General features: G+C 40.1%; 1 protein-coding gene and 1 long non-coding RNA gene across 2 annotated transcripts; one reads left to right on the top strand and one right to left on the bottom strand.

The window, feature by feature from the left end:
- Window positions 1-22,833: 22,833 nt before the first annotated feature.
- LITAF (lipopolysaccharide induced TNF factor) lies at window positions 22,834-50,104 on the bottom strand. Its single transcript, XM_075179801.1, has 4 exons — window positions 49,947-50,104; window positions 28,292-28,481; window positions 26,595-26,751; window positions 22,834-25,232 (listed from the first exon to the last, which is right to left on the bottom strand). Exons 1-4 carry the CDS (start codon window positions 50,079-50,081, stop codon window positions 25,124-25,126), a joined length of 591 nt encoding a protein of 196 aa, XP_075035902.1. The 5' UTR covers window positions 50,082-50,104; the 3' UTR covers window positions 22,834-25,123.
- On the top strand, window positions 50,103-56,439 carry LOC142097722 (uncharacterized). The gene is made up of 2 exons (XR_012678230.1): window positions 50,103-50,230; window positions 55,444-56,439. It is a non-coding gene; the product is annotated as an uncharacterized LOC142097722 (long non-coding RNA).
- The last annotated feature ends 15,650 nt before the right edge of the window (window positions 56,440-72,089 follow it).

Raw genomic sequence — 72,089 nt, 5'->3', positions numbered from 1 at the left:
CTATAGAAGAAATAAATAAAAACTTTTATCTATTAACAAATGGCAGAAAGGCACTATTATTATTATTATTATTATTATTATTTTTATTTTTTTATCTTTTATTTATGAGGCGCCACAAAGGATTCGCATCACCATACATAGAGCATGAGACAATATTACAGGGTAACAGCACAGGGTAACAGAACAAGGTAGTACAAAAACAAAGTGCAATAGGTACAAAAAGTACAAATAAAGTGCAATAAATACAAAATCTCAGCAGAAAGCAGCTGCACAGGCAAAGTGGTAAAAGTGACTACCAGTGCACAGGTAGAATGGTAAGGGAGGGGGAATTGAACAAAGGAGGTGAGCCTGTGGGCACTGCTAACAGGATAAGGGCAAAGAGGAGAGACGGAGGCAGGAGTCAAGTCACGAAGAGGAGAAAAGAGGGAGGGGAGCCGAAGGCAGAAGGTAAACGGGAGGAAGAGGATATGAGGATAGAGGGCTCTGCTCAAGGGAGCTTTCAATCTAAAGGTGAGAGGGAGACTGACAGGAGACACAGAGGGAAGATAGGGTGAGGGGATGAGAACTCAAGTGGAGAGATGAACGAGAGCAAGTAGTAGCGGAGCAAGAATGAGGGTGAGGTATAGAATGGTTAGTGTAGAGAGATAGTGAAGAGGGTTAGAGGAGGGCAGGGTTAGATGGAGGAAGGGTAGGTTAACTTGAGCAGATGGGTTTTGAGAGAATGTGTGAAGTCAGGCAGGCTGGGGGAAAGCCTGATGGTAAGGCAGAGATATGGAGATTCAGAGAAGCGGGGCAGCACAGGAGAATTCTTTAATGTGGGAGTGAGAGGTGGTGACCAGATGGGAGGTGAGGCGGCGGTCTTTGGAAGACCATAGATGGTGAGAAGGAGTAGGAGTGGAGATGAGGCTGGAGGGATAGAGAGCAGTGGAGTTAGAGAGGGATTTATGAGTGAGGGTGAGGAGTTTGAAGAGGATTCTGAAGCTGAGGGGAAGTCAGTGTATAGACTTTGAGAGAGAGGTGAGGCAGATGATGACCAGCGGGAGTGGAAGATAAGTTGGGCTGTATTGTTTAGTATGGACTGTAAAGGAACGAGACAAGTGCGGGGGAGGCCAGTGGGGAGGAGCTTGCATAATCCAGGTGGGAGATCATCAGAGAGTGGATGAGAGCTTTGGTGGCATCAGTGGAGAGGAAGAGTCTGATCTGGGCTATATTCCAGAGATGGAAGCGGTAGGATTGGGCAAGAGACTGTATGTGAGGGGTGGAGGAGAGGGAGGAGTCAATGGTGACTCCCAGGCATTGAAATTGGGGTGAAGAGACGATAATGGTAGAGCCAATGGAGAGGGCGGGAGGGGAGGAGTCTCCCAGGACAGTCACCATCTGTCCTAAAACAATATAGTGTAATTGGCTTTGTTTCACAAACCACTAAAATTATTACTATCACAACAACCAACATCCAAAAAATTGTGAATTTTCATCCGGTCACCAAGGAATAAAATACTCATCATTACCAATGGTTAAAGGGAATAGAACCTTATGCTACCCCATTATAGAGTAGTCATATGATGGCATCCTCATCATCATCATCATTTATTATAGAGCGCCACTAATTCCGCAGCGCTGTACAGAGAACTCATTCACATCAGTCCCTGCCCCATTGGAGCTTACAGTCTAAATTCCCTACTATAGACGGGATATATGCTGGCACAGGTCTGTATATCATAGGTATGACACTGTTATGTTGGCCATGTGACTGTGCATAGCGTCCATGAGGATGTACTGGGTGTGCTGGGTCGTTTATTTGGGGCAGCTGAGATGGTGTGCACAGTATTTACTTTTTCTATGCCCAAGCTATTATATATGTATCCACAGTACACTAAATCTATCCTTTTTCCTGTAGGAAACATTATAATTATTCACTTTTATGGCAAAATGAGTACTTTTCTACATACCTTATATGGCAAGAGTATATTTTTGATTGTGCGCTAAGTACATGCTATTGTGCTGCACCTTCCTTGATGTGATGTACTACGTGTGTACTAAGAATTACAATGTGCAAAAATATTTCCAGGTCTGAGTAATCTTGTAAGCATTGATGCTGCTTTAAGCATAATTATTGGTTCCACTAGTCTGGTTCTCTGCTGGGGAAGTGAGAGTAAGAATAGAGCAGTCAGTTTGCAGATCTGCATTTTTCTTTTTATGTATTGTTGTTATTTTGTTGTGTGTGGGAGGAATGTATCTGTCTTCCATATAGCAGAGCTGTAAGGCGGTTATGAGAAAAGTGTTGTAATGTTACAGGGATTTGGTGCGCTATGCAAGAGGGGTATTGCAGAGTATGTGGGAGATTGCAAACTACACATTCTATAGCTTAATAAATGTTTGTGTTTGTGTTTCTCTATCCAGAGTTCAGAAGAGCTGCAATGAGATAATTAGATAATTCTGTGAGTCTCGTTTACTAATGTATCTTAAATTGTAGAGAGAGCATATGCACTGTGGATTTTCTAAAGTTTAGATGTATTGCACAAGTATTCCAGATTTGATGAAAATACAGGTCAAAATGGTAGCATCTGTAAGGTGAAAAATTTTGCGCCTAACAATGGGAAGTGTTGGGCACTAATGTGGGTGTATTGCTAAGAAGGGAGCAAGATTAAACATACAAAAGGGATATATGTAATTAATACAACCACAATGTACACCCACTCTTGTGATTAACTAGAGACATAAATCAGTCTAAACAAAACTGTATTATAGGGGAAAAAACAGAAAAGGAATTGATGATGGATGTGGTCCTAAAGTTGAGGTAGGTTGGACTTGAGACATTTTTACTGTTTCCACCATGTACATTTTCCTGAGCATCTGCAAACCAGCAAATGAGTGTACCTTTCCTTACTACGAGGGTGTATTCAACAACCAGAGAGTGGATGTTCACCATGAAATGTTTCAACAATATTGCAATATCGCGATGTGTTTTTTTCTACTATGTAAATGAATGTTTATGTTGTGTTACAGTTTATGTAGTAGGACTTTACCTGCAACAAATCTGGCTTTTTCAAAGGCAAGTTGGAGACAGCAGCTATAAAAAGTATTTGCCCCTTTTTGACTTTTTTCCCATTTAATTTACTTGCATCATGGAATCAAAATTACTTTATTTGTGAATTCTTACCTCTGATCAACACAAGGTTCTGTGTAATTAGAAATTAAATTTATCAAGTTTCTTAATTAATTAATTACATGTAATGCCTCTGAGGTGTGAGTCAGGCCCCTTGACGCACATAAGAACTGTGCCACCTTTAGGGACACGAGAATGAGGAAGAAATTTGGGAGGTGGAGAGAGTCCCATGACGAGGTCTGGTTGGAGAGATGCCATTTTGAGTATAGACTTGTTCATAAGCTTTTAGCACTTTCAGAATTTTCCTATTGGAATGACTGCCATATATATCTGAGTCCGGTCTATCATTATTGTTGATCAGCTAAATGCTGTTGTCCAAGAAGGAGGCTCTGGAACGCAGAGGCCGTGGATGTTTTAGAGAGCAGAAAATGTTAAAAGTGAGTATATGCTGCTAACCTGTCTTGCACGTAAATCATCTGGTTGCACATTTATTTAATTGTTGACTATACACAGCAAAATCTGCTGCATCCTCTTTACTGTTACTAACCCTGCACGTGCTGGATTACTTATTTGTGAATGATTGACCCACAAGAGCCTGATGAGAGAGATGGAGCAACAGCCAGGTGGTTGACACTAGAGTGTTGCAATGTTGGAGTTAGATAACACACAACCAGTACTTCCTAGACAAACAGGGTTTACATATTAATACAACACAGATTGGACCATTTATTGTGGCATACAGGTTTTCTATTTAACAGGCTATATAAATGCTGGTCCTGTGGAGCTTTCAGGGGAATCCACTGGATCACAAGATCGCTGCTCCACATGTAAGTGGAACTTTGTATTTTATTATAACTTAGCGAACTACTAAAATTAACATTTTCAGTACAGGACCAATATGTGCTTGTCATTTATGCCCATAGTATGATCAGGATTACATTTTATATTGCATTTCTGTAGCTATAACAGAAGCTCAGTAATTCATCTCCACGCATGGGTTGGCACTATGTGGTTTATGCAGAGTTAATCAGTCTAGACCAGTAAGTAACTTCTATCTACCCTGCTCCCATAATCTTTATACCAATGTAGAGGAACATAAGCAGTATCAACAACTATTGGGGTTTAGTTAGTGTGCCACCAGCCCAACAATGAATCTACCCTGCAAACATGAAATATAGAATTCCATTTCTACCTCTAGGTTATTCTTGAGAAGAAACCAGGGTACATTACCTCACATAGACAATGAGACTCCACTTGTTTCACTTTAGGCAGTAATATGTATGTACAGGACACAGTTGCAGTATATAAACATATTATTATATGCCCTTTGATGATTGCTTACCCATAGCCTCCAACAATCCAAATTACATTAGAGGAACTCTGACAATTTGTCTCATACACATATGCGCAGAAGATTGCAAAAGAAGTAATTAGAATGTTGCAGTTTTGGGTATTAGAATAGATTTGATTGAGTGGCTTTGACACTAGTGATTTATATGTATGTGACCACTTGAAGGGTAGTGTAGGTGTATTTCCCAACGCCTACCTATAGATCATTGTCTCTGACTAGCTCAGTGCTCATCTCTAGCTTTAGTAGAATTAAAGTGAACACTTGCCCATGCAAATGCAGGTTTAGTATCAAGTTACTTGGTGAACATGCAGACACAGATGTAGCAGCATAATATAGAGTTGTTAAAAGTAATGTGTGCCAAACCAGCTCTTGTGATGAAATAAATGCACAGCTGTCTTATATCTCTCCTGCACAGTTCTTAGCTGGGTTGCGGACTATTATAGTGGCTCACACAGGTGGTCACAGAAGATGACACCGATGTCTCTCTCTTGCCGCAAGTGCAATAGAAATTATCAACAATTCAGAACTCCTACACACTGACTAACATGTTACAATGAACTCCTGCAAAAGGTGCACTGTAGCAAGGAAGTTGTCTTATGAACCACAAGACAGTACTGTGAAGTTGTTATACATGCCCATCATTCAGTGCTATTGGCAGCAGTATCTCAGCACTAATTTCTGTTTAAACCAAACAAGTGTGTACTAATAAAAGAGACAAACACATTAATTGTATATGTGAAGATTATATAAATGCACTTTTAGGTAATTGAAGCAGGCAAAATGCAAATCAGGTGCAACCAGAGCTGACCATTTAGATTTCCTAATGCCACCAAACTCCCTATAAACCTACTAAGTTAAAAATTATATATTTGTATTTGTTTCCCCTGACAAAAATGACATACCCTCTTCTTTTTGCAAGAATCCACAGAGAAGCTTACCTGGATATAGTTAAAGTAGCTCCCATATGTAGAACTATCATAGTTGCAGGGGTAACAACAGCTTAGGACTGGTGGCTTTTCCCCTTTCAAATTCCCTTGCGTTGCATACAGCTGTTGCACCCTTTTCAACTATAAACAGTGCCATAAGATGTATGCGTGGGTGGCTGACTGCTCCGAGCCCCAGATATGTGATTCCTGTCCAGAAGGCCCCTGCTCTGTCCATTTGAGACGGGATGGTGCAGTAAACATGCGCGTGGCTTCTGAGCATGCCCTGGGTCAAAGGCGATAAGTGTTAAAGTCCTATAGCAGCCTCAAAGTTGCTGCAACTTTTATTTTATTTTTAATATTTTTATATTTTATACAGAGCGAGGGGTTGTTTTTTTCTCTGGTTTTGTTTCAAAATATTGCCTTATTGTCATAGCAGCTGCCCATCAAGCCTTTTTAAAGCGCATTTGGGTGTAGCTCACAAACCAGCCCTTGCTAGATGTAAACCCCTATACCTGGGGGTGAGTGCATTTGATTTTAACTGCATTTCAATGGTGTTTAAAGCATATAGGTCTGTGTAGGACCTGTATATAATGAAGTGCCCTTGACGCTGAGATGCAGGCTTAAATGTTTTGATAAAATATGAACGAATACCTCATGTTTTCATTTTGCTATATACACACAGATATGCAGTGTTAAGGAGAAGGGCTGACAAATATCTTTTTATTTTGTATACATAAATGGGCATTCATATTGCCACGCAGCTAATACCATATTATAATATGGGATATACCGAGCACAGGCTTATTTTTTCTCTGGTTTTATTTTACCACTGATGGAATACATAAAGTGTCCTGCCATGAGGGGACCTGTTCCCCTACCCCCATCCCCCTTTGATTTACTCACAAGCAGAGGGGTAGGCATGTCATGCTGCTGCACCTCCTTGCACAACTGAACATATAGACTCTTTGTTTGCAAATGGATACAGTGTTTTTTCTGCAGGGCTTCTCAATGAAGCCCTGCAAAAAAAAAGGGTACAGGATTAGCGGCATCTTGTGTGACAGAGTTTTTTAAATAAAGGTTAACAATGTATAAAGTTTAGTGGTTCTTTAGGCCAATTGTTTTTACTGGCAAAACATCTATCTAATGGTACTCACAACTCACACTCCATAGTACCTCTATTGTCATTAACACCGAGAAGTATGGCTGCACTCTTCCTCAAATGATAGACTGCAGGGAGGGGGGGTGGGTTTGTTTCACAGCATAACAGTACATAACTGGCACTGAGCTACCAATCACCAGCATTAAAGAAGGGGATCTAAAAAGCCCTTAATTTAATTTTAATGCAGGGCTTAGATGCAGCGTAGATATATAACATCACAAACATCCTTGTGCAGAGTGTGGCTTAGCAACTCCTGGAGTGAAACGCACTGCAACGGTGTCCCTGCTAATCACTATATATTCTGCTACTAAAGTGAGGAATTAAGACGTTCAATTTCCCTTTCTATTTGGGATATTTCAGTGTTATTTCATTCCACTCATAATTTACTGATGTTGATTGTCATTATATTATATTTACTGGTTCACAAGTATGGTCCAGACTCTAACCAATGGATGTTTCATAATCATGTACCTGAATGAGTTATAAAGAGACTCCTTTCATTGTGGCTAGTAAATTCAATATGCTTTTGAACCTTCTATTTGACAGATCAAATAACGCCCCTGCAACTCTGACCAATAGAGAATTAGCTGATGCCAAAGTTTTCAAACACTTCTGTGGCAACTAGGGGATGGGAGATGCATGGACAATTCCTGGCCTGCTGCATATTTTTCAAACTGCTCTTCAAACAAATCATTCTGGACTGCTTTTCTCTCTTTGCGGACCTGAATAACTGACTGCCAGCAGAACCAACCTACTGTGTTTTAGGCATTACCTCCCCTGATTGCTCAATATACATAATATGTTGGCCACACAGATCCTGCTTGCAGCCAAATGCCTGATAGCTTTAGAGCTCCTCCTTCTCTTTCAGAAGTAACTAAATGTATTTGGGATTGCATGAAAATGAAGAAGCTTACTGTCACGAAAACCAGATAATGGGAATGGTCCTGACCTTTGCTCGAGTGACAGTTTACCCACAGAGAGGTGCAGAGTCTAACAGAGGAGAGGTATTCACCAGGGATTCCTGCAAGGGAATATGGTCTTAGCTGCTCTCAACTGCAAGCGCAGTCCTCTAGGGGGCGCAGAGCAGATAATGTGCGGAACCACCGAGCCACTGTAAGGCAGAGGGGAGGTAGTAGCGAGGAGATGAACTTCAGAGAACTGGAGCATAATTGGTGTATAATTCTGGAACTGGATCAATGCTCTGCAGTGAAGCCACAGGTCATGACTGTGAGGTAAGATGAACCGATAAGGCGGTTAAGCGAGAGCAATAGCACTGAGATACACACAGGTGTATAACTCTGGAACTGGACCGAAGATAAGCGATGCTCTGCAGTGATGATGCCGAGAAGCAATGAGCTGTACAGGTAATGCTGAGAAGCAGAGTGCTGCACCAGTGTAGGCTGTGATCCGGAGAGCTGCACAGGTATAGCTGGAAGCGATGAGCTGCACAGGTAACGCTGAGAAGCGGAGAGCTGCACCGCTGTAGGTTGAGATGCGGTGAGCTGCACCGGTACAGCCGAAAGCAATGAGCTGCACAGGTACAGCCGAAAGCAATGAGCTGCACAGGTAATGCTGAGAGGTGGTAAGCAGCTGAACGAGAGTCAGAAGAGATGCTTCCAATCAGGTAGGGAGACCTGATGATCTGACACCCATTAAACAGAGGGGGGCCCTTATAAAGGGAACTGGCTGCAGATCATCATCATCACCATTTATTTATATAGCGCCACTAATTCCGCAGCGCTGTACAGAGAACTCACTCATACCAGTCCCTGCCTCATTGAGGCTTACAGGCTAAATTCCCTAACACACACACACACAGAGGCCGACAGACACATAGAGACAAACAGACACAGTCTAGAGTCAATTTGTTAGCAGCCAATTAACCTACCAGTATGTTTTTGGAGTGTGCTAGGAAACCGGAACACCCCGAGAAAACCCATGCAAACACGGGGAGAATATACAAACTCCTCACATATAAGGCCATGGTCAGGAATTGAACTCATGACCTCAGTGCTGTAAGGCAGAAGTGCTAACCACTACGCCACCGTGCTGCCCTGCAGATGATCCAATCACCGCTGAGCAGAGGTTTGAAGGTTCCTGGGGTAGCGCCTGCACAGACACTAGGCAAGATGGGGCCCAATGAGAGAGGAACGCAAAGCTGAACAGCAGATAGCGGTAACCAAGGGAAACCAAAGAACACAATGAACCACATAGAATAAAACTAGTGCTATGCGTGATAACTGCCTAACTAAATGATGTCTCCTCCCTTCACCATTTTCTGATTGCTCAAGATTACCCTTCGCCCACCTTTTCCTTTCCTTACCAATGTTAATTTTTCCATCCAGTACTTGTACTTTTGTTGAACCGTTGTCTACCCTAAACATGTAAGACCTTTGTAACATCCCATGATACTATACATTATCACTGTTTGTGCTCTTTTATATATTACTTTTAAATGTGATTGCAGAGGAATCATTTTGTATCTTGTTGGTAATTCAGGAGTCCCTCAAAGGACCCTAAATAGGTTTGGAAGTCATTTACGGGATCCATGGTCAGCTATAAAACAATAATGTAGTTGTACTGTTATCTACAACTAAAGAGAATATCATATTTTTTTACTTATTACATTATGCACAAGTACAAAATATTAAATATGATCAATAATGACTATATTAGTTGGTAGTACCAAATAGTTTTTCTGGAAAGGCAGCATAGGCCCTGGCCTAGGTTGACAGAAATACAGGGGCCACACTCTGCTTGCTATGCACATCTTCATTTTTATTATTCTGTGTATATTATACACATTTAATCATGGGTTCAACATGAGGTCACCTCCCAATGTAAGTTGTATTAGAATAATTTCACAGATCTGTAGTCTTCAATCATGATGTTCAACGGATAAAATCAAAGATGTTTCTGACCACATTATATTGCTATAGCATATTTAAAGAGTTTCTAGCATTATGCATTTCTATACAAAATGGCAAAATCAGTCAACTAATTTCATGTTGCAGATGATAAAAGTTTGCAGTATAAAAGAGATATGCTTTTCACCTTTTCCCTAATAAACCATGCATACTCCATTCCTTTCTACCACTGAAATAACATACAGTGTAGACATATACCTGTCAAAGTATTTTACTCAGATCTATCTTCAATTACACAAATAAATACCTATAAAATCTTACACAAACAATTTGCACATATATGACATGAATAATTCCAGAGTTGCTGCTGACTGTGGCTAAGCTGCAAAAAATGTAAAGTGCTCTGAGTTCTATTACTATTCAATATGAATAATGCAATGCAATAATACAGGAATGAACTTCTCATTCACAACAGTTCCTTTTCTTCTATGTTTGTTTTACTTATTACTTTATTTACAACACTTTATCTCTTATCTATGTACCTATCTTAGACATACAGTAGATGTAAAAAGTCTACACGCCCTTATTGAAATTGCAGTATAAAGCCCAGGGGCGGATCTAGAAAGTAATTGTAGGGGGCCGGCGATTTGTTTGCAATGTCACATTAAAGGTGGAAAATGTCTGACATGATTTATCTTGATTTCAGGCTTTATCAGTGACGAATCCTAGTGGGGAATTCTGGCAACAAGCCCCTAGCAGAGGCTTGCTGCCGGCGGCTGCACACTATGTGCAGGTCCGTTCGGCAGAGACAGGCAGGGACAGTGTGCTGCTCGGCTGCTCTGATTGTGTTCACCTGCACATAGTGTGCTGCCGGAATTCTCCACTAGGATTCGCCACTGATAAAGCCTGAAATCAAGATAAATCATGTCAGACATTTTCCACCTTTAATGTGACATTGCAAACAACAAAGTTCAAGTGAAAAACAAGTAGACATTTTTTAGGAAGAAGTGAAAATAAGTGTGCACACCTCTAAACTAATACTTTGTAGAAGAACCTTTTGCTTTTATTACAGCATTGAGTCTTTTTGAATAAGTTGCTATCAACATCACACACAGGGCCGGCAGAACGCTGTAAGAGGGGTAAGCAAGGCGGGGGACGCCAAGACTGAGGGGCGCTCCCCCCGCCTGCCATACCCGCTTGACCGCCGGCACTAAATAAAAAAAAAACAGTGGTGCCGGTGCCCCCCCTCCTCATCCGTTTCCTTATCACTGACAGTGTTGGGCATGACGTCATCACGTCCCGACACTGTCAGTGAGGAGCGCACAGAGAGGAGCAGCACAGCAGCCAAGAACAGAAGAAGAGAAGAATACAGAAGAAGGTTATAGAAAGGTAAGTAAATAAGGGAGGGGACAGCAGGGTTGAAAGGAGGGGGGAGAGATCAGCGAGGTTGAAAAACGAAAGGGGGGGGGGACCAGCAAGGTTGAAAAAGGAGAAGAGTGGGGGGGTCACCAGCAAGGTTGAAAAAGGAGACAGGGGGGAGCAGCAAGGTTGAAAAAGGTGATGGGGCGGGGATCAGCAAGGTTGAAAAAGGAGAGGGAGGGGGACAGCACAGTTGAAAAAGGAGAGGGGGTACAGCAAGGTTAAAAAAGGAGAGGAGGGTCTCGCAATTCTAGCAGAAGTGGATTCACTTTCGCCAACCTGGATTAGCGCTAGTAGTAACAGAGGCGGTTTTCACCCCCGCAAGGAGGTTTAGCTTTAGTAACTTTGCAGGTCGTGGCCCTCTGCGCTGCCTCCAGGCAATAGGAGCTAGTATCAAGTGCAAGAGACAGTCAGCGTAGTCGGGACTGGTACACTATGGACTGCAGAATTGTCAGAACAAGTCAGGGCAGCACAGTGGCCTACTTCTGCCTCACAGCACTGGGGTCACGAGTTTGATTCCCGACCATGGCCTTATCTGTGTTTACGTGGGTTTCCTCCGTGTGCTCCGGTTTCCTCCCACACTCCAAAAACATACTGGTAGGTAAATTGGCTGCTATCAAAATTGATCTTAGTCTCTGTGTGTGTGTGTGTGTGTGTTAGGGAATTTAGAGTGTAAACTCCAATGGGGCAGGAACTGATGTGAATGAGTTCTCTGTACAGCACTGCGGAATTAGTGGCGCTATATAAATAACTGGTGATGATGAACAAGCCGGGTCAGCAACAATCGGGAATGCACAGTACCAAACGACAGGCAGAAGAACAAACATGAACAGTCCACATCAGGATACACAGGATTCAGCCACAACTTGCACAGGAACACTGTAGTAAAGGTACAGAACCTAATACTATGACACAGGCCTGTGTACTGAGCAGGTTTAAATAACTGAGCTGAAGAGCAGGGTGGTTCACAGCACAGAACACATGATCACAGGTTCAGAGCTCTTAAAGGACCACGCGCCTTCTGTTGTGCAAAGTATTATTATTATGGCACAAGGTTCTGCGACTTGAGTGGAGGGACGAATAGAGTGAGTATGCCGGACAACGAGTTTGAAAAGCAACTGCCGGACTTCTATGTGTGACAGGGGGACAGCAAGGTTGAAAAAAGGAGAGGAGGGGGACAGCAAGGTTGTAAAAGGAGAGGAGGGGGACAGCAAGGTTGTAAAAGGAGAGAGGGGGGGGCATGTGGTGGAGGAGAGGGGGGACAGCATGTGATGGAGGAGGTGGGGCAGCGTGTGATGGAGGAGGGGGGACTGCGTGTGGTGGAGGAGAGGGGAAAGCGTGTGGTGGAGAGGGTGGGGCAACGCATGGTGGAGGAGAGGGGGGGCAGCGTGTGATGAAGGGGGCGCAACCAAATTAATTTGCCGAAAATTTTAAATCTTATTACAAAGAATACATATTTTTCATTTATATTATTCATAAAGCAATTCATGTTTGCTGTTTAATGTATTTATTTGTATTACTCTCTTTATTAAAATGTTATATGATTTGTATTAAAAGAAAAAGCATTATTGAATGAACAAATAATTTATAAAAGAAGAGGGCGCAAATTGGAGTTCAGTTTCAAATAACAGTTTTGATATATGAGCTGTATGTGGGGTCTTACAGTTTCTATAACAAAGACAAGATGTCTACAGCAGTCTTTTAATGATGTCATGTGTTTGGGGAGGGGAGAGGTGTACTTTGAACATCTTTCTTAAATCTACTTAAATCTTTCGGCTACACCACTGTTTCTTAACGTTAGTCCTCATGCACCCCCAACAACTCATGTTTTGAAGATTTCTGGCTGTGGAAACAAGTAGGATAGTTAGCCAAGTAGACTAAGTAACCTGTATATGATGAAAAATATCCTGAAAACATAAGCATTGAGTTACCATATATAATCTTATGGTCACTCTACCAGTTATACTGTCACCTACATTCCTAACCAATATTTGAATTTTGTGCATTTAAAGTACATACAAAAAATATAATTCCTGTCACAATATTAAGCATGGTTAATATTTTTACCCATATTTCATCATTAAGCATCAATTAATTCCATGTATTTACTTTATATAAATGTAATTTAATTGGTTTGGAACCACAGAGAATTGCAGAATAGAGAATTGCAGTGGCATTCTAAGAATCGCTAGTTATACCACTAGAACCCAACCTCAGATTTCTACATCAAACATAACATAGTAACATAGTTGATGAGGTTGAAAAAAAAGACACAAGTCCATCAAGTTCAACTTATTTGGGATCTCCTGCGATCCCTCACTTATATTTGAAATTGATCCAAATTAAGCTAACACCAACCTGTTTCAATCCCTCCAGACCCAATATTGCAGTCCTATTTTTTCCCTATATCCACTACTATCCTTCATTTTAATTAACGGTCGTATCCCTGGCTACACTTTTCCGCTAAAAATTTGTCTAACTCTTTCTTAAACATATCTATTGAATCTGCCATCACAACCTTCCCTGGCAGTGAATTCCATATCTTGACTGCCCTTACTATAAAGAACCCCTTCCTTTGCTGGTTGTGAAACTTCATCTCCTCTAACCTAGTGTAAAAAGTTCTCATGAAAGTTCTCTGTATTGACCCGTAATGTATATGTACATAGTAATCATATCTCCTCTAAAGCTGGGTACATACTACAGAAATTTCGACCAACTTTTTATGCCGAGCGATTTTACATGTGATCGATGTTCCGATCGCTCGGTCCATGGACTGCATACACACTAGCCTTGCTTAGGACGATAAAGGGAAGAGCGGATGTCCCTTTAGCGACTTTTTACAGCCGTGTTATCGTGAGCAATGACTGTAATTTCGTACTCACTGCTGTGGATCGGTCAGAAGTTTATACACACAACACAGCGGAAACGAGATTGGAACAAAAATATTAAATGGTACGACCAACCAAATGAGACGATAATCATCCATTTGGGCAGACTTTCGACCATCGTGTCACTGCACACACTGACCCGACTTTTGAACGATCGGTCGTATGTCGGCTGTTTGAGCCGATTATTGGACGAAAACAGTGTAGTGTGTACCCAGCTTTAGACGCCTCTTTTCTAAAGTAAACATGCCTAAACTGGCTAACTTTCCTCAGGACTTAATGACTCCATAACTATCAATTTTGTCAGGCTTACAGGTCTATAATTCTCTGGTTGTGCTTGTCCCCTTTCTAAACAACTGCACCACATCTGCTATTCGCCAATCCCTTGGTGCTGAGCCTGATGAGATTGAATCTATGAAAATTAAGAACAGCGGTCTCGCTATTTCTGAGTTTAGCTCCATAAGAACCCTTGAGTGTTTGCCATCTGGACCTGGAGCTTTATTTATCTTAATATTCTTCAGTCGCCTTCGACTTCTTTCTTTGTCAGCCAAGTATTAATTAATTGTATGGTTTAATTTCCATTTTTATGTATTATTCCTATTATTTGTTCCTCTCTAGTAAATACTGAAGAAAAGAAAGTGTTTAATACCTCTGCTTTTTCCTTAGTATCATTTATCAATTCACCCATCTCACTTCTTAGGGGTCCTATATTATCTTTTTTAATCCTTTTGCCATTTATTTACTTAAAAGACTTTTTGGGGTTTGTCTTACTTTCTTTTGCATCTTGTTTTCCATTTTCTAATTTATCCAAACTAATTTCCTTTTTGCATGTTTTATTACATTCCTTGTACCTACGGAAGGACTCCTCAGACCCTTCAGACTTAAACAATTTAAATGCACGCTTCTTCCTTTGCATTTCTTCCCTTACCTTTTTATTTAGCCACATTGGTTTAGACTTAATTCTTTTACATTTATTTCCCATAGGAATGAACTTATACGTGTATGTTTCCAACAACCTTTTAAAGACAGCCCAATTTTCTTCCGTATTTCTTCCTTCAAAAACTTTATCCCAGTCTATGCACTTTATAGGCTCCTTTAGCATATTAAAATTTGCTTTTCTAAAGTTTAAAGTCCTAGTTGATCCCTTATACCGTTGTTTCTGGAAACTAATTTCAAATGAGACCATATTATGATCACTGTTTCCTAAGTGTTTCCTTACTTGAACATTAGATATTATGTCTACATTATTTGTTATTACTAGTACCAGTATAGTTCCTAGTTGGTTCCTCTACTAATTGGGACATGTAATTGTCTTTTAGCGTGCTCAGAAACCTATTTCCCCTAGCTGTACCGCAGGTTTCAGTACTCCAATCAATGTCCAGATAATTAAAAATCCCCATAATTTAAAACTTGACCTAGTTGTGTAGCCTTTTCAATTTGCTGTAGAAGTTGGGTTTCCTCAATCATACTAATATCTGCTGGTTTATAGCATATCCCTATCAGCAACTTCTCTGAACTTTTTCCTCCACTGGATATTTCCACCTACAATGCCTCTATATTATCACCAATATTCTCGTAAATAACTTCCTGAATACTTGGATTAACATTTATAGTGATTAAATATCGCTGGATTAAGCAACACTAAAATAGCCTCTTTTTATATTGATAAATATATATTGTACTGAAAACCACCCTTTAAGGATGGGCCGCTACTTATGGCCAGCCAGCCCCTGTACACCACACTTCTTTACACATCTTTGTACCCAGGGGTAAAATATTGTTGCGTTCTTTCCGTAAACCTGATGCGGTTGGAAGTTGGAATTTGGTAGGTAGCAGTTCCAGCTTCTGGCAGAACTTTTCATAATTTTCAAATGACTCAATTCTACAGAGAAACACGAGGAAGGGCCATTGGATGCAAGATGATCCAGGTTAGATAAAATGGATAGGTCCCTTAAATTGAAACATTGATAATAAATTGACAAGGAGCTTCTCTATCACATTCTTAACCTCAATTTATGCTGTGTTGCGAGCACATATTTTATTCTTTCTGTAATAGCATCCAGTTGCAAACAGTCGAGACCAGAAACCTGCAAGATTCTTTCCTGGAGAGTCTTTCATTTTTCCTAGTAAAAGATATACCGTTCAGTTCACCGAGCAGCACAGAGGAATTTTTTAGAGATGCTCGGGCTCGGTTTTCTGAAAACCTCGCCCACAAAACTTAGAGGATACGAGTAGGCTCACGAGTCGGCTCGATACTTTTGCGCGTCCTCGGATCTGAATGGAGGCAAAACGTCATTGTTGCGTTGTCGGATCTCACGGGTTTTGGATTAAATAAGTACCTCCCTGCCCAGGAAATCCAGCGCCATTGCTCACACAGAAACAGGGGTAGCAGTGTTCTTGTCACTTTCCAGTCTCCAGTGCCATTGCTCATATAGAAACAAGATTGACTGGAAACGATTGGAAATTAATGTTGAGGTTAATAATAATGTAGGGATAAAAAAAAAAAAAAGAGTCAAATTATATGATTTTAGCGCAAAAAAATAGGGATTTTAGAAAAAAGGAAAAAAAAACAAAAAAAAACCGGTATCCAAAAACAAAACATGAGAGGGCGGTTTTATCAAAAAACAAAACACGGGGGTCAGTGAACAGCTCTAGAATTTATAACTTTGGTTTGAGATACTCTGCTGGCTCTGCTGATTATTTCAAGAACATCCCTAAGATAAACATTAATTACAATGAAACCATATTCTGAGCAGCATTTAAACAATACAGTTGCTCATTCTGTCACATAGCATTTTTTTGGTAGCCACAAAATCTGGGAGTACCAAAATAAACACATCATAACTTTCATGACAAGCTTCTACATCACTTCCTAGTGAAAGCCCTCACACTGGATAAATCTTGCATTTTTTTTTATAAATTATTATGCCTTATTGCAAAGCCTTTAAAATATAGTCAGCATGATTCAGATTATGCACGGGTCCCATGTTATGAGGAATAGTTTTGGATGCAGCATGGTGGCGAAGTGGTTAGCACTTCTGCCTCACAGCGCTGGGGTCATGAGTTCAATTCCCGACCATGGCCTTATCTGTGTGGAGTTTGTATGTTCTCCCTGTGTTTGAGTGGGTTTCCTCCCACACTCCAAAAACATACTAGTAGGTTAATTGGCTGCTATCAAAATTGATCCTAGTCTCTGTATCCGTGTGTGTGTGTGTGTGTGTGTGTGTGTGTGTATATTATGGAATTTATACTGTAAGCTCCAATGGGGCAGGGACTGATGTGAGCGAGTTCTCTGCGCTATATAAATAAATGATGATGATGATGCCTGTGATATAGCTAGTGCCAAACAATGAACAAAGCAACGAAAATGCACCAATACTGTATATATTGTTCATAATTTTTTCCTACACCATTGACCTTGCCTATCATCACAGCTCTATCATCAATAGTAAGGTCTATGATTTTAGTGACAGAAATGCTTCTTTTCTCCAAAACCTAGGTCAAAACACCAACAACTTCAGCTGAACACTCGCCAGGTATTTCTTAATTGGCCCAGAAATGTGCTTGTGGCAAGCTTCCATTAAATATTGTTCTGACTTTAATAATTGATCATTTTCTGAGGCACTGCAGTATCTGTTGATTCATCAATTAATAAAGAAATTCATGGGCTTGTCTTTACTTCATTATCAATGGCAAGTGTTTCAGATATCACTAAATCAGTGTCTCAGAAAGAGTATTATGAAGGCTAATGTGCTTTTCCTTAATCACATACTTTCCCAATGATTTCATTAATATCATTTTAGGCTTCATTATTTTTTTTTTAAAAGTTTATTTATGAAAGGTAAAATTTTACAAGCATAATAACGCTAGTATAAAGTAAGAAAAACAAGTGACCGGATTAAGAGGTAATACAACTCATTAGGATAATTAACAAAATTCGCATGAAGTTACCATTTTTTAATTATAAATAATGGGTAGTTAGGAGAAAGAGGAGGAAAGGAAACCGAGTGACTAGTTCATCAAATAAAGAGGAAGGGTCCCCATATCTTGTTGAAAGATTTGATAGAAATATTGATAATACTGGTCATAAATTCCACTCAATGAGTATCCCAGATCCTACTTATGATAGTTTGGATGGTGGGAGGGGTAGGTTGTAATCAGTTTGCAGCTAGTTGGCAGGTCTCTGGTGAGATTATAGGTCAAAAAAGTTTTTTGATGATATGGGACTCATAAGCTATAACAGGAAAAAATTAGGTTCCAGAAGGATGAACTGCGAAGATTAGATTCTTAATATCTAACTGAAAATGTGTACATTTTTGGGAACACCCCCATATGTGTAGAAATGTGTCTTCTAGAGAACATCCGCACCAACATCTGACCGATGAGTCCGGGTGCTTTTTTTTAGCCTTGTCGGGACTTCCATACAATCTATATAAAATTTGCACACGTTTTCTTTTCTTTTCACACAAATTGAGCTAGAATAGGTATCCTCCCAGATCTTCACCCAATCCTCATTGTCCAAGGTCTCTCCTATATGCCGATCCCAAGCCAGTTCTTGTTGATCATGCGTTGCTGAATTAGAGAGTGAGCTGAATATAAAAGTGGAACAAAGTCCAACGGTGAGCCTCTCTCGCAAACTAAGCGTTTCAACAGTAAATAAGGGTCAAAGAGAAAGACGGTTTCAAACTTTGCCAAGGACGTTTCTGACTTGTAAATATTGGTAAAAGTTTGTAGAGGGGACATTAAATTTAGCTTAAATGAGAAAAGAGGAAAGAATTATCAAGGCACAAGTCATTAACTTATGTAATGCCACTCGTCTGCCAGAGGCTAAACAAATATGGTAAAAGGTCAGGGGAGGAATTATGGGTTGTTGTAAAGCGGAATCACTGGGGAGAGTTGAGGAGCTAGACCATATTTTCGATTAGCATAGTCCCAAACCGTAGGCTTAAATTCTGATTGAGGGATTTCATCTTTTGCCATTGTATACAATGATTTAAATACTGCAGTCACTCCTGCACAGTCTTGGTTAGATGCTATTTTATATTTTTTGGACACAATATCTTGTTGTTTTACAGAGAATAATGATGATTTGTTCTCCAATGTCTCTTCATGTTGCACAAATGTGGATTGCTGTAGATTAATAGCACGACTTGTTACCATGATAATACATTAATTTTGCTTGACTACAATCACAACAGAAACCCTGTCCACTTTTTTTTAAATTATATTTTAACCACGCAAATTCACACAGCCACTTGCTTAAAAATTTTTGGTGGCTTAATTTTTGTGGGTGAAAGAGTAGCTACATGCTCACTAACAATCCATTGTCAGAGCTGCACTACAGTCACACTCACTATTACTGCTGCTATAGGCATTCTGTTCCCATTAGAGATGCTCACTGACCCCCGTGAACTGGTTTTGGATCTGGATTAGCTTCGTGTTTTTGTTTTGGCAAAACCGCCCTCGTGTGTTTTGGTTTTTGATTTTTTTTTTTAGGGAAAAACCTAAAAATATGCTAAAATCACATATTTTTGCTCTTTTTTTTGTTCCTACATTATTAACCTCAATAACACTAATTTCAAGTCATTTGCAGTCAATATTGACCACCTCCCAGATCACTATATTTTCATACACTTTCAATCAAATACTGCAGTGACCTAGCTGGATGGTAAGCGACAGAGCAATGACACAAACACATAGTAGTTCCTAGCCACATCTAGGACACATAGGCACACAGCAGTGGCAGAAAAGAAAAATGGTGCAAGATGGGATTGTCCTTGGGCCCGCTCTCCCACCCACAGTTATTTTGGATCTTAAAAAGGAATCCAAAAATCGCGATATCCGACTACGTAACTGACATTTTGCCTCGTTTTCGATACCGAGGGCACGCGAAAGTACCAAGCCGGCTCGGTACTTGGATCCCCTAAGTTCGGGTGTGTTTGGTTCTAGAGGAACCGAGCACGAGCATCTCTAGTTCACGTGTCAAAGTGATTCTTTAAGTTCTGACTCGAGTTCTACACTATCTTGTAATGTAATACCAGTGTCATGCTGTTCTGTCTCTTTGCTATTTCCACTTGAGTGGGCCATGTTACTTTTATTAAAATATTTTAACCAGCTAACCTGTTTATTTTTAACAGACTTCACTTTCAATCTAAAAACCTAGACAAATAAAAAAATATGTATGAACGTAATCTACGAGATAGATTTGGGTGCTAACAAGTGTCAGACGAAGAGCCCTTTACCTGCTGTGTTTTAGGCACCATGTGCGGTACAGCCCAGGATATAATATTGACAGATTGCAACAAGAGCAGAGCAGTGTTGTGTTTAGAGCTGAACTGTGAGAAACAGAGCTTTGCTGTATATTGATACAAACCACCGAGAAGCTTCAGGACACTAGTCCCATGAATGAAGAGGAAAGGCTCTGGTAAGTATGGTATATAGGAACTAGGATAGGCTCCAGAGAGGGCTTCGATGTTACGCCTTTGCCTGGAGAAGGGAGTCCCATTATACTTACTGGCTTTAGGGTGCTATAGACAGTCCTTGTGACTAGTCAACTCTCACCTGTCCCCCTGTAGAAACTAGTAAGATGGAGAAAGATAGTGCTGAGCCTCACTGCCAGTGATCCTCAGGTGCTGGTGTTTGGAGAGCGACCACATCCAGTGAGGTAAGTGGTCTACCTAGAGCTCCTCTCTGCTTCGTGTGGCAGGACTCTAGTCTGACAAATACAGGAGCTGTGTTGATAGGTCGGGAAGTCGGGCCTCGGTGTCCAGGTCCAGCCTCAGCAGACCAAAGCCATCCCCGCAGTGAGGGAACTACAGGACCACTGAATCACCCAATTTAAGCTCCCAGGCCTAGAAATTGAAGGAAGGTCCCAGGATTCTGGAAGGTGGCCAATTCCATATAAAGTTAAGGTCTTTTAACTCAAAGTGATCTTTAAAGTACTGTAGTAGCAGGCAAGGCATAACTCACCAGGTGGGAAATCACTAAAACACTATACAATTTAGTGCTTGCAAAGGAGCTCACTCCATTCATTGGACACGCCCCCTGACTCAGATGGGACTGCTAGAGAAGCATTTTAATTTATTTATTTATTTTACCCTCCTATATGATTGCTTAAGACAAGCCACCAAGCTCAGGTGGGAGAGCTAGCACAGCACATTTGCTAATGGTTCTATTTTTCTGAAAATTTGCCTAATGCGTTGAAATACGTACGAGACTAATTTTAAAGGGCGTCTGATTTGTAAAGAGTCATAGATGCTTGTTTAGGATGCATGCTTTTAAACAGTGATGGGGTGCGTTTTACAGAAATTGGCCTACACAAATCTGAGTATTACATAGGAAAAACATGGCATTACTGTAATAGCCATTGCTGTAGACCAATATTTTCACAGATATATTTTGTTGCACCTCTTTTAGATAATGTATAAGACAGTTATAAACCTAAATAATGGGATCAGCATGCTTTAAAGGTTAAATTTCATGTAAAAATAGTGTATGTATTATATCCTAGTGTGCCCTTGTGCACTCTGCTTTGTATGGAGATCAATGAGCAATAGACCAAAACCAATTCTGTCTGTATTCATTGGATAATGAAGACTTCAATGGCTGGATTTATAAAACATTCTAAAAAGGAGAAAAGTGTTGTTGCTCATAGCAACCAATCAGATTCTAGCTATCATTTTCTACAACGTACTATAATAATTCTACCTAGAATCTGTTTGGTATGGGAAACATGTTCCATTTTCCTTTAGAAACTTTGATAAATCAACCACCAAATACCAGCTTTGTGCTGAAACATGTGTGTTCTGAACCAGTAACCTGCTTATTTGTAAAGATAGAACGCTAGGAGATGAAGACAGTTCTTTAATGCACAGAGTTTGTTAACATGATATTTGGCTTTGATCCTTAGCTAGGTGTTGTCTAACATTGTCTGCTTCTTGGAGTGAGAATGACTAGCAAATTCTTAATAAATACAGACCTTGAATTAAAACAGATTTACTTTATAGCAAATATGATCACCACACCAAAGGATCATGGACAGAGGAGGTGAATTGTACAATTTCAATTTAAAATGTGACAACCGATACATATGTTGTATTGTATGTTACAAAGAACACCAGACTCCAGCAAAAAATGCATATATCAAAAGAATTGCATTTATTGGTAGGCAATACAAAAAAACATTTTCTGTAGAAGTTTATAAGAAATTATAATTTTGTGCACTATTTAAAAAAAACTTTGTAAACATGTTTAATATACTTTCCATAAAACAACTTTTGGTCCAGATGTTCTTTCCTAACAAAATCCGCTTTCAAACTTACACATTCACTCAAACATATATATGAAAAACATAGTCGAGTTTCCATAGAAGAGGCCAAAAAAACACAATTCAATAATGATTATCAAGCATTATAAGTTTGCCTAACTGAAAATAAAACAGTAGATAAGGAAAGACAACAAAGTTTAATTATAATGGGAAATTAAATGTATGAAACGAAGAATTTGAAAACCAATCTGTTGAAATGATTTCCAGTGTAAAGAAACCAATTTAAACTGGTTATAAATGTTGTCAATAGAAAAACTTGTGCAAAAGGTGGAATGCCTTGTCAGGGAGCTAAAAATAGTGATCGCTTCCGCTCTTTACAGTTGCATGCTACACGTACCCTTATAGAGTACACACTACTCTAAATGTTCACTAAGTTCATGTAGGTGTGGGGATGAGATATTACTCTATATGGTGGTAAATGTAGATAAGTTACAAGGATTTTTAATTCTGTTAGAAATATTCCAGAGTCCATGACTTTCAGTTAAATCATAGTTTTGGCAACTGTCTTACTGGCACAGCGGTCATTACTGTTACTTTCTATTTTAGGACAGGCCATCTCAGATGGGACATAAATTCACAAAACAGTAAGGAAGTGGAAGGAGACTGTTTGTCAAGGGGCATCTCAAATGGAGAAAAATGCACCCATCTCATAATTACAAAAAGCTTATTTTGTGCAATGTCTTGCAAAACAGAGACAGTCTGAAATTTTTTTTTATATATATATATATATATATATATATATATATATATATATATATATATATATATATATATATATATATATATATATTTCAAGCTATGACCTAAAAGAAACAAAACCACAACACAAAGTACTGCACCCATCTTCTCGAAAGTCTAGCCGCACATTTTTTTTTCTTTCATTGCTTCACTAACAAATAAATGCAAATGATTGATCTCATATCCATGAATTTATATATTGTGATCATTACAAATTTCACTTCATTAAAAAGGTACAATGCAGGAATTGAAAAAGCATCTCAAACTATCTACAATATCTACATACGTTTTACACTTGTACAAAAATGCCGTGGTGGTGTGTAATTTACCTAGGAACTATGGTCCATGGGAAACATGTAGGCCGCCAACAATGCAATCTGTAAAGCCAACTTCAGGATTAAAGCTCCTCTTAGATTTCAATCTGAAAACCTTCCAGCAACTGCTGTGAACAAAACACTGTTCTGTTTGATATTTATTTAGTATCTTATTTAAAAGGTACACTGTCATTTTATACCACCTAATATCTTACAAAGCACAATACAATAATGATGAAACCAAACCAGACAGTTCCATCCAGCCATACCTACATACTCATGGGACCACTCTCCTGTAGTGGGTACAAAAGTCATGAGAACCCCACCAAAATAGAGACTGATGGAAAGATCACCCCCTAATAAGAGGGCAATAATCCTGTAAAACAGGCTGGATAATGTCAGGACAGATTGAGAGAGCTGGAGAAGACACCTGTGTTTCATAAAACCTCTATCCATCACACATTATAGAACTGTTAGAATAAACACATCTGCACTATTCCTGTAAATACATTTTGAAAACAGATATTGGGCACAAAACCCCAAATACAGACACTAAAGCAGGCTACTCTTAAATAACCAATCAGAAATTATGGGAAATGTTTTAAACCATTTCCCATGTATCCGATTGGTCAATTTAGGAGACCCTGTTTTAATTCATAGTGCATTGGTACAATTGCATATTCAATTACCTTGTGAATTTCAGTCTCTATATATTGGATGCAAATATCAGGATCTGTTCCTCTTCCCCACGTGTAGAGAAACAAACAGCTATAACAGAATTGATGATAGTGCCCCTTTAATTCTGACAATAAAATATCTGTGTAAATCATCACCTGACTACAACAGAACAATGTTTAAACAGTAGATTAAATGTCCAGGCTATGATCAAGCTGAAATGTAGATTGATGTTCAATAACACTTCGTATACAGTTCACTTCACTCCCATCTGTGTCTATCTACATAGTTTTTTATATTTTCTTTTATCTTAACATTTTCCTGGAAACTTATTAAAGTATGTTTAAAAAAGATGGTTAAAGGGAAGGCAAAAACAAATACCTGTTAATACTACTACAGCCGTGGATTAATTACTACGAATTAGTAGCATCACTGAAGCTTTAGACACTAAAGTGCTTGATTGATCAAGACATACATACTGAGCACAATGGGCGTTTGTTTCAGGACGCACATTATTGGACTCTGCGCTTGCCCGATTTCAAGCAGCACCTAGACTAATCCTGTAGCTGAAGATTTGGCTGAAAAATAAGTACTTTTGAGATGCCCAGAACTTGGATCGGACACTGCTACATGCACTCACAATTGGTAAGCCATTATTGTACATTGACTACAGCCAAAGGCCCCTTAACCCCGGTTCTGGGCATGCACAAAGTGATTTTGCGGCTGAGATGCACAAAATCGCCGTTTGATGAATTAAAACGTTTTGTGTCTTCGTGATTTCATTAGTTCCTAGTCTGAATATTAGTCCAGTCCATAACATGCGACGGGTACACTTTAGTATAATTGGCAGGCTATTTTACCTGCATAAGTCTTTGCAAAGTGATATAATTAGATGGTTAGTTTACAAAATTAATTTATGTACAGAATTATTTTGTAGGCATTGCGCACAATGGCTGCACAACACCAATCTTCAAGGGATTGGGGACACCAAATTTAAGGAATTCAAAACTGCAGGAGAGTAAAAAAAAGACATATTGAAAATGAGGTCAGTTGGGGCTCATTGCAGTATTTTCAAAGGCATACTTAGGGATATACCTCCCTATATGGAACAAAGAGTCTTTACATTTTGACATTTTATTAGAGGCTTCCCCAAGGACCAAAGAAAATCTGCTCATGGTTAAATTTGATCTCCAGATGTTTGTTGCCCATAGATACCAGTACATAAGACTCCACACCCTGCATACAATTCAACTCAACGTGGCGTTATGTCACAGTGTGCTCTGATGTACGCACAACAACATGTTGCATAGCTTGGATCTAAATAAAAACAAACAAATAGTTTCTGAAGGAGTCTCTGTTAAATACGTTTGTATGAGCCGACAAGCTTCTGGCAGTTTGAGCAGTAATGATCCACGTCTCTTAAAGAATCGATACAGAAAGGAATGAGACAGCAACCAAATCCGCATCTGAGGAAAAATGGAAAATGTCAATATACATTACAAGTGACTCTCAATCAATGATAAATCAGCTCAAATTTCCAATACCAACATTTACACAGTACAGTATACTATGAAAAAGTAAAGGAACCAACAAACAAATCAACTAGAAGTTAATGTTAAAGCTCAACTGTCAAATTATAGACAGGGCAGTCAAGTAAACAATTGGATGAACATACGATTTTAGCGAATAATTCATTTAACCTTTAATCTTTTACCTTCGTCTCTTCAGAGTCACATGTAGATTTGCTATATTGTTTGTGCATAATTGCAAAATTACTGGGCTCATTTAAAAATAAATTAGAAAAAAAAAATTAAAACTAATTTTTTTTCCTCCCATATCCACAATATGAATAGTTAAATTTACAAAAGGCATTCTAGGACAAAGTGCACTCTAATATTATGCAGATAGATATCTCTCTATCTATACTCTGCACTCAAACATATAATTAATGCTGTACTAACTACTTTTCTATATTAAAAATAGGGAATGTTCGTTCCACATATTGCAATATATGTTAAGCTGACCAACTCACGCCAAAGTCTTCCCTTTCTGTAAATTTAGACATGCTCTGCAGTATGTAAATTGGAAGACTACAGTATTTATTACTACAAAATAACTGAATTGATATTTTCCTACTCTTTGAGCATCTCGTGTAACTTCTACTGAACTTCATTAAAATATTGTTTTTAATCTTCAGTAAATAAAAATTAATCAATGTTTATTTGGAATACTACATAATGAGCTATAAGGATCTCCATAAATGTTAAAGATTTTACATTAATGGGGTTTGCACTTAAAAAATTACGCAAACAAAATCAGTCAGCACCAATAAGCCACCGCCTTTACCAAATGCAAGTACTCATGTGATAGCTTTATCTATTATCTATATACAAACGCTAGTAGAATGTATATAGTAGCACTTATCTGTACTAAAAGTTTCTGCCATTGTCAGAGTCCATCCGTAGGGACTCCTAAGAACCAGTGTCTCATAAATAATAGACCTTCTGTAGAAACAGGTGAGATTATTACTCTCCCAGTCAAATAGACTAATTCATATGTACAGGAATTGCCCAGAATGTGTGCTGGTAGGGGTAGCTGAAAACTGAAATATATTCGATCATTCATGACTGAAGTGTCAGTCATGACTGCTCTTTATCTTCTCTCCTTGTCTGTAATACATCAATACAATCAATACATCAATTCTCTAAATTAGATCTTACACAATGCAGCTTGTAAAATATTGCCTAAAAGGTTATCAAGAGCTATAAGGATACATTCTGCTATGGGGAAAAAATATATTACTTCAAAAGAAATGTTGTCAAACTCACCCCAGTAGGCACAATCCACCACAAGATAGCCAGGCCAAAGCTCCTGAAGTGTATTGCAGATGGGTATTTGTGAGTCTGCTACAATATGGGCAGCACATCTGAATGGGACGATCATGAAACGTAATTGGCTGCTGAACATACACGGTCTGAACTGTAACTGGAATGGATGGAAAAATTACTTCCCGAAATAGAACATAGGATTTAGATATTCCATTTAGACAAACGTCATACACAAGTGTTGTTTTGTCTCAATATTTAGCCTGGTCATCATTTTTCAAAATAATGTCTGCAATTTTGGGAAAGGCAACTAATGGATCACATATAATCAGAGAATAAAGTGTGATGTCAAAGACAGAAGTTAGAGTGGGTGTACTCCATCTTGGAAATTATATATTGACACCCCCATTTAGGGCTCTCGTTCACACCTATGTGCAGTTAACAAGCCTTTCATCCACTAACCTGAACACTGCATTAAAGACAGGACTAATTCTTATGGACTCATTCACAAGTTTTAGCACAGTGTCAGACTTTTAAAGCGTGGTAGGATCATTTCTCACTGTGCTACTGCACAATAAATTCAGAATGGCACAGCTAACATAACATAAAACCGCATTAACAGAGTACCTGTAAAAATAAGACACTTTGCATGCCATTTTTTTTTTTTTATCACTTTAGGTCAGAGAATGGGTTGTATTTCCTACATGTCACAGGAAACACTCCATTATGTAGAATGGTCAGACATGGCAGGGGAGGGAGAGTGCTCCACAGGCAAATCGGATTAACACAGAAGATTTAGTTGATTTAGTTAGAAAACAATGAAAGCTGCATCTAATATGTACAGAAAGGTTGGCTATCCCTCTAGGATCTTGTGCATGGTCAAATAAAACATACAAAGAATCATAACAGATCCAAAGTGTACAGTTTCCTATACGTGTACTTATAAATATAAAAGTGTATCAGCCACTAATGGAGGACTTGGCTTGTAAAATATAGTCAAAGCTGTATAACCAGGCATATGCAGCCTATATAAATGACAAAAAGAGGAAGGCCCTGTGTTGGTATATATGCATGGAGCGAGACGTTCAAATTTCCTTCAGATGTCTATAATTTAAGATTATATAGACTATATGCAGCTGCACTTTACTAACTATATTTCCCTCTCTCATATTTATTTATATATACACACACACACATATATATATATACAAACACACTACATAGTTCAAACAAATCTATTAAAAGCAAATTTAAGTTTCTCATTCATCTTCGTACTTTATCTAGCTTGTTTATTCATGTTCTTCCAACTACCTTTTTATTCTTATCTTATTCCATAGTTTCCTAGCGTGTCTTATCTGTTTATGTAGTAAACACGAATCAATCTATTACAATTTAATTTCTGATACTGACATTTAAATTCTCAGTAGTCATAAAATAGGTGGCCATTTGATTCATGGACATATATGTTTGGGGGGGGACGTTAGCAGGTAGCTTGGTGATGTCACAGGATGTTTGCTCATGAGCTCAGTGAGCATACCCCTACCAGTACAGTACCAGATACCCTCATTAATACTCAGAAATATACATAGCTACGAACACCTATCTCTATTTCTTTATTATGTTCTTTTTGATTAGCAAAACGAGAATGCTTCAATGTCTGAGATACCCAATGTAAAGGAACCACATATTATGCCAAATACCTGGAGCATGCACTGGCATTGGCTGGGCCATATAAGGAGGGGCAGTGTTCATAGGCTTTGCTTCCATCCCGAATGGAGGCGGGGGATATGGCTGGTGGTAAAACGTGGCTTCTTCATAGGACGGTGGTGCAGAAGGAACCACATTTCCACCTGGAATTCCTTGATAATTTCCTGCTGATTGCATTGTGACCTGGAACAGACAGAATGAACAGTTATTTCTGTTTTCTACCACCGAAGCACAACATTCATATTACACCCAACCTTTGAAATTATTTTTCTTGTAAAAAATGAACTTTTTATGGAATTTTTATGGATAAAAGCAAAATAAGAAACATACATAATAATAGGCAAAGTAAGGGGAGGAAAGACATTAGAAGGGTGGGTTGAGTCACATTAAAACAAGTACTTCAGACAATAGGAAAAATTATACATCAAAAGCTAGAAGTACTGCGTTGCTTTTACAAAGAGGAAGATACCTGTGGCGGGGCTAGATGCTCGGAATATGTACTCCAATCGTGCCATTTAATCAAAGGGAACGAAGTTGATGAGGAATATGGGAGGCCCAGTGTCTCCATAACGTAGTTCCTCTGTATTTTGGCCGTAAAAGGGCAGAGGGAGGGGAAACTTTCAAGATTGTGTAATAGCTGCTCTAGTAGCAACAAGGATGTGGCCAGTTACATCTCTCTTATGATTTTGGAGAAAAGGAGGGTGTAAGTGCAGCAGAGCGACTTCTGGAAATGGGGCTAATGCTACGGAACGCACTGCATTTAATCAGGTTGAAAACGGCTGTCCAAAAGCCTTCTGCTTCGGCCATGATCAGATGGTGTGTATCATGCTCCCTACTTCACCACAGTTCCTCCAGCAAAACTTTGACACATTGGACATAAATCTATGAAGTCTCTCAAGAGTCAAGTAAATTCTGTGTAAAATCTTAAGACGTATTTCCGAGTGATTAATGCATTTTGACATCTTATACCCGTTTAAAAATATACTTTCCCTGTCCTCATCAGTAAGAGACATTTGAAGTTCCATTTCCCATAGAGACTGAACCGGCAATTTTCTAACTTGGAGGTGGAGTAGGTACCAGGAAGAGATTCGACCAGTTTGGTTGGACAAGGATAATCTCATAGTTATGTAGGTGGGTAGGGGAGCAGGAGCAGCATGGCGTCTTACTTGGGACCAAAACCAGTGTCTGACCTGTAGATACTTATAGGAATCCCTTGAGGGAATCTTAAAGTGGTCTTGCAAGTATGCGAAGGAAAAGAGGGCGGTGTCCTCCATGATGAGGCATAGGTTAAAAATACCCAACTCAAGTTGGGGATTCATTTAGATAGGTCCGTTAACAGGTTAGAGGAAGGAAGAACAAAATTAGGAGTGATTCACATATACTTGTCAGAGTAGAGGCCTCTAAAGGCCTTGTTTTAGCATCCAACCACAATAGGTCTGTCAGAGGTAACAGGCGGGAAGAGTGTTTCTCATTGGAGACCCAAGGCTTGGGTGGTTTGGGGGCCAACCAATCTCTGAGCTGGTCTAAGAAGCATGTCCTTTGATAGAACTCCAGGTTGGGAGAGGCCAAAACTCCTTTTAGTTTAACTCATCAATTTAATAATTCAATACTTGAGGGTGTTTACTTCTCCAAATAAACTCCAAGGATACTTTGTAAAATTTGACCAGTAGATGATGGGGGTAAAGAAAAGGTATAGGATAGACCTAAAGAGGTATAGGATTTTTGAAAGAAGCATCATTTTTACAGCTGCTACTCTGCCCAACCATGAGACCTCATAATTAGCCCACATTTTCAATTAATTTACTTCAGCGAAATAAAGTGGGTCAAAAGGAAAGAATAACTAGTTGTTAGGGATTCAGAAGGAAGTGGACACATTTGTATACCCAAGTACGTCAGTGAAGAACCTTTGAAGTTTTTATTTTCGACAGCCAGAATGACAAGGCTCCAGACATAAAAATTTGGGTGACGCATTAAAAAATAACTTAAATCCTCAAAAGATTCTATAGTAGACTTTTGAAAGTGAGCTGTATAACATTTGCAGTTCTTGTTATTCAAAGACAGTTGTATCTTTAAGCTGCTTTCAATAATAACTTCCAAGCAGCATGCTGTAGTAGTGTAGAAAATGTTTTCATTAGACAGTGTACACAATCTTCAAGGGCTAGACATAAACAAAAGGAGCCGCCTTCAAACATAGAAATCTAAGATGATGATATATGCGAGACGAAAACTGGGAAAATATAGCATCTGAAGAGTGCCTAGTTGTAAGTGGAAGTCTGTGTGCAATATGGAAAAAAAATGAAGGCTGCTGTTCATTTATATCATCTAACTGCAGTTAAAAAACCTGGTTAGATGGAATTCAGCAGCTTCGGAACAAGTCTTTTCTGATACTATCATTCCATAGGGGTGGAGTTATGGCATGATGGCGAGTTGCACGTAAGCATGACCCACCCACAGAAAATATTATTTTTCTTCTTGCTCTTAAATCTTGTTAAGATCTTTTATTTGTATTGGATAATATAGATCCGTTTTGTATTGTGGAGACTTAACTAACCTTTGATGGGGAGAGGAGCTGAACCTTAGAGCTTGCAGTGCGTACAAAAAACCTTGAGCAGATAATCGGCGCCAGTTATGCTAAGAAAATTATATATATATTTTCAATAACAATGTCCTCGGATAATACAAAATAAACAAGACAATTCTGCCTATTCATGCAGAGAATATAAAGATGCTAAAAATAACTAAGAAAATACAGACGGCGTATTGCAATAAAAATAAACAGTGCCCGGCAAAACTACTGAGGTGTACTCTGTAGCTGCAGAGAGGAGAAGCTTCCTCCATGTGCCGAAAATACATAAACATCACACCAACTCCCAGGTAATCCAATCATATGGAAAACTCAAGCGCTCACCTTCGGTTTGTTTAAAGTCTGCAATCACTGGTCACAAAACAATCCAGCTACTTACAAAAGATCAGAGTCTACTAAATCAATTACAATGGGATTACTTATTAGTAATATGAGATGTTAAATTGTTATATATGTGCATTGACAGCTACCAATCAGAATATACTAATTTCCATAGCTTTCTTCAAACAGACTCCCATTTCAAACACAGATTAACTTTCTAATAGGGAGCATCAAATTAATACTCTCTCATAACCAGTTCTCATTTTAGGAGATTTTAAATAATAAAATACAAAAGGAAAGTCCTGTGTATTGAGCTTGCCTCATGTATGCAAATGTATTTATTATCAAATCAGTAAATGACAAATCTGGTATAACAAATAACATGGTGTGATGAAAGTACCTTAGTGACTACATTGATGACATATTAAACATCTGTAAAGGTACAGTAAATATTCTGAAAGACTACATACACTACATTAACACAATTTAAATTTAGAGTTTTCTGCCGTCATAAACAAAGAAGTAGCAATATTCTTAGATCTTGAAATTAAAACAAAAAAAACTCTTCCCATGCCAAAAAGAGCTCATTATAAACCTATGAATTGCAATAACTATAATGAAAGAAATAGTAATTACCACCAAAATTGGCAGACCAACATTCAGTAATGCGCTGTATAGTAGCACATCTGGCATTGCTGCTTCAGTGTTGAGGCTATAGTAGCTGTATGTTACAGTGAGTGACAGTGTGGAGTAGATCATTTAGAATGTGAGCTCCAATGGGACAGAGACTATTGTGAATGTACAGATAAGGTGGATGTTGGTGAGCGCTCCCTGGTATATGTAGAGTGTAATGGGTATTGCTGCACAGGGGGAATGGGATCGGTAAGGGTAGTTCCAGCCCTTACAAAGATATATACAATAATAACGGTGTCCCCTTGGCGCATATGTAAAAATCGTGCAGAAGGATTTATTCCAAATGTTACAATGACATCATCATCATCATCATTTATTTATATATACATATATATAAAATAGTCTTGTAACCAAACACAAAGTCTTTAGACCTGTAGTGTGGATAACCATATGCAGCAACACTGTACATCAAACGTGAATACCGGAATTTATCCACACTACAGGTCTAAAGACTTTGTGCTTGGTTACCAGACTATTTTTATGTATTCTGAACTTTATCTTTCACCCATGTTGCCTCTGAGGTTTATACAATATTCCTGAAGACGAGACACTCTCTGATCTATTGCTCATCAGAGCCTGGCGTTCCAAATACCACCTGGATCATTGAACACCTATTGGACTCCATTTACCTCTTTGGGACTTCCGTGTCCAATCTAGTGAGAACTTTGCTATTTATATATGTGTTTGAGGTTTTGAGTCAAGGTGATTGTATTGTTTATGCTCGCAATACGTACATGCAGTTCAACCTCTGTATTCACAAGTTGTAACTCTATATCACATTTTGTACTTTTGTTATTGTTCACAAGTTGCAACCTTGTGTCATTTCGTGTGATGTCATTGTAACATTTGGAATAAATCCTTCTGCACAATTTTTACATATGCGCCAAGGGGACACCGTTATTATTGTATTGTGAATGTAAACTACGAGAGAGAGCGAGAGCGAGAGAATAAATAAACTTCCAAGACAAAAAATAAATAAATCACCCACAACTACATACAATCATAAATAGTGAGGGGTACTGAAGAGATCAGTAGAGATGAACGGTTAAGGGACCCAGAAAATTAGACAGTACCCTATTAACAGTTACAATTCATCAGTGTTTTGTTATTTTATCAATACTAAAGGAACTATTATTGTGCAAACTACTAATGTAGTTTGCACATAAGCACCAAACCAAAAAAACAAATAAATAATAAGCTACACTACATGGGCAAAAATTATGTGGACCCCCCTTCTAAATAGTGCTTGACCATTTCATCAGCACCCATTGCTAACAGATGTATAAAATCAAGCATACAGCCATGCAGTCTCCATAAACAAGCATTAGCAGTAGAATGAGTCATACTGAAGAGCTCAGCGACTCAACGTGGCACTGGTATAGGATGCCACATTTCCAACAAGTAATTTAGTCAAATTGCTGACCTACTAGTGTTGCCCCAGTCAACTGTAAGTGCTGTTATTGTTAAGAGGAAACATCTAGGAGCAACAGCTCAGTGGTAGTTCACACAAGCTCACAGAACGGGACCCGTGCTAAGTGTATAGCAGCGAGCATTCCAATTCATCCCAAAGGTGGTCAGATGCATAAATAGATCTATGTGGCATTGCTGCTTTAATGGTGCAATTAAATTTTGCAGTTCTTTATCATGCTAGATAAACATGTATACATGCCACCTTACCTGCGACTTATCTGCACTACCACACTTAATGCTTGGGGTTTAGACTGACCATTGCACATTTTAAGATTATAGTAGTATTGCTCAGGTGAGAATCTCAGTAGGTTATGACTGAGAACAAAGTATATTTGGCCCTTGGCTATATAGGTTTAAATTATGTGCGGATATCTCAAGTTTTGTCACAGCTGAAATGAATGTTACACATGGCACTTTAATATTGAATCAGCTTTTATTTTAGATTGATGGGGCCTTTAATTTCAAAATATTTTGTTAAAAAAACAAAAACAAAAAAACAACACACAGTAAAGAAAAGGTGGTCCAATATCTGGGCAGAATTTATTTTTCTAACCATTATATATTTATAGCACCATGTCAATTTCCTAATATATCCTAAATAAGCAAACACCGGTCTGTCACAGTAAGGGCATTCACTTCTTCAAAAGTGTAATTCTCCAAGAACCTGTTCGTCTGTAGTGGGGAAATGGGAGGTATGACTGCATGGGCACATTCAATCTGTAGGATGGGTGATGCACTGCAACCTTCTAAAAATGCATTTGTCTACCAAGACCACTGAATAATTCTGCAGTCCAATGGGCGTGGATAATTAAAGCTTTAGGATGAAGGCATGCTGGCAGTTGTCCAAGGGTGAGACATAAGATAACTAACCTGTCTACACTATTAGTGTCCCAATGAGGATGCAATCTCCAGAACAGAGTGCAATACCCCTGGATTGTCAAATTTATACACCGATTAGCCATGTCTTCTACAGGTGAACGACACACACGCACCCGGCTTTCCACGTGATGTAAAAGAAAACATCATGCATTAGACCAGGTCACCTTCTTCCATTGCTCCATGGTCTAGTTCTGGCACTCACATGCCCATTGTATGCGCTTTTGGTGGACAGGTGCCAGCATAGGCACTCTGGCCGGTCTGTGGCTACGCAGAAAGCTACGATGCACTGTGTGTTCTGAAGCCTTTCTATCATAGCCAGCATTAACTATTTTAGCAATTTGTGTTACAGTAGCTCTTCTGTGGTATTAGACCAGACAGGCTAGCCTTTGCTCCCCACATACATCAATGTGCCTTGGGCACCTATGACTGTCGCCGGTTCACTGGTTGTCCTTTTTTGGACCACTTTTGGTAGGTGGAAACGCCCTGCAAACCGGAAACACCCCACAAGACCTGCCGTTTTGGAGATGCTCTGACCCAGTGGTCTAAACATCACAATTGGGCCCTTGTCAAAGTTGCTCAGATCCTTACGCTTGCCTATTTTACCTGCTTCCAACACATCAACTTCGAGAACCATTTGTTCACTTGCTGCCTAATATATCCTACCCCTTGACAGGTGTCATTGTAACAAGATAATGTTATTCACTTGTCAGTGGTTTAAATGTTGTGGCTGATCGATGTATATACACATTGGAACCACTTAATATGAAATCTAATTACTTTCCATATACAACCCCAAAGCTTTACATTGCGTTTTTGTTGTCTGGCTGTATAACATGTATAATTTCTACTGTTCTTTTATAAAGCACCTCTCCTCCCACATTCTGACAGAATTAGAGCAATTTGGCAGTATTGGACATACATATAACAAATCAGTTCTATTACAGAGATAAATAACAAAAACAGATTTTGACTTTAATCCTGCATGTCTAAGGCCAGGTTTGACCTTTGAGCTTTTTGGCCCATCTGTTTAGTCCCTGACTTTAGAAAACGGGAAAGGTATTTTGCAGTCTATGATGAAAGAGGATAGAAATGCTTAATCACATATTTTGTAGGCACATTTGCAATAATTATTTTCAGGTATTGGTGTGTTGACCAACAAAAGCAAAATCAGATGGCAAAATATTTATTGGAAATAAATTTACCAATATAATTCTGAAACTATATAGTGTAGGTGGCTTTCAGAAGATAGAGAGGAAAAAAAAGACATATCTGAAATGCAATACTAGGACTATGCCATACAATTCTGGAATAAAACATGTGCAATTCATTACAACATTCCAGAAACTCAGAACTTGTACACAAATGTTAACCTCCAGTTGACAAGACACAGACATACTTGTTCCCCATTTGTCCTCGCTAAGAAACATTTAAGACAACAGGGGTTGTTTTGCCTACACAAGCAGATGTTTATATTGGCACCAAAAGTGAAAACATTTGCTGCATCTGGAATTGAGAGGAGATGCCTAGTGTCAGCAGATCAGACTTTAGGTAAAATCTTTTATTAAAGCTACATACAGCCAACATCTGATAGGAAGTAGAAAACAGCATGGAATCTATGGGTTTAACATCAAGTTTCAAACAGTTTGAGGGTGGTCATTGTTTCATTCCAGTGTGGTAAATTTAATTCCTCTCAATAATGAAAAAATAATTTATTAGATTTAATTATATAAACTTTAAGACCTCTGACCAGCAAATGTTAAATACATTTTTCATTCTACATAGCCCACACATATAGAAAGCAAGGAGTACTTTTTAGGATTTCTACAAACAAACATAATATAATGTATGTAATTAGTGTATATATTTTCCTTTGTACTGATAACTGCTTTTTTTTTTGCTATATTATACATAAAAAATGAAATTACACACATTTCAAATGAAATATTTTGATGTGGCCTGCATGGAAACCTTTTATGTTACAAAGCAATTTCCATAGAGTAAGAAGGAATACATGATCCAATTGACTTGTGATAACTAAAGTGAGGGACAGGATATCAGATAATGGCGCAACAGCGTAAATCACAAGGCTTGGAGGACTCAATATTCACTTCAACAATGAAAGTTCACTGGACTTTTGTATCCCCTATAAGACAAATACCATTTCAAATATCTTGGGTCCAAACAAGGTTTGTATGCCTGCATGTATACAATTGCCTGTTAGGGCTGTTTGTATGTTCGGTACTTCCTTGTACACAAGTATGGGTAATATAAATCTTCTGCTACCAGACATAACTATGACCACTCACTATTGCCCCTAGGCAGACATGGATTTAACCGTTATGTCATATATATCCATCCAGATGCCTATTAAAGTGGACAGATTATTCTATAATATGGGTCTCATTGGTGCATAGAAAAATCAGAAAAGCGGCTTAATCATCTGATGTGTAGAAAGTCAGCAGGCCTTTGGCTGCTAGAGAGTTAACATAAAATATAAATAAATTTGTCCTTGCCTTAAAGAAATATTTGCACTTTCAATATTTTGTGTCTGTTATCCACTATTTGAAACAATGCTGCGATACCACTGCCTTTACTAAAACCAGCAAGCAGCAGGAGAGGATCACTGGACAACAGACCCTCAGATAAAGAATATACAGTATAACTGTGCAACCGTACTATTAAAAAATTCCGGTTTTGGCTGGACTTGTATAATAAAAAACTTTTTTTATTTTTTTAAATCGATTGTTTATCTATGATATCTTCCTGTGTTAGGCTTTTGTTAGACAGAGGCACTACATAAAAATGCCTAAACCATGCAGAAACTGTTTTTCCCCACATGGTTTATGGATTAATAAATAGGCCCACAGTCACATTCAGCGACTATAAAATGTGACACTTTTTGTAGTTTATAGTTCGTAATTTATTTGAATTTTGTTGGATTATATTTTTTGACCATATTATCGCGTACCAAGTGTTGATTAGTTGGGTTATATATTAAATAAGTGGATCATGGTTCCATGTTGTAACAAAATATGAAAAAGTCCAAGGGGGTGAATACCTTTTATGGCCACTGTACATATTTGGGACAACAGTAAAATGATCTGCCTTGCCAAACATCCCAAAGTGCAGCATAAGATTGTCCAGGAAGTCACAAAAAACACAGGACAAGCCAATTCTCTATATGCATATAAATGATGGCTGCTCTTCTACAGTCCTGGGAGGATGCTCTATAAACAGATCTACACTGGAATGATTTCAGCTACATGCTGCCTTGTGTACTAAACGGTAGATTTATTGAAGTATTTCGATATGTACAGACAAACAATGCAGACATCACGAAAGCAGGATAGGAACTTAACAAATCTCAAAATAGGCAAGGCAATAAGATATTATCTGGCAAAATGATGACAATGCTGCAGGTTACCAACAGGATAGTAAACCATGGACAGTTATACATGGTATGTATAAGCCAATGACACAACTGGTGCAGTATGGCAGGAAACACTTGGCACAAATGATGAATGGCACAGTAGCGAGAACACAAGGAAGACCATGATTACATAGTTCGTTGTTTAAGGGTCAAGCCGAACAACTAGCAAGGTTCAGTATGCACAGTACTATACCTAGTAGCAGTCACACCCGAGATAAGCTTGGAACCTGTCAGTGTGAAGCAGTGGAGTTCAGACACCACTATTAAGTGCACAGCATAGTGAAGGTAGGACTACTTGTAGTATGCTCCAAAGTAGTCATCCATACACAAGCCAATTAGTCAGAAGTCATCAATATCCAAAGTCATTAGTCAGAGCCAGAACTCACAGGAAGTGAAGCAGACTACAGAACAGAGAAGGTACCTTATAAAATACTATGACCAGCATTTGATGGGTGGACAGGTGGGGACCTTTATCTGAGAGATCCCCAATAGGGTTAGGGAGAGGACCTGAAATTGTTAGGTCACCCAACCGCCTTACATGCACACAAAGCGGTCATGATTAATTAGAAACAATGTAGTAAAAAGCATATGATCGAAGACAGGCTGGCAGAAAACAAAGTGATCATATGCAGATCAGAATATGCAGAAGCAGCATGAATTCTGCATTGTACTGGAAAATATGTAAGACAGGCCATCATGAGATCAGATAAACATAAATAGGTTGTACAGTAGGACCATGCTCAACACCATATACGAGTGGTTCCCAAACTTTTGCAGTTCGCCGCACCCTTAGAGTCTCCATAATTTTTTCAAGGCGCCCCTCCAAAATAATTATTGAGAAGTTCTGTTTTATAAGTAGTCAAAAAAACGTAATAAGTATTTAGGTCAGGACAGACATACTTATTTAGTCGTATGCAAAAATAATACACAAATCCAAGGGAAAGAATATTTTTATATATATTTTTTTCAATTATATTTCTGTCAAAGAATAATTTACAGCTAACACATTCTGCGCCCCTGCATCCGTACACTATGTGTCCCCTCTGCATCCACGCTCTGCCCCCTCGCTGTGCTCTCTGTGCATCTGCCCCCTCTGTATCCCGCCGTGGACAGGAAGAAAAAAAAAGAAAAAAAAGAAGAAAAAGAAGAACAACTGACCAATCCTGCAGCGCCCAGGACCCAGCATCCTCTCTCCTTTCGCTTCTCACTGAATATGTACTAGTAAACTCCCCCTCGGTTTGCCCAAGTGGTGATACTGGTCATTCCCTCTTGAGGGCCAGGAAACGGAAAGACCCCAAAAAGATTGTAAAAGACAAGGCCCTAATCTAGGTGCTAATAACTTTATGTCTTCTATGCTGCAACCAGTTATCTCCCAATGTACATCCTATATCTAGACCTCTTGTCTTACATACCAGACTGTCATGTGGGACATCATTGAAGACTTTTGCAAAATCCAAATATATCACATCAAGTGTGCTGCCAATAGCCAGTATGAAACTTTACATAAGACCGAACCTTAATAAAACCATGCAGACCTTGTTATTGATTGTTACAGTCTTTTCCTACATTTGCTGTTTAATTACAACTCCAACACTTATTGGTCAGACAACAAGATTCCATGAGAAATGTTACGTTGGTGACAGCTAGAACACAACAGCTTGTGACGAGGATCAAAGGTCTCACCGAGCGTTCTGTATCTTCTCCAGAAGAAGGAAAAAAAAAAAAACTTACCAATCCGGTGGCGCCCGGGACCCAGCATCCTGTCTCCTGTCGCTTCTCACTGAATATGTCGGGCGTGACATCATCAGTGAGAAGCGAGTAGGGAGGAGGATGCTGGGTCCCGGGCGCCGCCGGATTGGTAAGTTTTTCTTTCGTTTTGTTTTTCTTCTTCTTCTTCATCATCCTGTCCACAGCACCCCTGTGACAGCGCCGCGGCACCCCTGGGAGCCGTGGCACACAGTTTGGGAACCTAGGCCATATACATAAGCAAGCATGTTTAAAAAGCAATAAAGGTCATTTACCAAGCTGGAAAAATACAGACCCACAGTGCAAATGCCGTTTTGTCATGCCCTATATGCTGTTGTGTCAATTTGTACAGGATGCGACTACAGGCTTGCAAAACTTTGCAGTGATGGGAAGAGCTGCACAAGTCCTTGCTGAATGCAGTTTTTTCAGCCCCTGCCACACAACCTATTTTTCACATTGAGTGCGAGCCTACACTACAACCTAAACAAAGTTTTGTAAGAACAAATTATCAATGTAAAAAAACATTAAAATATACAAATGACACATGAAATGAAAAAAAAACAGTTCCGGTCTCTCTGGACGTTTTAAGACATGAATGTGGCTCCACGGAGCAGCATTTGTCATCTGGTTCATATCCGAGTGTCCCCAGCGGGCACGGTTAGAACAAAATGTGCCCAGATTATTGGAATGTCCACAGCAGCATAGATTGTTACAGCAGTTGAGTGTATTGGTCTTGTGAGAAGCAGCGACTTGTGCATGCGAGTATGATAATAAGGGCAGGGCTGCATGTTACAGAGCAGGTAGCTGCTAATCCCTAATTTACATATGCCCATTCAGCAATAAAAACATATTGGCTTGGGAGAGTGTGCATATATGCATAAGAACATACATACAGGCATTTCCCCGTGGGATTTGATCCAGTGTCCAGTTCTACAAGGCAGCAACGCCACTTTTATTCATGATGATATTGTGCGTCACCTTTTTCCATCTTAGATTTTAAAGTATATACAGTACTGCATGATATATGTTGGTGCTAGATTATTATTATTATTATTATTATTATTAATAGTTTCACCTTTAATAAAGAAACAAAAAAGACTAATATCAAACTGAAGACACTAACCTTACATGAAATGTTGATTTTACAATCTCTCTAGGGGCCAGTACAATGACAATATAACCAAAATATCTTCAGTCATAAATCTATTATAACCAGAGAGAGATGTTACTGTGAGATGAAAGAACAATCCATTAACTTAAAGCAAGAAAGCTACAGTCATGGCCAAAAGTTTGTGAAAAATAATATTTGTGTCATTCTCCAAAGTCTGCTGCCTCAGTTTTTATGATAGAAATTTGCATATACTCAATTTGCATATACTCCAGAATGTCATGAAGAGTGATCAGATGAATTGCAATTAATTTCAAAGTCCCTCTTTTCCATGACAATGAACTTTATCCCCAAAGCAACATTTCCACTGCATTTCAGCCCTGCCACAAAAGGACCAGCTGACATCAGGTCAGTGATCCTCTCGTTAACACAGGTGAGAGTGTTGACAAGGACAAGGCTGGAGATCAGTCTCACAATTTTGCCTAAGAACACAGCCATGAATAAAAAATGGTACCAAAACATCCTCCAAGAGCAACTTCTCTGAGCCATCCAAGAACAGTTTGGTGATGAACAATGCTTTTTCCAGCATGGTGGAGCACCTTGTCATAAGGCAACAGTGATAACTAAGTGGCTCAGGCATCAAAACCCCAAATTTTGGGTCCATTTCCAGGAAACTTCCCAGACCTTAATCCCATTGAGAACTTGTGGTCAATCCTCCAGCGGCCGGTGGACGAACAGAAACCCACAAATTCTGACAAACTCCAAGCATTGATTAGGCAAGAATGGGCGGAAATCAATCAGTATGTGGCCTAGAAGTTGATTGACAGCATGCCAGGGCGAATTGCAAATATTGACTCTTTGCATAAACTTAATGTAATTGTCAATAAAAGCCTTTGACACTTAAAACTTTTGACCACTACTGTACATAAGAAAAACTAAGCAATCACAGAAAAACGGGAAGTAATTGCATTTGAAATTCAGCGTCAAACTTTAGACAATGTAGACAATATAGTTCTAGTGATCAGTTAAGGAATTCATTAGGAGAAATATGTTGAGCTATTTTGGGGAATTTCCCAACTCAGCTGCTATGACTCTCCAATACACTGCCACTGATAGGATGCTGCTCCTGAGTCAGTCTTTCATCGCTGCCTTGAGCAACTACATATTCAGCAGCCACATCCGGGTCTAGACTCCCAAAAACCTAATATGTGTACACAGACCCCGATATCCACATTGTGTGAAGAACAAATTCTAAGCTTTATTTCCCTGCCATTGCATATGCTTTCAATCAGCAATAAGGCACAGATGGTTGCATCACAAAACATTTACCTATATTGATATTTTTATAATAAACAGGTAACAGCTCAACAAATCAAATACTGTCCAGGACTTTGTGCTTACATAGGACAGATATGGAAAACCTGGCAGGAACAGAGTCTATAAACCACAGTGGTAAATGGAGCAGAAAAGATAAACAGCTGCTTAGTCTGAAGTTTGCAATGTAAATGACTAATTCTTTAACATGTAAACCAGATATTTATATTGATTGCTTCATTCTCCAGTCACGCCAATTGCATTTACATTCACATGGCGCCTCTAAAGTCTATACGCATAAACCGAGGGGTTTCCAACGCTATATAGTGAGAAGCCAGCGTGTCATTTTAAACTGAATCAGGGCATACTTGGCCGATTAACAGCACCTACCTGCCTCCAGCTTCACACAAAACCATTTCATCTACTATTTTACAAATTTGATATTAAAAAGCTTTGGCTGCACATGAGAAAGGCTATTCAATTCATTGTACATAATACTTTTTCACAAGGCAAATAGCTGTCTCCATAATCTGTTCACCATTTAAAATACACTCTAAATGAAGGGGGGCGGGAGGAGATAAGAGACTCCCCCTAACCTCCGGATACAACTCAAACAGGTATATTTTGAGCAGTCGTCGTCTGACTGCTTTCCTCATACATATATGCAAGTTTCAGTGACAATCATCAATTTATCATTAATTTTAACATTCTGATGCGGAGTACACACACAGATTGTGTACCACTTCCTCCTGCTAAGATGCATTATGTAGAATATAGATACCCATCGTTTCCAAATGTTGCAATAAGATAAAAAAAAAATATTATTTGCGATGTCTCTAAGGAATGGGTGTGGAGACACCTAGACACCTTGCACATACTCTTTAATGAAATATCCGCTCATTAATGCTCACGCCCCAGTGACCTGCAAGCAAAAATAAGCAGAAATTTTTACTGCACTAACAGTAAAAATGCACAGCCGCAATGTTCTCAGGAACATCGCAGCTATTTGAATCTCCCGCATAATTTGGTATGGGTGATCTTAAATCATTAAGGAATAAACAGAAGTTTTTTTGAAACTGTTAATTCATATATTTTTCAAAACATGTTGTCAACTTTTGACTCCGTGACCTTAAAATATTAACTTCCTCAAACTTAGTCACGTAGCATATCAAATTAAAGCCTGTTAAATTTATTTAAATATCTTGCACCTGGCCTAAGAAAATTAGATTTTTGCACACAAATGTCAAAATTTGCAGTGTTTGGCATTTTCAAACCCTTATAAATCAAAAACTACAGGAGGTAATAAAATGACAGATTTGAGACACTTTCTTATATATTACTAAAGGTGTGCAGAGTAAATAATAAATAGTAAATTTAAGAACAATAAAATGGTAAGGTATTTTGCATTGATTGGATCACTTGGCATGAAAGGAGCCGTATGCATTTGCGCTGTACCATTTCCCAACCATGTTCTATTACAATCATATAAAGAGATTAAGTATATATTCATAAAAAAGTTAAAACTCTGCTGATGACCTGTTTTTGGTTAAATCGACTATAATATTCTTCATTCAGATGTTTGTCTGTGTGTGAAAATACTTCTCTCATCATCATTTATTTATATAGCGCCACTAACTCTGCAGTGCTATACAGAGACATCATTCACATCGGTCCCTGCCCCATTGGAGCTTACAGTCTAAATTCCCTAACGAGAGAAAAAGAGAGCGAGACTATGGTCAATTTGATAACAGCCAATTAACCTACTAGTATGTTTTTGGAGTGTGAGAGGGAACTGGAGCACCCGGAGGAAATCCACGCAAACAGGGGGAAAACATACAAACTCCACACAGATAAGGCCATGGTCGGGAATTGAACTCATGACCCCAGTGCTGTAAGGCAGAAGTGCTAACCACTCTCCGCTGGTTGAAGCAGGTAGGTAGCCTGAACGTGCCCTGTTGTGATGAATTCTTGGGAGACCCATAGGAAAATGCAATGGCATAATGGTGTATGCAAGCCACACACCACAAATACAGTGAGTGACAACATTAAACACTTTGGGGGTCTCATGATGCGGCCCTCTAAACATCAAAAATGCCGCACATTACCATTAATCTGAGTAATAACTTAAAACAATGTATTTAATCAAAGAGACACCTATCTGTAATAACATATCTGCAGGCATTTTAAACAAGAGCTATAAGCTATAACAAACAAATCTGAAAAATACAGCAGGAAGGACCTGGGGGCCGCAGGGGAGGGCTTGAAGGGCCGTCTGTTGCCCGTCCCTGCCACTGGATAGTCAAATCAAATTTTGTGTAGACATACTGTCATAATTGTTAGTAACCAACTTATTGTGACATATGCTGTCACAATAAGTTGGTTACTAACAAATATCTGGAATAAATTAGATGAGAAGGATCCTGTTATGCAACATATTTCAGTGCCTATTTTTACTTAAAACAGGAAGCTGTCAACATGTGAGTGACCAGTGTTTGAACTTACTAGCAATAATATGCCCTCTTATGAAATAAATAAGCTAGATATTTACAATTTTACAAATCTGCTTTATGGAAGGCATTGGAATTCTTATTTTTGAGATAGCTATTAACTTCAGCTTTATGTAACACTGGTAGTTTTAACCACATCAAGGTATGCCTAATGCAAAACAGATATGCGTAAACAAAATAACTACTGGAAACCTTGCCTGATTTGCCAAGTACAGAGAGGCATTTTATTTTGCTATTAAATGCATGCAATTTATACATTAAAAAGAAAAAACAAGAAAAAAAAGTGTAAGACTGTTTCTATTATGTGTCCATATCCATGCAAGGGAGCAGTCAATAAGGGTTGTTGATCAATGCGCATCACAGATCCAGATACTTTAGCCCAGAGGTGGGCGACAGGCAGACTTGCAAAGCTTCTTCACCTGTGGAATCCAGCTCCTTCCTGCTTTGTCACATTTTTTGTTATAGCTTGTAACTGCCTGATAATGTGTTATTACAGATGGAATCTTTCTACGATTAAATGTACTGTTTAACCTATTACTGGGATTAAGGGTAATGTGTGTCCCTTTTGAAGGTTAGAGGGCCGCCCATGCAGCCTCTGAAGTGTATCGGGTTGACCAGCACTGCTTTAGCCAGTACAATACATATATTCTGAGCTTACATACTACAAGTTAACCCGTGCATGATACTCATGCATTCTAGTCAAATCAAGCTACTTAAGGTGTTAAAAAGGTTCTTGTCATGCATTTGGGCCATAGCCCAGGCCTCCTCAGGGGAAGAGCGTTACTTCCCGACGCAAGCGCCCTTTTTTAACGTGGTTTTGTCCACAAGTCACCACCTCATCATTTTTCTCCATCACTGCATTCTTCATCTTCATAGCCACATCCTTCATCAAGCTACTTAAGGTGTTAAACTCCCCACTGTCACCCCCGGCAACCACCAACCACTCCCAACTGTCACTTCTCCTTCAAGAAATATATAGGTCAGTGTATAACTCTGCCCAGCAGGTGGCGCTGCAGCTTGGTTTGTTTTTCTTTTTTCACACACGCCACTAGGCATTTATAGAGTAGATATTTTCTATCCTTAGGAGATGCTAAGAGTCATCTTTCAGCAGTGACTAAAGGTGCCCCTATATGGCAGCTTGGCTTGTGTACCCTGTTCGAAGTCCAAGTTTGGACAAACGTGTGCAGCCGACTTGGACAGATTTGGTATCTGACAATCTTACCAAATTACAGGGTCTGCTGATGACTGCACATAGGTTCAGCTTGCTGTTTTTTATACGCAAGTCTCCACCATCGGTTGTATTAAAAGAAAAAAACAACTATATAGGATACTATGGCCCAGTCCATTGTTCTGGACTCCACACATATGTTGCAGCCATCTTGAAATGTAATTACTGTGTGGGTGCTACAGGGCCGGTCAGGGACCGGTGTGCAGCACCAAAAGAGTCAAGTCCCGGCGGTAGTCACCGAGAGTGTAAATGTTCAAAAGTGATGGCTTAAATTTTAAAATGTATTTTAGCAAATATTTTAACAGCATCAAGTGAATCAATACCCGACACTGCAGCACTGGAGGGGTTGATTTCCAGCGTAGAAATGTATTTATATAAAATGTGTAGTGTTTAATATTTTTAAAGTAATAAAATAAAAACATCTCTCCTACCTGGTGGTCCAGTGGGGATCGGAGTTCCACCAGCATGTTTGTGCCTCCATTCTGGCTCCCATTCGTGGGGATCAGAACACTGGGTTGTCAGTGGTGTTCCCCAAACCTGAAGGTCCAGCAGGGGCTGCAAGAGCAGCACTGGAGTCTCCCCCACGCAGCCTCATTGCAGTGGCTGCTGGAGGGGCCTTCAATTGAGCCTCCTTGATTCATCATGCTGTGGAGCCCAGCATGCTAAGAAGTAAACTGGAGTTCGAAGAGCTGGGGTCTGGTCACTCTCCCTTCAGTAATATTATGGCCAGAGGGGAGAGACAAACACTGAGGCAGGGTCCCTGGAAGTAAAATCAGCGGGAGATAAATAACTCGCCCTAGACATTGCTGCACCAGGGTCTGGAAGTAGACTGTGCCCCTTCCCCCCCTCCCCCACCACTAGCTAGAACGTGAGCTGGGAGTTTGCTTCTCCCTGCTGATCCTGGGGAACAGTGCATGCACCAGCAGGGATGGCTGTACTGTGTAACAATAAGTGGGCCTGCGTGCACACCTAAAACTATAACCTCTTGTGTTACCATACAAATTTATGGAGATTACACATAGGTACCTGTAACCGGTGTGCAAGTCCTTTAAAAGGACCCTAACAGCAATAAACATCATTGCTTCAAGATCCTGCTTTGACGCCTATTTACCTGCTGTAATTTCTGTGACCTACAGATTAGACCACTCTAATCCGTTAACCGGCTCCGAGTTTTAGGACCCAGCATCTTATAACAACACCCTGCCTGCTACCCTGCAGCTCTGGCCCTCTGAGATAGGTCGGGGGGACTATTCACAGCAACCGCAGTCTGAGGTAAGAGGTCAGGGGTGGCAGGCCAAGTGCCCAGCAAAGGGGTGCTATAGCAGCAAGCATTTACCCAGAAGGAAGCGGCTCCAGGTACCGGTGAAGGAGCCTGGTTGTGGCAGTACAGCGCCCCTGTAACCTTTATTAGGGAAGAAGTTGGGATAAAGAATGGGATCTGTGGAAAGGCAATTCCAGCTGTTCCCAAACAAAACGTCAGGGTGGCATAGGAGGTTCATCCTGTCACCGATTTTCAAGACCATGCAGACCCTTTTATTATCTAGACTGTGGGTTTTTTTTTTGTTTTAAAAAAAAAAAAAAATCTTCTTATTGGCGACATTATTATGGGCCAGTCTGACACTGCAAATTCTCAATGATAGACATGATCATTTGGCATCACTTTTAGATTGTAGAAGCAAAAGGGGAGGATAGGGAAGAAATGTGTAATTGGAGACACTTTTAGATTGCAGCTGCTATGCCTTTGGCTACTGCAAAGACAATGATTAAATAATGCAATCCTTTCCAAGTCCAAACAGAACAGGACTCCCACCAAAAACCTGGGTAGTCCTTGTCACCGTTTGCCTATACCACACTTCTATAATAGCCAGGATCTCCTTGCTACACACAATGAAGGGAGCCTTATTGTAGGTTGAACCAATAATCATAGATGACAGAGGCATGTAGCCCCTAGACTCAGACAGCAAATTAGTATGAAGCATCGCTAATCTTAAAGACAGTGGATTCAATTTTAATACGCATCTACATATTTATGAATTTTAGTAATACAAGTATGGGACTTCTTATTTGTAAACCTGTTACCCAGAAAATTCTGAAAAATAAAAATGTAAATACTTCCTGTTCTGTGAGGATATCATCAAACAGATATAAACCCAAGTTATAAATAGGACCCTTTCTTTGGCGATAACGTTGTTTTTTTTGCTGTGATAAAATACCCTTACTGCTAAGATTTATCAAAACAAATCTCCAGGGCAGCTGAGAGATACTCAACTGCGCTGGAGCTGTATGGGGTAAACCTACTAATTCGCTGGGCCAGTCTCTGCTGGCTGAATCTGTGCTTTCAGTTTCACCAATACTATAAAATAATAAAATAATGTAAAAATAGATGAAGGAAAAGCCAATGAATTATACTACACCAAGTAGAGGGTGGGGAGGTTATTGTCAGCAATAGCAGCATTATCGCCAGCGGTAAATCTTTGTTGCATTGGTACAAGCAAGAAAAAGCACCATCACCTGGGAAGACACCCGTTTTCACCAGCAATAAGGCTTTTGGCTACCCGAATAATTGGCTCATAAGAGTCCTATCTGCAGTAACTGTGAGAAGCACTGCTAAAATGCTTAATGTGGAGGAATGAAAAATCTGGTTATAACTGCTCTTTTTTGTTTTTCAAATGAACTTCATTACAGCTTATCAGCTTATGTCATTCTGAACTTGAATGTTTTTGTAGAGTGTTGGGATTGGTGTTTTATTATACAGTGTCATGTGTACTTTGCACTTAGAAAAGACTTTGCTGCCCCCCCTACACACTCACACACAATTTGTTTCCCCAAGAGAGAGGCTGTAATCGCCTGCTCTGTATACAATTTGCTTAACTCTGCAGCTAAGCCAAGATGCTGACTAACTACTGTACCCTCCTCCCTGACCATCCGTCTCCATAAGACACAGCTCCCATGACGTCCTAGCATTTGTAAGGAAAAAGTGCAGGTACAAAATTGAAATAAAAAATACACAACTTCACATTTAAATAATCAACATCATATTTATGTGCAGCACTGGCCCATGGCTTTGCAGCTAAGGAGATATTTTATGTTGAAATGACACTGACAACATAAAGTGCTGTGAGGAAAAAGTCAGTCTGGTTGGCAGTGCCACTGACCCCTTCAATTGTGGCACCAGACTATGGCGCTGGTGGACGGGGAAATCTGCGTATGGAAGTCAGGTTAAGAGTACCCTATTTCCCAGGTCCACAATTCATTTGAAAAGCAACTTTACCGAGTTAGGACAGCTTTTTCCAAAGCACATTTTATTGTAGAAGTCTGGTATACTATACAAATAATATATGTATAGTTTATATAACATTTCTATATAAAGAAAAAACTCTTCTGAACCACTGAATATGCCACAGTGACTACCCCTATCCCTACTGGGATAAAGAAAGAAAACGTCACACTATCCCACAAACATGACCTGCCCACTGCTGCTGAAAGCATTTATGCTGTCTTGAGTCATGGGACACCAGGGAATACAAAAGACTGGTGGGGACAAATGGGTAAAAAAGATCCTTTTGGAAGTCCAAAGTTTCTTAACTTAAGTGGCAGTTTCCTTCCAGCTTGCCCAAATAAAGCAATATGCTCCAATAGAACCAGGACCCTACTAGCTAAATATTGACTAGAAGCTCCAGAAAAAAACATTTTATATATAAGTAATCCTACAATGTAGTTTTAATTAAGGGTTTTCCTCTGGCACATATGGGGCAATCATTTAGATCACACTTATTGCATTGTATTGGGTTTAAGTCTGTATGGGCAGTTTTCTAACAGTACCCTTGAAAATATTTTATACTCCACTTTTAGGGGAAAGTAAACATTTTTACGGACATGTGTAATAACATTAATAACAAATTATAAGAAGTCCTGGACAAGAACTGGCTGTAGACATTGCAAACATGGGATCAACAACCTACAACCATTTTAAGGCATGATCATTTTACTGATTACTATATATTTCTCCCACAATACTATAACGTGTCAGTAAAATTACTGACTGTTGGCAGCCATGGACTAAAACAACATTTGTACATACTTTCAACTGTAAATGTAAATAACAGAGGATTATAGTTCAACAGCTGCTCTTAACATCTTATCCAGACCATACATCTGTAATCATCATCAACTAATAAACAGGAAGACAAGAAAAGTACTGTAAGAAAGCCTACGTCCAGCACCAAGAATAGGCGCTGGACATGTCATTAGACCCCAGTTAGAGCCTCCGTCCATGCGTAGGAAAGTTTCTCCCAAGCCTCTGCCCAGCTAAACGGGAAGAGTTAAATCCTGGTCTACAGACCAGAGTGGGACGTATGTTAAACTTACTACAAGTGCTGGACACAAGAGGTACCGCCGTCCTTCGGTCTCCGAGACGCTGCTGTGTAGCCCGTGTCCAGCGGAAGCTCCACACACCCGAGTGATCAGAGAGCGGGAGCGAGCAGCGCGCCCCTGACAAGTCATCCACCCCAGGAGGCGCGGTCCCCGACCCTCTTCCTCTGTGCGCTAGGTGTCCAAGAAGCCCGGGGGGTGGGGGCAGGGTGTGAGTGGTCAGCATGGCGCGAGTGGTCAGCATGGCGCAACACATGTTGCGTTAGACAGTGACAGGAAAGGTAAACGCATTAGGTAACGCGTCCTTAAGTGAAATGTTACTTTTGTTGTGCCTATAATCCAAGTTATAACAACAGTACTCCAGACTGCCCTCTCTTTAACCTGTTATTGGACAAAAGTACTGGCAGTGCCGAAGCAATACATTTGTATTTATTGATTTTCAATACTTTAAATATTTGACAAAATTAATGACAATATTAAATAATAAAGAGCAGAAAATGGAAACATTATAAAAGGCGAGGTTAAAATTTCAAAATATCGGATAAATGTCATTCAAAGAAGACATTCCCGTTATTGTAATATTAATAAAGACAAGCATAAAGGTGATATATGCCTAATGACACAAGTCACTAATCATAATGATATACATCTTGATTAAATTTATATTTATTGTCTTATTGTGCCCTGGATGAACTTTGTGTCCAAGGTTCCCAGATTGTGCAAATTTTGGATTGGTATCCACTTTAGTAATAGTTTCCACTCTGAAACTGAGGGTCTAGTTGAAGGATAACAGTGCTTCTCCATATCTAATTGTTCATAAAACAATGTACACATTAGCAGCAGCTGTGAAGAATTGGACATTCAATGAAGCCGAGGACACAGGAAAGATCTCTTCCTAGCATAGGATGGAGTCTGTACAACTTCCCTCCAGTATATTTGTATTTGGGCACAGTCCCAAGCATGGTAATAAAAAGGTGTATATATGTTTGGATCTGTATTAAATATTTCATATTTTGGGTTTAACCCATATCTCATTTGGTACAGTCCTTTTGATGTGCAGCATGGTGACTTTGTGGTTAGCACTTCTGCCTCACAGTGCTGGGGTCATGAGTTCAATTGCTGAACATGGCCATATCTGTGTGGAGTTTGTATGTTCTCCACGTGTTAGTGTGGGTTTACTCTGGGTGCTCCGGTTTCCTCCCACAATCCAAAAACATACTAATAGGTTAATTGGCTGCTATCAATTGTCCCTAGCCTGTATGTGTGTGTTAGGGAATTTAGACTGTAAGCTCTATTGGGGAAGGGGTTGATGTGCGTGAGTTCTCTGTACAGCGCTGCGATATTAGTGGCGCCATATAAATAGATAATGATGTAGAAAATCTATTTGAGCTGTGTTAATTGATTTTGTGTGATTATTACTCTCTTGGTTAATTTAAGGACCTATTACGAGTCATAGGGGGTCCTGCTTTGTTTTTAAGGGGCTTAGGTTGTTTTCCCATGGATTCCTAATTGTAGGGAAGTTAGGCTAGGTACACACTGGAGAATTTTCCGACCAATGGTTTATCTACAACGATAGTCTGTAAGGCATTCGTCAGTCAACTATATGTAGCAGAGAGAAGTTAAATTTGGTTTTACTTCAGGTCCATCCATAGAAATATCTGAAATGTGTTTTGATTGATGCCTAAGATGCACATATTGCAGAATAACCCCCCGCTGGCATGCACAATTCTACTGTGAGGTCAGTATGTGAATCTATTTTACCTTCCTTAAAACATGGCCAGGGGTTGTGTTTCTACCACATTCCCACTATATTTTATTAATAGCAGTGGTGGAAGTGGAAATTTAGAAGTGGAAGTATGGAAAATGCAAGCAAATGGAATTTGATAGTTATACAATGAAAGCAGTTAGTGGAAGTATGGTGTGCGTCTGTATACCAGCCCACTTCCACCACTGTGTAATAGTATTAATTCTGGAAATTCCTCATTTTTCTATAACAGTGGTGACGACAGAGTAGTGCTGAGGTCCACATGCTACTTTAGATATGTCATTTATGGCCATGAAGACAGCTCCAGTAGTAAGTTTACATACTGGTGAGGAGTGCATTGCAAGGGATTCAGCTAGTTTCCAAAAGAAACCGTCAATCTGTGCTTCCAGTACCACAGCTCTAGACCAAATTATCATACTTTTTTAACCTTGCGTTTGGAGTAAGATTTTGTTTTATAATACCTGGGGTCAATCCTTTATTGATTACTAGGTATTTAAAAGTAATTTTCCAAATAAGTTGACAGTGAGACACTAAACTGTCTGTTTTTTAGTTAATCGACTACTGGGAACAAAACTAATTTGTCCCAGTTAATTATTAAACTAGAACATTTCTAAAATTGTTTCCCTATTTCTAACATGCTTTGAGGTGAAGAATCGGGATCTGCCATGTATATTAACATCATTTGCATAGAACACATTTTTTCCCTCTAACTCCCATAAGTGGAAGTGTACAATTCTTTTTCAGCATTGTATTGGTTCTGCCAGAGATTCCAGTGCGATTGCAGATAAATCAGGAGATATCTGATTAATCTGGCAGGTGCCCCGTTGGAATGGAACAGTCTCTGAAATTTGCACCCCCTCTTATTAAAGTTAGCTTTGGATAAAATACATAGGTTTTGTGTCCATTTTACATATAAAATCCATTTTCAACACGACAGAGAAAGGGGGAGATTTAATATGTTTCCCATAAAATGTCTAAATCCATTTTTGTCTTGTTTTATTTTCAGGTTGCTGTATAGTCATCATCATCATCACCATTTATTTATATAGCGCCACTAATTCCGCAGCACTGTACAGAGAACTCATTCACATCAGTCCCTGCCCCATTGAAGCTGACAGTCTAAATTTCCTAACACAGACAGACAGACATAGAGAGAGACTAGGGTCAATTTGATAGCAGCCAATTTATCTACCAGTATGTTTTTGGAGTGTGGGGAGAAACCGGAGCACCCGGAGGAAACCCACGCAAACACGGGGAGAACATACAAACTCCACACAGATAAGGCCATGGTTGGGAATAAAACTCATGACCCCAGTGCTGTGAGGCAGAAGTGCTAACCACTTAGCCACCAGGCTGCCCTAAACTTTGAATGTTTTTAGACACAGATGGAACTAGCAAGCTGTGGGCCCCGGTGGAGGGAGGCGGGGAGGAGAGAACCAGGGCCCCTGTCCCTCTGAATCTGCCATGTAGCGGGCCCCATTGTCTCCATAGGCCCCAGTGTACGTACCTGCCACCCCAATGGTAATTCCGGCACTGGTTATAGATCTTCCTGACTTTAACACATATTGGTCTCTGTGTACAATTACAACGGTAAGATTCACAGGTCTGGCCCAGGTTTTAATATTATCTTTTTTTAAGCCTTCTCTGATTGAGTGACAATGAATAATTCTCATAGAATGGTGTGGATTTACTGACTTAAGAGACAAGTCTTCTATTTTGTGATGGTGCTGATACAGACCTTAAGTTGGGGACACACTACAGACTTTTCATCCACTTATTGGATCACACGATAATAACTGTTTGGTAAGATATCACATTAGTGTGTATGCCCACACAATCATGTTTTATCATACCAAAACACATCTTATCATGGGATTTTATAAACTTCCTAAAAATGACAATCAACGATGGAACGATCCCGGACAAATGTGGAAGTGTGTATGCACTCACGACCAGCAGTGTAGGCAGATCTCTGTACAGTTTACAGAGTCACAGTCTTTACAGCAGATGGTTATGACAGATGAAGAGCACAGATCTGAAGGTATATTGTGTAGGTGAGTACACATGAATCAACATGCTCATTGGGACGTTCAGTCGTTGGTAAAATTATTACAGAAATCACATCTGTAGTAATTTTCTGTAGTGTGTACCCAGCTTTAATCCTTCTGCTTGTTATGTCTGCCAAACATCTATATATGGAGATGGCCAAATTGCACTGATTTGCATGGTGACGTACTATTCCAAATTGAAACTTAACAGTACATAATTTTCTGTAGGGGATTTGCCCAGTCTCTGGAGGTTTTTGAATTATGTTGCAACCCACAAAAAAAACTGTCATAAAGTAGGATCGGTTTAAAGACACTAGAGCTTATTAAGTTCCATTGCATTTAGATGCAAAGTTTGTACTGAAACACAATGGCACTTGCTTATGGCAGAAACAAGCTTATTGCTGATTGGTTGTTGGGGTGCAGTGCAAATTGTCCTCTCAACAAAATGCTAGTAAATGAGATGTACTGGCAGTTTCAAAAGGAGATTGGTTGGAAGTCTGACGTTGCTCAATGGTTCTCTGATTGCATGTAATGCCAGAAGCAGTGTGTTTTGTAATATATTTTTATAAAGCAAAGACTAATATTTTGTATAGACATGAAAAGAATGAATCAGCGAATCACTGGTGCAGCTTAATTTTCATTTACATGATAAAAAAGAATGAAAAATATCATTCTTATAAAATTAACTGTTTTAACATCTACCAGGTTAAGATGTCTCTGAATGGGAGAAAAAGTAACACAGAAAAGACTGTCATGTACAGACAGCTCTCTCCTCTTCCTTCCTGAGACAGAGACCCTCGGGCTGACTAGAACGTTGTAAAACTGCAAAGAGACCTGTCAGAGCGGAAACCCCCGCTGGTGGGAGTGGGAGCAGTCATTGTTACAGTATGTGATGAAAACTGTGTTGATTGTGGTTGCATGCCACAGCACTATATATATATATATATATATATATATATATATATATATATATATATATACACACACACAATGTTCCCCCGCAGCTGTTTCACTCATAATATATAATTAATCCTTGCTTCTTTATTACATATAGATAACAGATACTGTGATGCTGAAATCTAAGCATATGATTACGCTGTTACTTATATCTTAGGATAAGTAGCGTTTATTTATTATGATTAGAGCTTATCTGTCTTTTAATGGTTAGTTACTAAAAATGATATAAAGTGCAGATCAGCTCTAGTACCATAGCCATCAAATATATATTTACGTTCATTGTGCACCTTGTACTATCCGGATGAAAGTCAATTGTTGATTGGTTGCCATGGCTGTAGTGCAGGGTTGCATCATTGAACCTCGTTAGCAAATAACACCCATTAACTCATGAGTATGCCAGTGCTTACTTGCTCTGTGCCACATCACAGAATAGTGTACTTAAAGAATTTAAAAATGAATTTGCTTATGTGCAAGATTTCAGGCCACATGGCAAACATTATTATTTGCATAACATTGCTTAATTATGCTATCTGTGATTTTAGCACTTTTTATTGTTTGAACATTTGAACAGGTGAATACAGATGAAGCACGTTTCAGCTTGCCTGACTCAACAAGGTCATAAAAGGTGTTGCGCACACTAAATAATGCTATTTTACCTCTTGTGCTACACCTTCTCTCTTGTGTACATGAAACTTTATTACATTATTATATTTTGTACAAATAGGGTAATGCAGTTGTGACAGACCCCGGCCTTACTTTGGGAACACCATGTCATCAGTGCACCGATTGAACAACCGCGGCCCACTCTGTTGTTAAACGCCGTCCAGTGACCAGATCTGTTATTGCTGTGGTGTTCGGAGAGGGAGAGGGAGAGGGATGCAGCTCACAGGAAGTGTGAAACAGCTGCGTCCCCTGTTGCATCAAAAAAGAGTGGAAGGGGTTAAAAACAGGAGGGTCAGGACTCTATCTAAAATCAGGAGGTGGACTCTGCCTGTTTGCTAACTATTGTTCCAGCACCTCTTCAACCCAGACTGGATGGCATGGACACAGCAGGTGGAAGACCACTGATGTCATGCCCTACCTCCACCCCTGTTACCACCAATACTCTTCATACCACCAAATACAAGTTGACAACAAGTGGGGATGTTGAGCCAGGGAGGGGGGCATAATCAGGTGTATTTTGAGAAGGAACAAAAAGGGATTCCTGAGGAAAGGTTTGTTGTGGGAGAATTTTGAGAGCACATGGACTTGGACTGAATGAGATTAACCGTATTCTCTCAGGGCCAGAATGTATTGCTATAGCAGAGGCTTCTTCAGACAGAGCACAGTGCACCTCTAGGACTGACTCTGTCGCCACTGCATCAGGAGACACTCGTAGATTCTGGGGAATTGGTGAGCCTGCATCGGCATGGAGACTAATACCCAGAGTCCCACCAAGCTGGTGGAGAGAGGGCCGAGTGGCCGGGATCCTCACGGTACACAGACCTACCTACAGACCAGAACCTCTGGCCCACTTGGACTATCTTCTATGGACTTTGTGCCTGCTAGAACTCTGTGCTGAAGAAGTAACCTGCTGGGGACTTTGTTGGAGAATTTACTTGCACTGGTGATTGTCTGGCACTTGCTAATTTTGGTGCGGAAACATGTTTCTCCTTGGGGAGCACTGTTGCATTTTACTAAGTTTGTGCACTTTGTTTAATAAAAGGGATTATTATCTCTTTCTCTGTCTCCTTACTTGTGTGACCTGTGAATCTAGTGAGCTTTGGTTCCAACCCTGCTGTCCTCACAGCAGCTTTAGCATTTACTACTAACACTTTGAAGCCACATCTCTATGCTTTCTTTATGTTATAATGGTGCATAAGTATACACGCTTGTTACTCCAGACGTAAACATAGAGCATATGAAAGTGATGTACAGATTCTTGAGATGCGTCCGACTGAATGTATGCACGTAAATGCTCTCTTTTATGTGCTAATAGTTTCCTGCTTATGTTCCTGCGCAAATGTGTCCAACTCTACATGAACAGTATGCAATACCATGCACATGCATGAGCTTGTACACAATAAACTGAACTGTATGTGCACTTTTGACCATACTCAGGCAGACCTCTACTGTTTGAACATCAGATTGGATGTGGATCTTTACACTTTGAATTGACTAGATGTGGATGTCTTCATTCTGGACCAAAGGCGAGTACAAACTTGCCACATTGACACACCAATTTTTTAATACTATAATCTCATCAGCTACATTGTGAAGTGTACTGTGATGTCTTTCCCGAGATTATAAAGTGGCGTAACATTCCCATTTGTTGATTATTATTATTTTTTTTTTATTTTTTTTTATTTCAGTAGTGCAAGCTACAGGAACCAAATAAAAACGAACTGCTCTATTATGGCAGGACCATTAAAGAGGGAGGACGGGAGAGGAACTCTGCATGCCACAGTGGGTTATATTGAGTAGGGCAGGGAATGGAGGCAAGTTATGGCAGTATCTAGGAGCCCTCCAACGGCATACTGGTTAATAATTTGGTAGGTAATAAATATCCCATTACTCCTGAATATTACTCTGCCTATTGCTAGAGGCTGGGTTTGAATTGTGTAACTAATATATTGTTTAATATATTATATGTATATACCCAAAGAAAAGAGTATTAAATTGCATCACACAGATTTGCTATATATTGAGCCTAAGTGGTTTGAGATGGACCCAGCTTGTAAGCAGGGCCGGATTAAGGGAATGGAGGCCCCTGGGCTAAGGCGGCCTCCATTCCCCCGTGAGGGTCCCCCGCCCCCCGTGATCCGAGCTGCCCGCGCCTCCCCCCGTGATCCGAGCTGCCAGCGCCTCCCAGTGGCGGATCCAGGATCCTAGCAGACACTTGCTGCCGTTATTTATATTGGCTTAATGATCATATTCACTGTATTTCTTTTGATAATTTTCGTACACTGTATATTGTATGTTCATATTTATCTGTTTTTATATATGTATCTTTTCTAATGTATGCATGCAAATTTAATATTTATCTATACCATCTCATTTCCTTTCGCCACTTTGGAAAGTGCTATCTACCATACTGCCCTGGAAAATGTGATCATGCAGATCCCTATCCACATGACTCCACATACAAAGTCCACCCAGGACTCCATGGAAACAAATTAAAATATTATTACTTACTATGAGAAATGTTTACATATAGATAGTCGATTTGACAAGAGAGTGTTACTGCTTTAATTAATTATATTTACCACTAGCAGTGGAGGTAACACACAGGGTGCAATTGTCTGCAGACTGATGCACAGGAGATACTGGAAACAGGATGCCATGGTCTGTGAGGCGTTACCACTAGACAGCGGAGATGACATACAGGATGCAATTGTCTGCACAGGAGATTCTGGAAACAGAATGCAAAAACGGAGGGACAAGCAGAGGTCAAAACCAGGAAGTCAAACAAGGATAATTCACAGGAGAACCAGCAGAGGTCAAGGCAATAGATGAACTGGCAAAGGCTTCTGAGACAGGAAGGTTTATATAGGCCAGGGACAGGTGCTAAGCATCCAGGAGAAATGAGCTCTAGCAGGTAGAAGAGAGGTCCAAGTACCACAGTTGCCCCTTTGATGAAATAGTGAAACTGCAAGCTGGAAACCTATAAATGCAAAAGTCCAGCATAGCTCTTGGCAGACAGGAGCTGCAGGAGGCAGATTGGGGCACATTACTAATTTGTGTTGAGCGAGACAGGGACGGATTCTCCCAGGCCAACCTCTGTTTTCTGGTGCATAAAAGGGATTCAAGTTACCAGCTGAATATATCATGAGATTGATCCAGATTGATGCACATAAACGCTATTAGTACAGTATAAATTGTTGCCCTATATCAATCTTGGACCTCTACAATATAATTTTTTCTTACTAAATGTATTTACCATTGGTATGAATTGTTGTCCTCTATGAATTTTGGACCTGTGTACAGTACACACAGTACTATTCAGTCCTGGGTGCTACGTTTAAAGGTGGGCACTAAGTAACCAAGGCAGAACAGAGGATATCCAGGAGAGCTGAGTACAACTGCTATTTTCACGGACGTATAAACTTGGTCCATAGTTGCAACAACTATTGTACTGTGCTGTGATTCTTGGGAGGAATTCAGTAAGGTGCAGAGTGCTTCCCCAATGTGGATCTTTGCATCCTTTGTGTTTTAGCTAAAGAAAACTTTTACTATTGTTGCCATCTATCACTTTTGGACCTTAATGTGGTCTTCACAAATTATATCACCATGTGTACAGTATTAACATTTCAGTAGTTGTCGGACAAGTTTAGACAACATCGCTGTCCTTGACTACAGTACAGCATGTACTATACCAAGGTTACAAAACCTGATACACTTCAAATGCTGCATTGTCTAATCTCCAAGAGGGTTGCACATTACCCTTGACCTCAGTAATGAGTTAAAACACATTTAATCAAAGAAAGCAACACCTATGTGTAATAACATTAGGGGTGTGCACCGGCCACTTTTCGTGTTTTGGGTTTTGGGTTCTGATTACCTTCAGGTTTTGGGTTCGGATTGGTTTTGCCAAAACACCCCACTCAAGGTTTTGGTTCTGATTTTGGGTTTTGGGTTCTGATTTTTTTTTAAAAAAAGCATAAAAAGTGCTAAAATCCATATTTTTGGTTTTTTTTCACTCCTACACTATTATTAACCTCAATAGCATTCATTTCCACTAATTTCCAGTCTATTCTGAACACCTCACACCTCACAATATTGTTTTTAGGCCAAAAGGTTGCACCGAGGTAGCTGGATGTCTAAGCTAAGCGACACAAGTGGGCGGCACAAACACGTGACACATCTAGGAGTGGCACTGCAGTGGCAGACAGGATGGCAGTTTGAAAAACTAGGCCCCAAAGAGCACATAATGCCAAAAAAAGAGGTGCAAGATGGAATTATCCTTGGGCCCTCCCACCCACCCTTATGTTGGTGAAATAGGACATGCACACTTTAACAAACCAATCATTTCAGCGACAGGGCCTACCAAACCACTGTGGCTGAAATGATTGGTTTGTTTGGGCCCCCACACAAAAAAAGCAATTCATCTCTCCCTGTACAAAGTAAACTGGCTCTACTGAGGCAAGATGTAGTCCTCATCCTCATCCTCTGATTCCTCGCCCCCTTCAGTGTGTACTTCCTCATTCTCACACATTATCAATTCGTCCCCGCTGGACTCCACAATCACAGGTCCCTCTGTAGTCTCTGGAGGCCATTGCTGCTCTTGATTGAAGAATTGATAATTCATTTTTATGAACATCATCTTCTCAACATTTTGTGAAAGCAACCTCCTTTGCCGCTCACTGACCAGGTTCCCCGCTGCACTAAAAACTCTTTAAGAGTACACACTGGAGGGGGGACAACTCAGGTAAAATAGAGCCAGTTTGTACAGGGGCTTCCAAACTGCCTTTTTTTCCTGCCAGTAAAAGTAAGGACTGTCTGACATGTCTACTTGGATGGTGTCAGCAAAGTAATCCTCCACCATTTTTTCAATGGTGACAGCATCCAATGCAGCAACAGTAGACATGTCAGCAATGGTTGGCAGGTCCTTCAGTCCGGACCAGATGTTCTCTGCATCCCCGCCAGCGGGTCGTTTATGAAATCTCAGCTGTTTCCTCGCAGCCACAGGTGTGGAAGAAAATGAAGGAGGAGCTGTTGGCATATCACGGTCCTCTTCAGAGGACAATCTCCTGACCAGCAGGTCTTTGCACCGCTGTAGACGTGTGTCCGCCGGAAACAGAGACACAACATACGCTTTAAACCGAGGATCGAGCACGGTGGCCAGAATGTATTCCTCTGACTTTAAAAGAGTGACCACCCTCGGATCCTGGCAAAGCGTACGAAGGGCTTCATCCACAAGAGCTACATGCTTTGTGGAATCGCAATGGTTTACCAGCTCCTCCCTCACTTTCTCCAGCTACTTCTGCAACAGCCTGCTCGAGTCTGCGGTAGGCAGTGGCAGAATGCCGAAAGTGTCCAGCAATTTTGCGGGCCACCGCAAGCATATCCTGCACACCCCTGTCACTCTTCAGGTAATGCTGCACCACCAAATTTATTGTGTGGGCAAAACATGGCACGTGCTAGAAATTGCCCATATGTAATGCCCACACAATGTTACTGGCGTTGTCCAACAACACAAATCCCCAGGAGAGTGTAAGTGGGGTAAGCCACTGCAAAATGATTTCCCTCAGTTTCTCTAAGAGGTTGTCAGCGTTGTGCCTCTTACTGAAACCAGTGATACACAACGTTGCCTGCCTTGGAACGAGCAGGCGTTTGGGAGATGCTGCTACTGATGCAGCTGCTGCTGTTGCTGCGGAAGGCGATGCATCTACCCAGTGGGCTGTCACAGTCCTATAGTCCTTAGTTTGCCCTGAACCACTTGTCCACATGTCCGTGGTTAAGTGGACAGTGGGTACAATCGCATTTTTCAGAGCACTGAGGACACTTTTTCGTACTTCTCTGTACATCCCGGGTATCGCCTGCCTTGTGAAGTGGAATCGCGACGGGATTTGGTACCAGGGACACAATACCTCCATCAACCGTCTAAATCCCACTCCACTGATGGCGGACACTGGACGCACGTCTAACACCAACATAGCTGTTAAGGCCGCAGTTATCCGCTTTGCCATAGGATGGCTACTGTCGTACTTCTTGCTCATGGCAAACAACTATTGTACGGTCAATTGTTTAGTAAAAGACATAGTGGTCTTACGACTTCCCCTCTGGGAAGATGACCGACTACCAGCAGCAACAGCAGCAGCGGCAGTAGTAGGCGTAGAGCTGCAGGATCCTCCGGAAGAAACCCGTATTGAAGAGGACTCAGTCATGCTGGTGACATGGCCTGCAGGACTATCTCGAATCGAGATCGAGGAGGCAATTGACGAGGAGGGTGTTGCTGGTGTGGATACAACAGGACCAAGGGATTTAGGTGTCCCTGGACTGCTGACGGTCCTAGCCACAGTTCCTGAACTAAACACTGAATTATGAAGGTTCTTCAGGTGACGTATAAGGGAGGATGTCCCTAGGTGGCCAAGATCCATACCCCTGCTTATTTGAGCTTTACATAAGGTACATATGGCAATACATTTGTTGTCCGGATTGGGATAGAAATAATTCCAGACCGAAGAGGTGGATTTCTTGGTCTTCTGGCCAGGCATGAAGATGTGCTTTTTCATCCCATGGACAACAACTGTTTCCCCCCCTGGTGCCTCATTTAAGATAACCACATCAGCATCCTCCTCGTGAAGTTCCTCCTCAGCGCCAGCTACATCAATATCCTCCTCCCGGTGTACAACATTGACACCTTCATTAGCCAAATCTGTAACTGCACTGTGGGTGATCCAGCATATGCAGAGGGCGTGCTGCAAATGGTGGAAGGAGCCACCTCTTCCCATACAGTGATGGGAAGGTCAGGCTTCGCAACCACCAACACCCTTGGACTCGCCTTAGGGATTTGTGATGACATCTCTTTAGAAGGAAGAGTTGTTTGCTGTGTTGTTGATGACAGTTTAACTCAAATTTTTTAGAGGGGGGGGAGGAGGAGGGCTTAGATCCTTGGGTGAAGCTGAACCACTAGTCATGAACACGGGCCAGGGCCCAAGCCGTTCCTTGCCACTCCGTGTCGTAAATGGCATATTGGCAAGTTTACGTTTCTCCTCCTGATTTTAATTCTCTTTTTTTGCTAATTTTAGTGAACTTTGGCTTTCTGGATTTTACATGACCTCCACTAGGAGATTGGGCATCGGCCTTGGCAGACGACGTTGATGGCATTTCATCGTCTATGTCATGACTAGTGGCAGCAGCTTCAGCATTAGGAGGAAGTGGTTATTGATCTTTCCCTACTTTATCCTCCAAATTTTTGTACTCCATTATATGCAGCACAAGAGAGCATACCGTTAAACCACACACACCCGGCAAAGGCTTTAAAAATTATATGTAGTTAGATTGAACGTAGTTAGATTGCAGTACCAATTTTTTTTGACTGCAGGAACAGTGAACGTAGCTAGATTGCAGTACCAATTTGTTTTGACTGCAGGAACAGTGAGCGTAGTTAGATTGCAGTACCAATTTTTTTGGACTGCAGGAACAGTGAACGTAGTTAGATTGCAGTACCAATTTTTTTAGACTGCAGGAACAGTGAACGTAGTTAGATTGCAGTACCAATTTTTTTTAGACTGCAGGAACAGTGAATGTAGTTAGATTGCAGTACCAATTTTTTTTGACTGCAGGAACAGTGAACGTAGTTAGATTGCAGTACCAATTTTTTTTAGACTGCAGGAACAGTGAACGTAGTTAGATTGCAGTACCAATTTTTTTTGACTGCAGGAACAGTGAACGTAGTTAGATTGCAGTACCAATTTTTTTTGACTGCAGGAACAGTGAACGTAGTTAGATTGCAGTACCAATTTTTTTTGGCTGCAGGAACAGTGAACGTAGTTAGATTGCAGTACCAATTTTTTTTTACTGCAGGAACAGTGAACGTAGTTAGATTGCAGTACCAATTTTTTTTGACTGCAGGAACAGTGAACGTAGTTAGATTACAGTACCAATTTTTTTTTTACTGCAGGAACAGTGAACGTAGTTAAATTGCAGTACCAATTTTTTTTGACTGCAGGAACAGTGAACGTAGTTAGATTGCAGTACCAATTTTTTTTGACTGCAGGAAAAGTGAACGTAGTTAGATTGCAGTACCAATTTTTTTGACTGCAGGAACAGTGAACGTAGTTAGATTGCAGTACCAATTTTTTTTAGACTGCAGGAACAGTGAACGTAGTTAGATTGCAGTACCAATTCTTTTGGACTGCAGGAACAGTGAACGTAGTTAGATTGCAGTATCAATTTTTTTTGACTGCAGGAACAGTGAACGTAGTTAGATTGCAGTACCAATTTTTTTTGACTGCAGGAACATTGAACGTAGTTAGATTGCAGTTCCAATTTTTTTTAGACTGCAGGAACAGTGAACGTTGATATATAGCAGTACCAATGGACTCAGCAGGACAGAGCACAGGACACAGCACCACTGGACTCAGCAGGACAGAGCACAGGACAAAGCACCACTGGACTCAGCAGGACAGGACACAGCACCACTGCACTAACCAGGACAGAACCACAGGAATGACCAGGACAGAGGACACCACTAAAACACACCCTCCCGCTTCCCTGATCAATGCCCGAGTGAAGATGGCGACGGCAAGCGGGGAATTTAAATAATCCGAGTATCGCGAGATCCGATGGCAGAAGTAATGACCAAAAGCCTCGTTTGGAGTTTGGCAATCGTCACGAATACCCGAACAGTGCTCGGATCGGGCTCGGATCCACACTGTTCGGGGGTGCTCTGATTTAGAAAATCCGAGCCCGCTCATCGTTAAATAACATATCAGTAGGCAGTGTTGCAAGCTATAGCAAACAAATCTGACGATAAAGCAGGAAGAAACGGGGGGCTCGGAGGGCCACATGCAGTCCTAGGGCTGTCTGTTGCCCATCACTGTTCTTACATAGTAGACTGTTTTATGTGGTGCACCCTTAACTGAATGGGCACAAGTTCTGCTAATTTCTATTCAGCTTGAATATCTATCACTTACAGTACATACATGTGGGTGTGTACAGGTGGCTGCTTTAATTGATGGATACCTGCAGATTTACTTATACATTTTTTTTCCCATATAATTATTTATTTAAGAAAAAAAAGGAATCATAAGGACATTTGGAAAGATTCGGATGGGTTCTTTTTTTCTGGGGGTTTTGTGGTACAGTACAGTGGTCCAGGTGAGGATTTGTTCCTGCAATGGAAATACAAGTCCCAGATGCCCACAGCCTTACCAGTATCAGTGTATTGTGACAGCTATTTATTAACTTTTTTAATGGAGAGAAGGAGGCCTAAGTTTAAAATGTTGGTGCTATTGATTGAATATCACTGCCAGTTGGGGAGGGGACCTAGAGTCTTCATTTTTTGCTCGGCTTGGTGAATAGTAACTAAGCTTAAAATTCCAGCTGCAGCATATAGTCAAAGTGTCAAGAATAAGCAAGAGAAAGCAGCACAGTCAGCCGATTGTCCTGATTCTGGAGGGAAAGTCACTATTTTTTACGACTGGTCTGCTCATGAAGGGGGGGGGGGCGGTGTGCACCTAAGAGTGCTATGCACAGCATTGCTGGTGTGTTTGAAGAGTAATATGTTAGAGGGCAGCCTAACACTGTCTAAAAAAATAGTAATGCCACTTGCATGCTGACTGTGCCAACCCTGCAACACGTACATTGTCCCGCCTTATGCTATTTGATCTCACAACATAAGGCCACTTTCACAAAATTTTCCAAGGTCCCCATTAAGTTTCCAGTCCACTCCTGCTTGCAGGAAATGATCAATGCATTTGTTGCAAAATGAAATGGCTATCACTTGTCCTCAATAGTCTTGTTTACTACAAAACAAAAATGTTGTTTCTTACTTATAGACTGCAAACTGTATATAATACAAATAAGAAATAGATATGAGAGCGCTGTTTACAGATAATAATATAAATTTAATTAAAACTCAACTAACCTATTGTAAATGCCCATATATTCAAAATATATCATTAATGCTGATCACATGTAAATCAATACATAAATACATGTGTAAAATTAGAGATCACCTATATGATTAAGGTATTCCTATTCAGGGAGTAATTAATGTCCACTCAGGGATCCCAAAGGATTTAGGTATTAATCCACACCTGTTTGGGTTCCCATAAGTTTTTTAAATGGAAATTGCGGCTGAATGGTAGAAAGATGTTAGGAACAGTTCATAACTGTCCAATATGTTATAATGAGATAGTCTCTAAGGTACTTAGCTGCAATAGAAGTCCTCCACGAATGAAGGAAACAGATCCTCAGAACAGTTGGAATGCAATGCGGATTTCAGAATCTGCAGTCAATGTTCAGGCCTTCATTTTGTCTTGGTTACTCTGGAAAGCCATGTTCATAATACATTAAGCCGTCACTGTAATATTTTCTCCGTCAGTTCTTCGGCGTCTCTTGATGCGTTTCTCCGTCCACTTTTCATAATCGGGTTTCATCAAAGATTCTGTAACAATATCTAATTTATCTGACCCACCTCTCCAGCATGTGCAACCCTACCTATACACACAGCCATGTCATAATTGCTAGTCCCGGCATCGTGTTTGGGTATTTATGATGCCTGTATGTGATTATGACATGCATTAGTCTCTGCAACTGTTGCTCTGAGAGTTTTTTATAATTGGCCCAGGATTACAACATCAAGCCTCGTTAGTGCCTATTCCTGCATGTCTCCTCTTTAAAGTACCTATCATTTTTACTCCTTATCCAAGTAGAGCATTAGTACTGAAAATTAGCTTGAAGGGCTCCGCTGCCTTTAGCTACTCTGTAGCTGAACTTTGGCTTGCTTTACCACTCTGTTTTCTCCAACCCTTGAACTACCTAGTGAACTTGACCATTTTGCTCTCCCCAATCCTGATTTCAGCTTGTGATTTAGATTACCCTACCTTCTCCAGTTCTTGACCTCTGCTAGTCTGTTTGGTTATTTTGTTTGGATCTACATTCTGAATCAGAATACAGTTCCCATGTACTGATTGGCTATTTTAGTCCCTACCTGTGTCTGTCGGGTTATACTCTTGTCTGTAATTAGCAGCAGTATATGTTCTTTGCCAGTGTTTGACCTGCTATTACAAATAAGCATAAATTGCTGAATGTTGAGATAATTATCCTGAGATAATCTGTGCCCAGGGGGGCGATGTTTTCTGATGTATGGTGCAGTGGTACACCTTTTCTAATTCCTACACATTCCATGAGTTCTCTTGTGGCTGTCATTGCGCCATAGATCTCCACTAATGATACGACTGATTGACTTGTGTTGGGAGGGCGTTCAAGCTTCTCAACCAAATTGAGAACCCTCACCAATATGGCCTGCATAGAGCTTCAGTGAAATGTTTAGTATGAATGAACATAAACATTTGTTTAATGAAGCACTAGTCTTATATACTGTAAAGAACTGTATAGTAAACATGTAGACAAAAGTGCTGTTCGATTGGGGTATAATGTACAAAAAATGATAACTCCTCACTGTTCCTATTTTACAGATGAATACTGTACATTCATTGCAACACAAACTTCTACACACAGCCTAAAAGCCTTTTCAGTACAACAATGAAATGATCACCCCACATGCTGTGCATTTTATATTGTGCATTATTAAGTTAAGTAAACTGTAAACTGTGAGCAACTGTTACAATACAGCTATGATCAACAGGTGTCCATGTACTTTCAGCACTGACTCTGCAGACTCTGCTAATGATCAAGACAATCAGGACTAAGAGACCTCACCTGCAGCATCAGCACATCTACTAAGGGTTACATACCTGGATTAAGAGGCCTCACCTGTATGCAACCTTTATAAAGCCTTCACTCCTGCAATCCTTTGCACAAGCAAAGTTTGATTTCTACCTTTCTCTTTTGGTGCTTCAAAGAGTCTTGACACTGAGATACCCACAGATTACTGATGACCACTTTTTGTTCCTTGAACATCTGACAGACTAATGCCCTGGCATCATGAGGTGACGTCTCCACAGCTGCATGTGCAGCAATGAACACAACAAGACCGCTTCCAGTTACCGATGCCTTGTAAGTCTGCAGACTATTCAGGAAGAGTGTGACACTGGAGTTAGAAAATCACTGCCAGACATGCTCCTAACACGCATTTCAGATGGAAAGCTGACCTGCCTGTGAAATTCAAGTGAGAACAAAGCTCATTATTTTGCCAAGATCTTCAAGCATAAAGCTTATTAAATATACTGACAGTGGAATAGGCTGGGATGGCTCCTAAGGCAAAAAACCTTGGCATGGAATCTATTACATAAAATCAAGATTGTGATTCATCAGCACACCAGAAAATAAAATACTCTACTAACTCCATATTAAGGAGGACAAGAAAATGCGTGTGGACCTAGTGGCTTATAGTGATTTAAAATTGAACTCTTTAACATGAACTATTGTGGACCTATATACACTTGCTGTGCTGGTACATTTCTTGTACATTACAGTATCTTGGACATTTCTTGCTTGGGACTTTTCCTCTGCATTCTGCGCTGTAACTGATTTGCCCTGGACCTTCATTGTATTCATTGTACTGCTCCTTGTACGTTCCGTCTTTTGGACTTTACTCTTCAGTGGTTTTACTTGCACCTTACTGTACAGTGCTTTGGACATTTCCTGTTCCTCTGCTTTTATCAGGACAGCTGTATTTCATACTTCAATGTACTTGCACTTTGACTTCTCTGTATGTAATGCAATGGGCAGCATGGTGGCTACGTGGTTAGCACTTCTGCCTTACAGCACTGGGGTCATGAGTTCAATTCCCGACCATGGCCTTATCTGTGTGGAGTTTGTATGTTCTCCCCGTGTTTGCGTGGGTTTCCTCCGGGTGCTCCGGTTTCCTCCCACACTCCAAAAAACATACTGGTAGGTTAATTGGCTGCTAACAAATTGATCCTAAGCTGTGTGTGTGTGTGTGTGTATGTTAGGGAATATAAACTGTAAGCCCCAATGGGGCAGGGACTGATGTGGGTGAGTTCTCTGTGCAGCGCTGCGGAATTAGTGGCGCTATATAAATAAATGATGATGATGATGATGAATGTACCCCACCCCAAACATTTCTTCACCCCACCCCACTCCAGCTATTTTATGTCACCAGCAGCAAGCTGTACTTCAGTCACTTACCTGCTGACATATTTACACGTTCTTCAGTCTCCTCTCAGCAGTCTTCTTCAGTGTGTCACTGTTACAGTGTCACCTTTACGTGACAGGCAGTCTGGCAGCATATTCAATTGCTGTTAGCTGCCTGTGGGCAGTGTAGTCCGCAATTCTTAGTTGCCATCCTTATCTCGCTAGACCAGATTAAGAACCGTGGCCCACACTCAGCGGTGTAGGACCTGGGGGGCAGAGGGTGTAGTTGCGCCCCCATTATTTCTGTTGGGTGGGCAAAGACTGTGTTTTGCCCCCCATGAACTTCTGCACAAAAGTCTTCATGCTACTTTCAGAAGTCATGGTATCTGTTCTAAACTTTATTAAATTATAGATTGTCCTAGTATAACTACCAAATGTACTTTAATATAGATTGCCTTATTATAGATTTAATACAGATTGATTGATTTGTTTATTTAAAAACTCTAAGGGCTAGATTTACTAAGCTGCGGATTTTACAAAGTGAGGATGTATAGCAACTAATCAGATTCTATCTTTCATTTACTTAGTGCATTCTACAAAATGACAGCTAGAATCTGATTGGTTGCTGTAGGCAACATCCCCACTTTTTCGAACCCGCAGCTTAGTAAATCTAGCCCTAAGTGTTGCGTTCATAAACATTTAATAAATAACCTGTATTGAAGATGAACAACTATTCACTTTACTTTTCCCTTAAATTTCGTGCGGTGCGTCCAGTAACAAACATGAGATATAGCAATTCAAATTTATAGCACATACCATAACCAGTGAGGCAGTGACTATAGATTTAAAAATATTCCCAATCAAATGAGATTAGGCTGTCAATGAAATCTGAATAAAATCTAGGTTTATGACTATGAAAAGTGTACATTTTTAAGAAGAAAAATTGAGTTTATCTATCTTTCTAACAGCTATTGTACTAATTGGTAATTAATATCAATAATAATATTTATTTAAGATATAAATACATTTTTGTGGGGCCCCTGAAACACTGACAAAAATTAAAATTAATAGGATTGGGAGTCTTTGTATATCTACAGTCACTGTTAAAACCATCATTATACGAGTTACCAAACGCAAAATAAAGGGGCTCCAAGTCCTATAGAAGTCCTTGGCCTTTTGCTCCCCCATGAAAATTTTTGTGCCTAAGCCCCTGCCCACCAGAAGGCAGCTAACAGCAATTTGATTTGCTGCCAGGCTGCACTTCATGTAATGGTGACTACCGGGGCCGTCACGTTTACACCACTAGGACCAAAAAAAAGCAGGGGAAAAAAAACGTTCAAAAATCCAGCAGCGCCCCCAGCATCCTGCTTGCCTGAGCAGGCCTTGTTTTCCTCTGTAACTGAGCAAATCCAGTAAGATTTGATTTTCATACTTATCAGACATTTTGAATCCACCTCCACAACAATGATCAGGTAATTTGGTCAAACCATTATTGCTTGTTATTTTTTAGTTGCTTAATAGGATCTTCATATACTCCTGTTCTAGCTTACGCTGGTGCGTCACCAAATAACTGAAGGAAATATTAACCCACCTTTAGCCATATACGCAAATATCAATACCTTCTAGGAGAATATCACACTATTATTCTCATATAAAATTTCTCTTGGATTTGAAAAAAACCACAATTTTGAAGAAGCTTAATTTCCAAAGAAGAAGGTAGACAAGAAAGCATTGTTCGTGTGGAAGGAATATAAGAAGCAGTTTACATTTGTTTACATTTTTTAGTGTAGATTTTATTAATACTAACATTTTATAAACAAATGTACAAGGTTGTAGACAACATATTGAAAAGATTATGACAATGTTCTAACAAAGGAGCTTAAATATAATATTATGTAGTCAATAATACATTATTTTGTTGTATTTCCCAAAATGATGAATAATATATGTGGGCGGCTATTCCATTTGCATACTCTATAGTCATACATTAAATCCAGACTTCCCATCAGGGGCGGATCTAGAAATTTTTTCTACCCCGGGCGATATAGGGAGGGGGGGGGGATTTAGGCCCCGCCCCCTTTCTAACTTCTAAGGCTGCCGGCAGCTGCACACTATGTGCAGGTCCGTTTGGCAGTGATAATGTGCTGTCCCGCTGCTCTGATTGTGTTTAAAACACAATCAGAGCAGCCGGGCAGCACACTGTCACTGCCGAACGGACCTGCACAGTATGCAGCCGCCGGCAGCAAGCCCCTGCTAGGGGAGGCGATCGCCCCGATCGCCCCCCCCCCCCCCCCCCCCCTGGATCCGCCACTGCTTCTCATTAGGCTGAACTGTAGGAATAAAAACAACACTCACTCATATATACTTTTAAATAATCGACTGAAATGAGCCTAGAAGAGAAGATGTATTCATCACCCAATGAACGCAGGTTTACTAGTATTAATATTCTATGAATCTTATTCCTGAGAAGTGAAGTTGATGTTTTATCATTTTCATTTTCTATCTCTCACGGGAAAGAGTAGAGCAGAATATTTATTTGTTATGAGCAACTCATGCTAAATCTATAGTTAGATCTCATCAGTAACATTGCAACTTTAATATGTTTTGTGCTGGAATTTTTCCGGAGGCTCTTAATGCTTCCTGCAATTCAAATGTATTGCTTTATTAGTAATCATAAAGCATAGGGGGAATTTAATTGCTAGCGATGAGCTGCAGGACATCACTGCAATATCCGGCTGCACTCATGATCAACTAATGTGGTACCCAAATACCACAAAAATATTTTGCGCACCTCCATATGGGGCAAGGGAAGATCTGTGATGTTACATTACCACATGCTAGCAATTGAATTCCCCCTCAGGGACAGATTCAATTAACCGCGAGGTGCCGCGGGACATCACCTCGATGTCTGGCTGCGCACATTGTCGACTAATACGGTACGGAAATCTCTGCTCATTTACCCTCGCATCTCTATGGGATGCGATGAAAAATGAGCGGAGATCTAGTAAGAACTCTGAGGCGATTTCTCCTCACACAAAATTGAATCTGCTCCTAAGCCTTGATAACGGCTATATGTTAGCAGGAGGACACTCATTTTCCTGAAGGAGTGGCATTTGTAGCACTTCCCATACATGCAGTAATTTAGATGGCTAACTTGGTGATTTTAGATCAAAGCACTAAGGGGTATATTTAAGAAAGCACGGTAGTGCACTATCGTGCACTTACCGTGTAAATTAGGCCACGATGTGCTCTCCGCAAATTTATTAATGGTGCATCGCAGCAGATATCATTGATATCTGCTGCTTTGCACTCCTGATCGTTTTTGCGAGCAGTCACCATTCCACAGAATGGTGACTGCTCTGGCCGCAATCTAACAAGTCCCGGAAAATTTTTTTTTTCGGGAACTTGTTGTGTTAATGTACGCAGCTGGCGTACATCATAGGAAATGCTGGTAAAACTTCTGTTCTTCGTTATGTCCAGCTCTGCTCCGGAGAGAAGAGCTGGACAGCGCATGCGCAGGGAGTGATCTTGTGATCCCTCCCTGTCACAGCCTCAAGTTCTCCGGTCAGCACATGCGCAGTAGCATGAAGAAGAGAAAATACACCGAAGAGGAGGAGATCCGGAGCCAGCGCAACCGAAGAGCCAGTGGTGAGTATGGGT

Source organism: Mixophyes fleayi, chromosome 7, assembly GCF_038048845.1.
Source record: "Mixophyes fleayi isolate aMixFle1 chromosome 7, aMixFle1.hap1, whole genome shotgun sequence".
In the NCBI taxonomy this organism is placed as follows: domain Eukaryota; kingdom Metazoa; phylum Chordata; class Amphibia; order Anura; family Limnodynastidae; genus Mixophyes; species Mixophyes fleayi.
This window is presented reverse-complemented; position numbering and strand designations above follow the sequence as displayed.

Bases quoted from the DNA above. Each gene is read 5' to 3' on its own strand.
- LITAF (XM_075179801.1), bottom strand. From the start codon at position 50,081: ATGACTTGTCAGGGGCGCGCTGCTCGCTCCCGCTCTCTGATCACTCGG. The intron at 26,752-28,291 runs GTATTTGGCATA...CATCCATTCCAG, and splicing joins AATGCCAGTGCATGCTCCAG to TTACAGTTCAGACCGTGTAT. The intron at 25,233-26,594 runs GTGAGTTTGACA...ATTTTTCCTCAG, and splicing joins GGTGGATTGTGCCTACTGGG to ATGCGGATTTGGTTGCTGTC.